Source organism: Ixodes scapularis, unplaced genomic scaffold (genome assembly GCF_016920785.2).
Source record: "Ixodes scapularis isolate PalLabHiFi unplaced genomic scaffold, ASM1692078v2 PGA_scaffold5__190_contigs__length_132052651, whole genome shotgun sequence".
Classification (NCBI taxonomy): Eukaryota; Metazoa; Arthropoda; class Arachnida; order Ixodida; family Ixodidae; genus Ixodes; species Ixodes scapularis.
This window is the reverse complement of record NW_024609880.1, coordinates 49,107,755-49,179,843: the sequence shown is the minus strand read 5'-3', so window position 1 is coordinate 49,179,843 and position 72,089 is coordinate 49,107,755. Positions and strand designations below refer to the sequence as shown.

Genomic DNA, 72,089 nt, shown 5'->3' with positions numbered 1-72,089 from the left:
AGAGCGAAGCGACTGGTAGCATAGCTCCCATTCTCGATTGGTAGCGCAGGAAGATCACTTCCTCGATTTTTAGTTCGTGCAGCCACCGCCTGGTGCCGTCGGTATTTGGAAAAGGTCCATTATATGCTTTTACTGTTCTGCCGTGAGGATATCTACACTCCGTTACACATTAAATCCGACCGCAATTTAAGCTACGTTACGAAGGAGTGAACCAAGCAGAGCAAAAAGTGCATCGTCATGACGCTCGTTGTTTTTGAGCGTTTCCTATGGTTGGCTGGCTGAACAAGCTGCGCACAGAGAATGCGGAGTTATCCTGCGTTTTATTTTTATGCGTGAGTGGTTTAAGCGGTAGTAGGCTCACAAAAACGAGGAACGACGTGACGATGCAATTTTGGCGCTCTTTGATTGACTCTATCGGCTCATAACATTGGCTAGGGCCCGACATGAAACGGAGGCTAGCTATACTTCGTCTCACCCTACGATGGACTAAAGGCAAAAGCTACGAACCACCAGATCCAATCACGAGCCACTTAGAAATTACCTGGTATTTCGCTTCAATGAACGTTACTGAGTGACTCATCAATTTTACATTGCAAAGCAAGCCACGACATACAGGCTCTTTGCAGTGTCGAAGCTATAGAAATGATGCAGCGCATTTTCATGAGGAGCATTATTCGTTCATCCTTAATCTATGTTAAGCATGTCATAGTTTATCGTGGAACGTGATTGGACATGGCTGCCTGGTGGCTTTGGCCTTTAGTCGATCGTAGGATGAGACGAAGTATAGGAGACCAAGGACACATACAGTTATTATAATTATCGTTATCTTAACTTCATAGTAACTCGACTAAAGACGAATTGACATCCGTGAAATTAAAAAATAAACAAAAAAGGAACCGAAACAGTATGGCGACGCGAGTGGGAGTAGGCTAGATATGGCTAGAGGGAGAGCGAGGAAGTTTGGAAGCGCAAGAGCAGAAGATATCAGGAAAAGCGGATGTGGAAGGAGGACAGACTGAGAGATATATGTCTTTACACGGAAGACGCGTTTTCCGGAGTCTCATTTAAGCGCTGACACGTGGACGACGAAACGGCAGTTTGCGTAACAGCGGTCTAGGGTTTCCAAAGGTTTACGCGACGTGACCGACCTTTTCTAGTGCATGTGTCGGGCACTTCACGCTGTCTTCTAATCGCGTGCGTTTCCACCTGTCGTTGTGGATTTTCTGCGGATCCACTGAGAGCCCTTTGAGTCAAGATCGCATCTGGCGTTAGTAGAAGGGACGGTCTGTTTGTACGCAAAGCGAAACCTGAACAACCGCATACCTGTTTTCACGTGAGAGATGCCTCGAAATCGTTTTCGCAGCTCTAACCTTTCGATCCGTCGAAAATGTGAGATGCCCAAGAGAAAGTTAACTCCATGCCATACAGCTACTTTATTTTATTTATTTATTTATTCATTCATTTATTTATTTTTAGTTACCCTAAAGCCCTGCCCGCGGCCTGCGTCCAGCAGACCCGCTGCTACCGGCCAGAAACACACGCGGCTATAAAAAACGGCACCGCGACCCGCTCCGATTACGCGAAAGAATATACCAGAAAGAACGAGAAACTGCATCGTAACGGGGATCCCTCGCCATGACTGAACATTGTCATCAAAAGAATCACCAGTCTTAGTCCCCGGCCTTCATGTTTGTGTAACTCTGTTAAAATTCCTTTGCCTTCTTATCTACATTTTGTTAGCATTAGTTTCAATAACGTCCGTAAAGTTCGTCCAATTTTCGCCTCGTCAGTTTCGTTTCTTAACTCCACCGTGCCATTAAAACTTAAAAACCCGTCGATTTTGTGCGGTTTTTCAGAAAGTCGTAAAATACTTCGCGTGCCTTCCATCGTTCTGCAATTTGTTGATTTTGTGTTTTTCGATGATACTGAGCAATTTTCTAATTGAAACCATGCCCTTAAACACAATATTAAAAAGTTAATTACGCAAAAATAATTAACAAATTAATTATCCCGGACTTTAATAATTTTACTAAATGGGCCCCTGGCCCCGGACCAAAACGCCACAAGCCTTTTTTCACTGCGACGACTAGTTTTCGCAAGAGCGATTTGGCCTGTGTTTTCTGAAAGTCCCTGTATATATATCTATATCTATCTCTATATATATATATATATACAAAGATAGATAGATAGAAAAATACTGTTCCGTAGGACGACGAAAAGATATAGGGCGTTTTTTAAAGCTTAATAGAATTGTTTAAAAAAAAGCCGCAACCGTTAAAACTTATTGCTCGTGTGTACGGCCAAGGGGGGCATTATGTGGGTTGCTAATCTTTGCGATAACTCGGCTGATTAATTAAAATTCGCTGATTAACTTTTTAGTCACTGAAAAAATACATATTGTTGCAATTAGAATCTTGTCATTCCTGACATTCGCCAGTCGTCACGAATGACAAAACCATTTGTCCTTTGTGATATTTGTCATAATATAATCAACCGCGTTCGGCAGCCGCAAGTCTTGTTTTTGCTCCACGAGTTGTACCTTTAGTGCACTACTACGCTTCTCACGTTTTCAAAGCCTTTTGTTTTTAAAGTACTGATTTAGTGATTTTTCATGACGCTCAGCAGTTTTCTAGTTGCAACAATATGTCTATTTTCACTGATTAAAAGTTAATAAACGAATTTTAATCACGGATGTCATTTTTTGTCCCGAATGACATTTGTCACTCATGACATTTTACCCCGCACGCGCTGGCTCGACGACGCGCATCGCAATATGGCGACACTGATAGAACGCTGGGGGGACAGTATGACGTATAGACTGTAATGTTTGCATTACGTAGTAGTGATTCCGGAAATGCCAAATCTCACAAATGACATTTTTTATCACGAATGAAATATTTCACGAATGACATTTTTTGTCACGAAGGACATTTGTCATTCGTGACTATTTGCCACGCACGCGATCGCTCGGCGACGCGCACGTGGCGATACGGCGACACTGATGAAACGCTGGGGGTACAGTATGACGTATAGCCTGTAATGTTTACATTACGGAATAGCGATTCCGGGAATGACGAATGTCACCAATGAACTTTTTTGTCACGAATCAAAAATCTCACGAATGACATTTTGTGTCACGAATGAAAAATGTCATGGGGGACATTTGTCATTCGTGACCATTTGCCAGGCACGCGATCGTTCGGTGAGGCGCGTGGCAATATGGCGATACTGATGGAACGCTGGGGGGAATGTATGTCGTATAGCCTGAAATGTTTACATTACGCACTAACAATTCCGCGGCTTTATGCAGTGTTGTGACAAATACTCAACAAAAGTATTTAAGATAAGATACTAAATATTCATTTCAAAATGTATTAGTATCATTTAACCTAGATCTAGCACGAACTACCTCGAGTAAAGTACAATTACTCTGAAAAAGTAATTGAATAACATTTAAAGATACTTGGCAAGTTTTGCAAGCTAAGAAGTCAGAAAGGGGTGATTTATTTGTGATTACTTCTTTGAGAACCACATTTTACAGTCCTCTTTATGAAGTTCAAGAGCGCCTTGGCTACTGCAATTGAAGTTTACTCTGAAATAATTCGGGATATGTAATATAATACGTGCCAAAATAATTTAGGAACAAACGGGACTCATGTACTGCAGAAATGGCACCGGTCGCGCTTTAGTTTGACGGTAGGCTCAGCTCGAGTCATCACACATTTCGGCTTAAGTACGTAAGATGACCCCCGCGATTCGGTGGACTTCACATGGAATCCGGCATTGCGCCTCCATATGAGCCGAATTCGATGCTGATCAGGCAGCCATACTTGTTGATGAGTACACGAGTGAAGGACACACGTGCACGCTCAGGAGAAATATTGACTGAATGAGAGGATACCCTGTCGCTGATTAACAACCAAGAGCAAGTACGTCGTCCCCCCAGACAAAATGAACAGAGAGCACATGTACCTTCAAACTCTAAACAAATTAATATTAGAAAGGTGAAGAGGGAAACAGAAGAGAATGTCCACAAAAGTGCTCATAAACCCCTTTGCCCTGCCCCATTTTCTAGCTGTTCAAACGATTCTTGATGCACTGAGGTCGAGATGGTCAGGATTCCAAAATCAGAATCCAAAACAATGCGCGCATTAGGAAGGAGGTGAAACAAACTCTTTTTGAACGAGCTTCAAAGCAAACGTCAAGCCAAAATAGGCACATGAGGAGCTTTGAGAAGACGAGTATAGGTCACGGCAGCTCAATAAAGCCAGGAATCTTTGGCCAAGTGAGTGACTGTGCTCGCATGGAAGTGTGCGCATTTTCATACTCGAACCCTCTGAACCGGCGATTTCCGCAAATGGTTCAACGTGATTGTACCAAGCGTTGGCGTCGCAATCCTCCGCTGACTGAACCACTTTAGCTCCCGACAGGAAGTGGGGTCTGAGTGTAAAATCCGGATCACGTCCCCAGCACTTTGCTACCTTTAAGGGTAACGTGCAATTCAAAAACAGCCCGAAAAAAAAAAAAAAACACGAAAGGAGAGTAGACAGGAAAATAAGAGGACACACAGAGGCGGGCGTACTTGGGGCTATCTATTTCGTCCTCAGTTGGCATTTGGCGACTGCGTTTTGCTCGCGCCTTGTTTCCTGTTTCGTGTTTGTTCACTTGGCTCCAATTTCGTAATCGGTTCAGCTTTGCCCTGGAGTTTGACGATCTCTAGTTACGTAGATTATTCCTGCAAAAATGTTTTTCCAAGACTGCGAAATGAATTTGAGATACTGAGAAATGTAATGAAGATGGAGTAGCGAATACTCTAGACTAAATGTATTTGCAAGCTACCAAAATACTACCAACATTATTTTCAATACAGTATCTAGAGTAGAGTATTTAAGATAGGCACAAGTCTGGTTTTAGGCCAAGATTCATCTCTGTGTTCGACACAGCAAGTATTCGCTACTCGTGCTCAGAGTTGGGGTACGCGAGCACAAGCGCCCACAGATTCGCGTCCCTGTCAGTTTGTATCTCGGGCCTCCTATTACGTACAACCGGAGCCTCCTTACCTAAAATTTGATTTGTGATCCTCTCGTGCTAAGTGAAACGTTGTTCCACATAATAGAGTGTTAGTTTAAGGTGCATGAACGCGCATGCGCAGTGCGATGCCCCAAACTGCACAAGTTACGAGAGAGTTCATGAAAGCAATTGAGGGCTCACCGCTAACCGCTTTCTCGACGTTGGCTTCCTATATTTCTTTTTTGCCTTTAAGAATCATTTCTAATCGCTATTTGAAGAAACTTTCAGCGTACTGTGCATTGTTCAATCTTTTCCGCTGTCTTTCAACCGCCATCCCAATAAAATGCATGCAGGACCAATTCAAAGCATTTCTGACCGAGGACTTCACAATCCCTGCTTTCATGATTTTGGATGGAAAACTAACCCTTGACACGTACAACTCTCAGCTAAATGAAACTATATTTCGCGCGACGACCAAAATGGAACCCAAGATACAATTGAGCCAGCGGCACGCGCCCGTATACACGAACTTATCTCTGTTACGTCACGGCGCGGTGGTGGCGCGTCAGTCGCGCTTCCGGTCTGGGGCTGTGGGCAGAAGTCCCCATGCCAGACGTGTATTCCTGCGTTGTTTTGAAAGGAACCTGACAAGAACCTGCCTTCTCGTCAAAACGCCGCGACTTGGGCTGTACTAAGAGTCGAGATAGTTTTGAAGGCCAAATTTCATGTGCTCGGTTCGTCCGAGATGGTGGATATGTGCCGTGAAAAGGGAAAACTAGACACCGTCGGACCACGATTTCCTGAGCGGGAAGCACTTAGGATTGAATTCACGGATACTTCTGGTTATCAGATTTATTTATTTTTTGTTCTAACATGAACGGCGAAAAACCGCGAAGTTGTACGGACCACCTGCGGACTACGTTCAGTGCGTCTTCAAGTTCAGAAGGGTCGCTTGACTATTCGAACTGCCGTCTGCTCTTTCAAACGTTTCTGCTTGTCGTCTGCTCTTTTAGACGACATCGGCCCGTAGAACAAACGTGGGCCCGGTACTTGCGATAAGAAGAAAGTGCAGGCCTTAAAATACTCAAGTTTGATGGTTGGTAAGCAGGCTCGATATAAACCGTAGATAAAAAAATGTATTGATACCAGTGGCCATCACCGACTTGTTATGCCTTATTCACTTGTTCCGATTCTGCTTGAGATTTTCAGCATCGGCGTCGACCATCTCAGCTACGGTTCACGCTTTTGCAGCCCAATCGATGTCCCGACTGAAAATTGCGAGCGAAATCTCATCATACGAATCAGGCTTTAGCGTACATTCTGCGGCGTCCACGCGGAATGAATCGCCGCATGTCACATTATTCACGCGAAGTTTTGCGGTGCAACAAGCCTCGGTAATTTTGCTGAGGCCGCTCAAGTCGTCAGACATCACCAGGAAGACGTAGAACCTACAATTCGAAGGCGAAAAAGGGCAGCGGGACTCACACCGACGCCGACAACATAGCATTTCAATGGTTTGTTTATGGGCGATCGGCGAGCTTCTCGCCCACACCCCCATCGTGCATGCGCGGCGCCGGTGGTGTCCGCTAGGGACGCTCGGGTTTATTTGTAAACATGAGTTGGTGTATAGACCATTTCATTTAGCGCTCTGAGGGCGGTGCCATTTTCTTCGGCCTTCTCCACACATCCGGGAAGTTCAGCAGGTTCGGAGGGGTAAAAACGAGAGAGAGGGCATGCGCCCGATTTCGCTAACTACGTTTCACCTTATGTTGTACCGCAGACAAGGCTATAAGCGCGAGCTGATAGCGTTGGGAGCTACTCTTAACGGACGAGAGCTTGTGCTGTCGAGGTGTGCCCTAGAGCAAGGAGGTCGCGCTTGCAGCCTTTCCTGCGGTACATCATAAGGTGAAACAGAGTATAGCAGACGACAAACTGGGAGGTGGCCGTTCTCCACCTTTGGACTGTACCGGCGGGCTGTACAAAACATCAAACTCTCTCTCGTGGCTGCCGTTAAGAAGTGGTTCGCGTTCTTAGAATCATCGACACTATGTTGTAAAATAACCAATATATGACTGTTACTTTTCAAACCGCACAGAAAGCCGAGGTTGGGGCGTAGCAAGCATGATAAAGGCAGAAATTTCCTGTGAAATGATTACAGATTACTGTTACATTGATAAAGACTACGAGATGTCGTCGTTATTGATAAGACAGAGTAATATAGCAGTGTGTTATCGTCCACCAAGTGGAAGTGTATGTCTTTTTCTGCTTATTTAGAATATGTTTTAGAGTTTGCGATAACAATAAAACATAATTCTGGGAGGTGACTTTAATATTAACATGCTACTTGAGACAACAAATCAATGCTATTCGACGCACTGATCCAAACAGGCGGATGTGTGAATATGATAACGGCTCCAACGAGAATTACCACTGAATGTGGTAATTCTCGTGTGTATGTGTGTGTGTGTGTTGTTTTTTCTTTACTTTGTTTCTATTTTTTTGTTCTGATTGATACTTACCCTGAATGTACCCCCCCCCCTTTCATGTAATTCTCTTAATTGGGCCTTTAAGGTACTATGAATAAATAAATAAATCATCGACACTACTGTATCTTTTTATTACAAGCTACGATAAGTGAGATTCTAAATCTGGTATAATAATCACTGATGTAAGTGATCATTTGGGTATATTTTTGTCTATAAATAAAAAGGAAGCTAAACAACAACAAAAAAAGAGGAAAGAAAAATCAGTGAGAGGCGCAGCTCCAGAATATAGCGCGCGGACACGTAGACGACAAAGCGCGGACACACGGACAACAAAACTGTTTGCGGTGTTGATTGGCAGGGGGGCTTGGAACCTCTGCCCTTCCTAAAAAGGTAGCCGATCTGGGACAGAGAACTTGATCTTGCTGGCGAGGATGGACGAACGGAGGAATATAATGATTACAAGCGCAAAGGGAAATTCTAAAGTTTGGTAAAGAAGCGTGATAATACGCGAGTAAGTGCTAGGGGTAGATAATTAAACAACGAGACAAAATATGTACGCAACTTTAATAAAGCGGAAGAGTGTGAATGGTTCTAGGCTAGGTGCTGCAAACTACCGCTCAATACAAAGGGCTTTCATTCATTCATTCATCCATCCTATGATAGAAGACATACGCTTTCTGAAAGTCTTCACGACGACTCTCAAGAAAAAAAAAGGAATGAACTGAAGAGAGACATCGCTGAACAGACGTTAGCCTATCAGACGTCGGAAAAAAGAGAGCAACATTTAGCTATAAGAAAAGAATCAAGGTTGTTTCGTGCCATAGCGACCAAGAGCTGAGTGGGCGAACGATCTTCGTTCCAATATAATCGGCGGAATATTGCCTTCATCAAAGAAACGTCGATATGCTGTCGCGTTTCGGAGTACTATAGTCTGCAGTGTAGCACCTAAAAACAGACCGATTTTTTTTTTTTTGCTTTAATGGGATACTGGACCGAAATTTCGAGCTCACTAAACAAGGCCGGGTGGATAGGCGGGAAGCTGCAAAACCAAAAATATCACTCATACGGCGATATATCTAACGGATCGCCGTATTTTTCGGGAAAGAAGTGCGCGACTGAGCCCGGCCGACAAGGCCGACGAGACAAGGCACGTCACGATTCCCATTCCCTTTCCTCCTCGCCACGTCCCGTGGAGCATGTCAACCGAAGCGAGGAGGAGAGAAGCGAGGCCGCTCCTCCTCATTCTCAAATTCTCCTGGAGCACAGTTACGTCAAAGAACTCGCTTGATCGCGCCCTTCTTTTCCAAAAAGTACGGCCATCCGTTTGAAATATTGATGCACGAGTGATGTTTTGGAGTTTGTAGCGTCCGGTTCAATACTTTTGCAGCCTCACTTTGCGAAATCCGAATTTTGGTTCAGTATCCCTTTTAATGTATCCCATCGTGTGTTATCACTTCACATCTACTAGTTTAGGTTACCCCTTAAAACTGGTTTTGAGCAACATACATAATGAGCAGTGTAGGGAGGAGCGTCAGTTGTCCCGCCTCCAACGCACGCTTTCAATAGTGCTTCGGCATCCGTAAGCCTTGAGCATTCACACGCTGACGAAGCACGGCGGAAGACAACGGACTGAAATGAGCGTGCTGTTTGGGGAGGCCTTGCCATTATAACCTTGTCGGTGATTATAGTACAGTCCAATCTCGTTAATTCAAACTCTTTTATTTCAAACTTGCGGATAATTCAAAGTAACTTGCAGGTCCCATCCTATGCATGTCTACGTAAGAAAACTCCCGGTAAGTCAAACTTTGCTTTATTCAAACAAATTTTCGGTTCCCCTTGAGTTTGAATTAACGAGATCCGACTGTATATTGCAGTCACATCAAGGTATCGGTCTTCATGTGCTCATGCCAAGGCGAAGAAGGCGTGTAACGAAAAATTAGTCATAGCACATGCGAGCTGGTGTAAGTTGAACATGATGGTAAACCTGAGACTGGGGCTGGAGTTGGAGACTTGGTTTTTAAGTTGGACACTTGGTATATAAGGCGTGCACGATATAAACGTTTTAGCTGAATTTGAGACGTTGCCTGTTTTTTTTTTTTTTTTTTTGTCTCCCTTTGATTTTTTTCTTTTCCTACTCCAGTCTCAGGTTTACCATCATGTTCAAGACGTGTACACGTTTGTTTACCGATTCGAGCCGCATATGTGGTAAAAAGAACTACACATATTATTTCTTTGCTTTATTTATAACTCTCACATAGCTCGCGAAATAACAGTTCTCTTTTCAGCGCTGTCAAACGTGAATTCAGCTATCTTCTCCACGTGCGTCGAATGGAAGCTTTCTTCGTCGAGTCCAGCGCATGAATTGTAGTAAAAATACTGCGGAAGTCAATTTTCTTCTGTTATATGAATTGACGTGATATTATTTGATTTGGAACCTATTTCTCGACACAGACGCAGGTCTTTCTCCGAAAACCGCCGCAGTAGCCTCTTTTGTACCCACTGCTCCTGCAGTAACGATGGCATTTACCTTGCCGGTGTGGGCAGTGGTGACCAGTGCGGCCTGTAGATGAAAGAAAATCAATTGTTTCAAGAATGGGTTATGATTCCCCCGTCTGTTGCAAAAATTCGGCGCAGAAAATCTCGGCATCACCTCTTAGAAACTTTTTTCTCTCCAAATGTTACAGTTCTCACGAAAAAATATTAATAACATATCACCAGCACTGTTGGCCATGAACACCTGTTGGTTCTGTTGTTTATATTTTTTGTAACTGTAAGATGCATCACCCTTACGTAATGCTCATAAATCAAGTCAATAAATAAATAAATAAATAGATTTAATTACTAGTTTCATTCATAATTTAAATAATTCCTACATTTATTGCACCGAAATACCGTGCCGGGAGTGAATACCTTGACAAGCTGAAAATTGCGTTTAAGTTACGAGGTAAGCACCTCGTTATTTCAACAGAATAATATTAAAAAACAGCATACACAGACATCATCTCATTTGCACGCAAAGTTAAGTTGTTTTATATGTATATATATATATATATATATATATATATATATATATATATATATATATATATATATATATATATATATATATATATTTATAACTATACTTACGAACTCGAACATGCTCTTTTTCTCCTCCTTCGTCATTTTCAGCGTGCGATGCACTGATCAGACCTTCGAGAAGACAAAAGGATGACAAAGTAATCTCCTTCATCCCCCCACGTTTTGTTGCACTTCTCTTTTTATTATTATGCGTCTTTTTTAAAGCCAAGGCTTACCAGTGATCAGCAAAAAGGCAAGCGAGATGGCAAGGACCTTCATGGTTCCAAGTAGCTACCGGAGGTTCAGTTGAAGCGAGATGCACTGCAACAAGCAGAACAGTCGAACTCATGATGACATAAAAACAGATAATAGAAAATAATGTCGAAGTGTTCAGGCACTGGACTAATGTTGTATCAAACAGAAAAATGGAAAACGTTTGCTTTGATGAAGAAATGGAACACGAAGTAATAAACACCTGGAAGGAACGGATAGACGAAAACTTTCATTGGATGGTTTTGCTCCTACGTAAAATAAAACCATAGAATAAACATAATTTTATTCTTTCAGGTTTTCCACCTTCTTCTTAAATGTGCTCTTTGACCGGATCCCTTTTTTGATTAGGCTTCCTTTTTTTTTAGCAAATTATTTACCAACCGCTGACAACTTTTATAATGAAGACGCGAGAGGCGGATTCATTAAAGAAGCGATCGAACTATTATATTTAACGTTTACGTCCTTTCATTCGATACTGGCATTTAAAAGAAACAAATTACATCTCAGAATTCCCAAGATTCCCTGAAGATCATTATCCAGGAGGTATTACGGCAAGTAATATGTTAAAAAAGTATATATAAAGTTTTGGTGCGAGCTTTTTGAAGCACTCTTATGGTGCTTAACAGAGGGGCACGTCTCGAATGATTTAACCTGAAGTATTTGACCCCATCTTGGCAAAACAACGTTTGTATAAAACAGGGGTGGTGCAAGCTGCGGCTCGCGAGCCACATGCGGCTCTTCGCGTGTTAAAGTGGGGCTCGCGGCTCCCTCTCCTACCCCCCCCCCCCTCCCCCTTCCACTTCCACGCCTCCCTCCCGGTCACACAAGCACTTCCCCAAATGAAGAAATGGAACGCGTTTTACATCAAAAGACAGGTTGCGGTTTGGTAGTCTTATGCTACTGCTATCTTACGTACACTTTGAGTTCTTTTGACTCGGATTGATTGAAAGTAGGTCGAGGTTTGTTTTTAGCCCATTTGACAAAAGTTTGTCCCCCCACCCCCCGCGGCTCTTGGAAGTTTCGTGGTTCTGCTTGCGGCTCTTAGGCCGGGTCAGCCTGGCCACCCCTGGTCTAAAACATAAACCAGCTGCGGTACGTTGCTTATTGCTTTTATAAAAAGAGCGTACCGAGATAATTTTTGATAAATGGGGCATTGATACCCCAAAAACCTAATAAAAGGCATTTGCAATTTTTTTTTCTTCTATAAACGAGACCAAGGAGAAGGCATTCCTAACCCTAAATTATATGAAATACAACGCATTTTTCTGTCGCATAGAAGAGGCAAATTGCTCGTCCAGCGGTGAAGCTCACAAAGGTTGTCTTACCTTTGCTGTGCGCAGAGGCGAAAAAGCTTTCTAGGCGCTCCAAGCGTTAGTGCGCTTTTATATCCGTGGCTGTGTCCGAAGTTAAGCGGAACGCTGCCAGTAGCTGAGCCTGGGTTTCCCATGTAACGGACACGATGTCAACGTCACGCGTCCGGGGGAGGTCTCAACTCCCACGCAACTTGCCCCTTCCTCGGCATTGCGTAGTGGTTGACAGAAGGACGGCCAGATGGAAACGTTTTGTCGCCCGGTGCGATTACGTCATAGCCAGGTCGGCAGCACGAAGGCTCTAAGTTTACTCCTTGAGGGACGTTGGCAAGCCCAACGAGCTTGCAGGGGACGATGAAAAGGGATATTGCTCTTATCTTCCCAGATCTGCGCTGGTAACCCTATGCCTCCGATAACAGTCTCACAGCTCCAGAATTTAAAACGGGCCAAATAAGTATGCGATCAATGTGGAAACACCCCTCCCTCCCTTTAAAAGAATCAAAACTTTATAAAAACTAACGCGGCGGCATGTTTTAGTAGAGGGAACACGACCAGTATTCGGGTGTAACCATGTATTGTATAAAAATTCTTATCAGCTTAATGAAATAAAACGTTTCGGAAAAGTATGTCTTTAAGTATTTTATATGTCACACTAAAATTTCGTACATAAAAAAAATCCGCAATTTTTTTTTTTTGGAGGGGGGGGGGTGGGGGGGGGAGGCGGGGGTGGGGGGGGGGAGGTACGGGAGGAAAACAAAAGCAAACAGTCGGTTCGGTGCTGCGATTCACATATGGCACCACATGACACATAAACTTAAAACCTTCGGAGAGATGATTGATTACCCTAAAGGACATCTTGAAGATCCCAGCGTGTGTCGTAGAGGACATCTGAATATCAGCGTCAACCCGGCTGTTTGGTTCTCTTTTACTCCCACGCATTGAACACATAAATTTTTTTCTTTTCTTGCATTTTTCCGGAGAAACCGAGACTTACGCAATTTGAGTATGGTAAATGCACCACCTAAACGCAACTTTGTGAAACTTTTCGTTGCACTCAGCTTATTGTCTTACTTAAACGATTGTGTTTACCCTCGAATAATGGTCGAAAACACCCGTGGAGGCGAAAAAAGGGATTCCTAAGGAGTGTCAGGCACCAAAGCCCCCTGATAATATTTACGCTTTGCGTTTTCTACAAGTACCGTTAACGATCCTTGTATGAACGCGGAAGAACCGTCTCACGAGAGAGTGCTCCGTCGCCGTTCGCTTCCGAAGGCTACGCATTTCAGCGCATTTCAGTGCATCGCAGCGATTTGCTTCCAAGGGCTCAATGACGCGCTTAAGGTATACTTGTAAAGACAAACATTTCAAGGAGCTTTAATTGGCACCGCTGAAGCAGCCGCCAATGATTTCGTCACATTTATTAAAGGGATTGTCCGGTCGAAACCGGAAGTACTTAAGTTCTTGCGCTCGTTACGTCGAGGGAGCCTTCATATAGACAAACGTCATTTTTATTTTGATATATGATCTCCCGTTATTAATTAAACCTTTCATGATTCTATGTCCGAAACTGCACCCCGAATTTCGCCAGTGTCAACGGCTGACATCCGTTGGTGCTGCGTGACGGCACAAAACGCAAAGGTTTGTCGGATGGTCGGTATAACAAGCGTTGATCGATGGATGTCTTGTATTTTGTTTCGAATTATATAGTCTCCTAGGCAGTACCCTACTGAAATACGGTTCTTTTAATGCAGTTCCCAAGCACGTGCAAAAAAAGTCACGCCTTTTAGCAGGATATTACTCGCAGACAGCCATAAGCTTCGAGCAAACGTATGCCGTTTCGCGCAAACACATCTGCGACGGACGCCGATCGAACTAGGGGCGCTTGCAAAGCAAAGGATGCAGATTTCGCCTCTGAAGCGGCAGTTAGCTACACGAAGCGGCATCTGGGTACAGATTTCGGCGGATCCACTGGATCGGTGATGAGGCTGCGGGCCATGCCCTCAGAGGCGACGTCCGCGGGTCGAAGGCAAACGGCGAACCGTTCAAATGCATGTCGTCACTTGACTTGGACGAGTTTGGTGAATCGTAGCTACGCTCCATTGTCACACGCGGGTCAAACAGATATCGGGCTGCACGCGCGCTGAATGCAACTTCTGGTATCATTTCGAGATGGCCAAGCTGTTGGTTTCGGTGTCGCTGCATAATCAAGGTCTGTTCGATTCGGCCAGGAAGTTCTGAACTTTAGTCGGTTAGAAGTAAAGAAGGTAGCGGCAAATGCCCCTCAAAGGGAATCTTTGCATTTCGACGATAGGTTCGCGGCATCAGGATCATTTTGCGTCAAGGGAGTCACTGGCGGCAGCGCGCGGTCGGTATACCGGTCACCTCGAAGTCGAAGGCCTGACGATAGCGTCTTGGCCAAGACAATTATCGACCGTAACTTTGGCGTCAAGTTGAAGCGAGAATCGGCAAAAAAAAATGCCGATTCTCGGTGTTTTTCCCAGGCCCGTTAGTGGGCGTCCACAGATACCAGCGGACAAACCATGCAGTATTATGCTCAGCTACGGCGACATGCGAGTGCCAACGCACTAAATCCCAGACCTATGCAATGTATCGGGAGTCGTCAATATGCATCCAAGAGCAACTGAAGGCGGAGACCATCAAGAAGGCAATACCTTTCCCGTGTCTGTAAGTAAGAATATCAACACTGTGGATCCCCGCATTGCATCAAAATGAAACAATTTACGTGAGCCAATATTTCAACACTCACCACAGGGAGCCAAATCTACGCGAGCAGGTGCATGAAACGCTTTTAGAATATCATAATCAAGCAAATTCCTACCCTCGGTTATCATCTCAATTCCGCGTCCACCGCGGGTACGTTATTATCATAAATGAAAGGAAATGCAACCTCCGTATCGGCGTTATTGTTAAACATCGCAGACATTTGAGCAATCACTGCGAAAAATGACACCGCGAGCAGAGACGGACGAGGAGTTCTGCTATCGCCGTCTGCTCTTGTCGTCTGCTTCTGCACGGACGCTAAACCGAGTCCGAAGCCGGTGCAAGATTTTGAGGAACTGGGTCTGAACTCGTTCAGAACTGGGATGAATCGAACGCGCCAGTGCAGCGGTCGTGCAACTTCCGGTTGAATCGAATCCACCAGTTCCTGCACTGCCGAACTAGTTCAGCCAGTTCAGGCGAATCGAACAGACCTAAATTGACTGATCCGATTTGGGCGAGGAGTGGGTGGACGTAGTTTAATATCGTTGGCACAGCATCACACCTCAGCTTACAAGCCTTCTGTCCGCTGAGAGCTCAGCTCGTAGCTTTCTTCTGTGAGATGATTGCTCCATAAGCAGGATCTCGATCTGGACGGGAACCCAGTCCCTACGCACGACGGCAATCCACTTTGCTCGTCACTGCACGTCTCGCGGAAAAGTGTGGAACGTCATGTCTTGGCTCGCATGCGCTGCCCGGTGGTTGCGGCACCCAACCGCGCAACAAAAATCTCACCCAACCACGAAACAAGTCGCGCACAACAACAAAAACGAACCACGCTGAGGCGTTCACTCGCAGGCAAACAACGAGACAAAATTGCTCGCTTTGCGTTTTGTGACGTCAGAGCTTCAATGTTGCCAACGAAAGCAGCGTTTACGCTAGAATGCGATTGGCGCAGTATAAATTCAATTACTCACGCAGAGGGGCATATAAAATTCGGATATTGCACGTACGATGCTTCTCGAGGCAATAGCAATGATATTCAATTGTTTTCTCGAATACAAAATTTGACCGGACAATCCCTTTAAGTAAAAAGTAAGAAAGGATCGCAGCCCTATTGAAATAAACCCATCAGCCTTGATGTGTTATGGGACCCTCTTAGCCCTTCAAACCCTTTGGATTCGTCGACCCTTTAGACCCGTCAACCCTTTAGGACCTTTAGACCCTTTAGACCCGTCAACCCTTTAGCCCCATAAACCCTTTAGACCCAAAAACCCTTTAGACCCATCAACCCTTTAGATCCATCAACCCTTTAGACCCATTAGCCCCTCAGAAATTGAATTCTCTATACTCAGTTTCATAATTATTGTAAAATACTGTCAAGGCTACTAACACGCGCATGTGTCTTCATCAAGTGCAAAGGCGTGCACAAAGCTCATCATATAGTCACATGCTCGTGCCCGTAGCCTTGACAGCATTACGTACCAAATATGAAATGGAGTATAGGTGTTCACAAACCTCCCGAGCCAGGAATACAGCTTTAAAAAAGCTGCAAGGCAGGCCCGGATGGATGCAGACAATTGACCAAGACAAGATTTCAACGTATGATGAAAGCAAAATTTAATTTCAATGTTGTACACAGAACAAACATAGAAACCTAGTTTGTCATTCTGGAATCTCACTAAAAAACAAGTTCAGATGCAAAGTACAAAACGCAAAATTATCTTCAATCAATATTCACGACCTGCACATTGGTTACCAAGCTTTGTTAAAATATTGATGACTGCTTTATCACATAAAGTAATTACCGTTAAAGGGACACTGAAGTGATTATCACAGAAGTTTGGGCTATTCGGTATACAGGCATAGTTAAAAACAGAACAGAGCAAAGACAAGGACAAAGTGAAAAGTCACCGACAGGACACCAACACTGACTCTCACCTAAAAATTCATGTTAGCATCCAATATAAATAGCATACATGCCATACCAAATAAATGAAGGAAAAAAAATAAATACATATCAAGTGTTCAATACAAGATTGTCACTAATTTGCCCTCCTCGCTTTAAGTATTGCCGCTCTTCATCAGAAAACACGACTAGTTACAAATCTACAGTTGCAATAAAGAGGTTGATCTCACAATCAGTCACGTTCACGTTGACGGTAGGTTTGAAGTTCACCTCAGCCTTCGGGTTCTTGGTCGATAGTCAAAGATCGTCACTTCCGCACCTGGTCAGTTCACCGTCGAAGTCCGTCGCTTCGGGAATTGGTTAGCTCACCGTCGAAGTTCGTCGACTCGGGAATTGGTCAGCTCAACTTCGAAGTCCGTCGCTTCCAGAATTGGTCAGCTCACCGTCGAAGTTCGTTGCCTCGGAAATTGGTCAGCTCACCCCCGAAGTCCGTCGCTTCGGGAATTGGTCAGCTCACCGTCGAAGTTCGCTGCGTCGGAAATTGGTCAGCTCACCCTCGAAGTCCGTCGCTTCGGGAATTGGTCAGCTCACCGTCGAAGTCCGTCGCCTCGGGAATTGGTCGGCTCATCCTCGAAGTCCGTCGCTTCGGGAATTGGTCAGCTCACCGTCGAAGTCCGTCGCTTCGGGAATTGGTCAGTTCACCGTCGAAACTGTGGTTCAGCCCGCCGGTGCCTGCACGGAGCATCGCCGAGCACAGCCGGTCGCTTCTTCGGATCAGGGTTGGGCAGAAAAACTCAAAAATGTATTTGAAAATACAAATACTGGGATACATTAAAATTGTAGCTAAAATACTGATACTAAGATACATCTGCAAAAATGTATCGCGATACGTATCGGAAATACATTTTAAAAAGAGGCAAAAAGTATTTGGAAATACAAATACAGGAATACATTTTAGAGAGGGCAGAAATACAAATACAGAAATACTGATAGTGCAATACATTTTCCAAATTTTTTGAGACGCCAACTGAGATAAAGCTTGAAGTTTGAAGTGGATGTTTTCGATGCGGAAATCACTTTCCTGTAGGCTTGGCACTTTACCTGGAAGGTAGTGGTTTCGGACGACAAGGAGTCTTCAATGGGTCCCAAAAAACGTTCCATCAAGGGTTGACCGCGGTCCCTTCCATGACATCCTGTCTGTCTGACGAAGGAATCCTGTTAACCTTGATCACATGATGTCACTGTGGAATGAACTAGTATTCTTTATCTGTACGTGTGGCCTTGAACATTAAACTACCACGTTGCTATATGAAAGGACAATACGTCCTTTTGTTTTAGGTTACCTAGATGAAGATCGTGCATGCAGTGTCATTTGGATGACACTGCACGCACGATCCTGTGCATGCAGTGCATCTTGCACACCTGAAGCATCTTGGAATATACATGTCTTATCTCCTATTATGGTTGAAAAAACGATATGGCACGCATCCCTGTTCCGAAGCTCCTTACTACCGACCCTCTGAAACCGACGCACGGATTGCAGTCCACAAGTTTTTCCTATAATTATCCAAACAGAGACTTCGTGGATAGCGAGCTGATATTGCCGGCACAGGTGCGAGCTGTCCGAGAAACCGTGTTCTGGAGTCGAGTCGCGGGAACGTAGTCTGGGATGGCACAGCGAGGTCACTTTTGGCCTCCTTCTGGGTTTCGGATCACCAGAGCAGCGGGACACGTTCACGTCGGCTGATGGCGTACCCTTGAGCCGTGCAATGTTACGGTCGCAGCCCCAGATGCATTCGAATATGTGTTGAACTTCACAGCGTGAGTCTTCCTGCTATTTCAAGTCAAGCACCGCCAGGCTCGTGCTGCAACGGAATGTGACTTAGCTTTGCCGGCTGGATGTACTCTGTGTGCTAAGGCAAGAGAGACGGTTAGCAGCGGGCATTGGATGCCAGCAAACAATGACTCAAGAACTTCCTACCTAACGACCTGCGGCAGAAGATGCTCTGACTCCACTCCTGGCACGCCACCTGGTTCGAGTTTCCGACTACGCAACACTTCTCAAAAGAGAGAAGAGGACACATAGAAAAATAGTTTGCAGAATCAAAAGGAATCTTGATCAGCATAGTAAAAATGCCCCAGCATTTCGTTTTGAAAAGTTCGCACTTGTTTTTTGTTTTTTTTCGGGGGGGGGGGGGGGAGTATTTCTGAAGAAGTGTAACGAAATACATTTCATCCTGATTGTTTCGCGATACAAAGAAACATTCCAAATGTATTTCGATACAGGAATACAGATACTGGTGCAAAAAATGTATCGCGATACAGAAATACAGATACAAAATGTATTTCTGAAATACTATCGTGATACATTTGTATCGCGATACTGCCCAACCCTGCTTCGGATCGCAGCCGAATAGTCCTTGCCGCGAGCTCTTCCCAGCCCAAGCCTATCCGCTCTTCTTCCACCTCTACTTCTTCAACAGCTTACAGCATGACAACCAGCGTGCGCTTATATTGCTACGGTTATTGAGTTTCCTTGAAGTTTTTCAGTGAATGTATCGGTGCATTTTATGTACCTTGATTTTGTTAAACTCGTTAAATAAAACTGACTGACATATGCACACACATTGAATCAGACTTATGCCTATTACTCAACTATGTAGTAAATTACAAATTTACATTAAAAGAAAATTGTTAGAATTCTTGGTTGTAAACAATAATTGATTACTTACATTGTTACCTGACTGGATTAGTTTTTGTTACTTTAAGATAGACACGCAAAGTCATAATTTTTACTTAGTATTTTAGGCACTAAAGATGTGTGATTCGAAATTGCATACAAATACAACTGGCAGGCTACAGTTTGTCTTACTTTAACAAACCTCTGTGAGTTGCTTGTAATTGTTTGACGGGTGTGTTTGAAGGCCCCACAGGCATTTAAAGAAACCTCTTACAACTTTCTAAAGGGCATTTCAACCCCTTTAAGAAAAATTGTCACGTGACCCAGAACGCATTAGGGAATGTTAAAGCGTCCCTCAAACTTTTTAAGAAATCTTTGTAGTCCCCTTTACACCTTTCAAAAGGTTTTGACGGGCCCTTTAGACTTTCTGAAAGCCTTTATTAGTGGTTTGATCACGTGTTGATTCGCGATGCCTGCCGCCGGAGAACACCGTACAAAAATAATACGACTGTGTCATCACTTACAAGTGAATGTCAATAAAGTGCAGTTTAAATTTCTATATTTTTTTCAAAACCGCAAAGGTTTTTTTAGTTATATCTTAAATTTCTGTGCTGAGCCAACTTAATTTTCAACAATTGTCTGATCAGATGGTATTAGAGCAAGGTGAACTTCAACTTGGCACGAGCGAGGGCAACACCTGACTTAGAAGAATTGCCTCATCGAACGAGCGCTTGCGCAACGTAACTGCCGGTTAGAAAGCAAGAGCTTTCAAACCGGCAGTTATAAAAACGATGGAGGATTGCCAACCAAAAGGAAGCGTTTTTCTGGTGGCGTTCTTAACGACAAAATTTCTCGCCCTGCCGCCGACGGACAAGTAGTCGCTTATTTCTCGGCATTGGGATCGATCAGGAACATTCATGAACTTAAGCGATTTGGAGACACCATGCAAGCGATCAAATGTGCATTTCTCGCATTATACATGACAAACATTCCTCAGTTCTTTCGTTATACCGACGAAAGCCAATCTACGCGGTACACCAACCAGCTTTTGTGTAGTCAGGCCTTGATTTTTCTACGTGTCAGTCAGCAGCGTGTTCCTTTCTAGGAGATGGCACGCCGAGGATTCATGTAATGCAGACTGTCAGGACTTCATGTGATCTCAAGTCCGCGGCAGCCCTTCCCAGATTCGTTCACAACAAATAGTAATCATTGTTCGCGATGTTAGAAACTACCCATCGGTATTGTAAGCGCTCTCGTCTCGACGATCCCCATATACCAAAGGAGCGTATTTTTTCAACATCCTCTTTACCTCAGAGATCTCTTCGCGCACAGCGAATCTTGAATACCATGCACTCCTCTCCCCTCATACGAGGCAACGAGCTTCAGCCACCACGCACCATAAATCTGCGGTCACACAGCTTATCTACCACACAAAACACAGTTTGCATTCAGGTTCGAACGCGAGTCACCGCGAGATCCGTGCTTCGAATGCCACATGACAATGAGTTCTACAAGAAACTGGCACGCGGCATTCGAACCGCGTATACTGCGGTGACTGGAGTTTGCAGACTGTCTTTTGTATGATGTTTAAGCAGTGTGACCCCGGTTTAAAATTAGAGAGTTTTAGAATAGAGGGACCCACCACTTAGGGTCCCCCATGCAGCTTGGGGCATCGCACTGCGCATGCGCGTACAGGCACATCATTTTCAAACTTTCTTGTGTCGAACAGCGTTTCACTTAATTAGCACGAGATAATTACGAATCAAATTTTAGGAAAAGGGGATCCGCTTATAATAGGAGACTCGAGATACGGACTGACTTGAACGGGAATCTGTGGCCGCTTGTGTTGGCGTGAGCCCACTCTGAGCGCGTGGAGCGGACACTTGCTGTGTCGAACACAGAGATGACTCCTGTCCCCTTCCGCTAAGTTTAGCGTCAAAACTTTTCCGCTAAATTTGGCGGGAAAATTTTTCCATAATGCCACGCGCGGTTACGCCCGGTTGCATTATTCCCGTAATGCAACGTGCGCGGTTACGCCGACGCCGACGGCAATGCCGGTCAGGCCGGTAACGGGCGCCTAAAGGCTTGAACTTCATGGAACGAATTACGGGACGAATAACTGGCGAACGCCGCCCGACGGCACGCTCGGTTTGTGCGCGACGTGGCAGCCACTGTGTTGATTCCACGCGCAGAGCAAAAATTGCCGGGCAAAATTCGTCGGTTATTCTGCAGCATATTCGCCCCATTGAGTTCAGCCTTAAGAGCTGCGCTCTAAAAAAGAAAGCTTCAATATGCTTTTTTTTAAATATTTGTATAGTTTTATTATTCAGCTGTGAGAATGTTTATATTCCTTATAAGTGCATGCTACGATCCTAAGGAGCCAATCAAGTAACAAAAAAAGTGCATCCTGATGACGCTCGTTGTACTTGTGCGCTTGCCACGACCGGCTAAACCCGTCGCGCGCTGTAAATGTGGCATGATCCTGCTCTTTTTTACCTAGTGCTACGTATTTCTCCGTGCTTGGAAGGGGGTGCAAAACTGGGAGATCGATGTCACGAAAACTTTGTCAGGGAAGTGACGTCACGCAGATAACACCGGTGCGCCGACCGATTTGCATCGCCGCGCTCCCTGACGGCGCGCCGCGCCTGCCGCCGAGAACCTCGCAGTGCGCAGGCCCGTCCTTTTAATGCGTGAGCACTGTTTAGCTACCCTTCCCCTGGATTCCTTGGACATTCTGGCCTCCTAATACGCAGTAGGTATCCGCAGTAGAACATTTGAGCTCACATTCTCACACTCCGTCATATTCTCACCCTCTTCGAATGACCTGACGACCTTGACGTCAATCCTCGACGTCACCCTTGAGGTCGACGTAAAGGTCGTCCTAAACGTTGTCTTTGAGGACGTCGTCTGACGTCGTCCTAGGACGCCATCCTCGATATCGTCCTTAAGGTCGTTCTAGAGGTCGTCCTTAAGATCGCACTAGAAATCGTTCTAGACGTCCTCCTCAACGTCGTTTTAGACGTCGTCCTTGGGGTTGTCCTAGGCGAATGTTATCGCAATTTATAAACAACGAACAATTCGCCTCGAGATCGAACCGAGTCGCCCCCGTGCGGCCGAAATCGGAAGCATGCGAAAGCGCGGGGATACCGCCGTGCGTCGCCTGCTACAGGCTCACGTTCTGAAGCATGGACCTTGACGACGCAAGTCCGTTTCCGGCTGAGCTGATCCCTCCTCATTAAACGCTTTTTGTTTTTGCTGCCGTTTCTTCCTACTAACGGTCATGGTTGGGTTCCGCGTTTTCGGCGTTTATTTATTTTTCCTCTAAATTGAGGGTATTTTTATTTTCAGAGCTAAATGTTTTCCTGCAGATTCTGTGTTTTTTGTGTAGATTGGTTATGACTTCACACATTTTCACAAAAAGCACTGAATCTGCAGGAGGAAACTAAACCCCGAAAAGAAAAAATAGCCTCCATTTCGAGGAAAAAAAAACACTGAAAACGCAGAATTCTACTTATAGCGTATCGTTTCACATACGCGAAAATTCAGCAAAGCGATTATTATTAAGTCGGATGCTTCCATAATTATATATATATATATATATATATATATATATATATATATATATATATATATATATATATATATATATATATATATATATATATATATATATATATATATGTATATATATATATATATATATATATATATATATAAATATATATATATATATATATATATATATATATATATATATATATATATATATATGTATATATATATATCTATGGGTGGTTTCATCTCAAATCGTGCAGGCAAAAAAGGTAAAATTTTTGATTTCGCTGAAAAAAATATGTTATACGTTAAAACGCAGTCGCCACAAACCGCAAGTTCGTCGGATTTTTCGTTCTCGACTTACGAATTTTATAAGAGGCCGTGACGGAAAGCAGTGTTTTTCACATCCGTCGGGGGTCGTTTGTTTCGCTCGATCTCCTGCCGTAGATTTTCAGTTCACAGTATAGCAACATTTTTTAAGCACTCTGTGAGCACAGGTAAAAGGCTCTGATGCCATGAAATAATTTTAGGCGTTTTTCTTTTTTTTTGTAAAAATGTGAAAAACGCCCCCTCGGTAAATTGTTGACAAACTTAGACAATTAAATACTGGCGATCTACTCAGGTTTTATCAATATTTTTTTATGTCTATGGAAAACCCAAAACACGCTCTTTATAGATATTATAATATGATTTAGCTGTATTAAATATCCTTTGCGGGACGTTTACGTTAATGTTATGCAAAAATCAAAAAGTACCGATTTTGAGATCAATTTTCTCAAAAAACACATTTTTAATTTTTTTTTTATTTTTTGTTACAACGTAGATATGGTAGTTGTTTATTCGAAAAGCAAGTCGAGAAAGTGTATGTTTTGTTTGTATGTTCTATATTTAAGCCTCAATATCGCAGAAAAACGTGTATTTACGGCTCGAAACGGACTTGCGAATTGCGGGTCTTCACAAACTTGGAAATGTTTTTGCCTTCTTTCAAAGTTCCCACATAATAATGAAATACAGTAGTTCCACCCTGTTATATGTATTTTCTCATTTAAATTTTATTATAAGCGGCCAGCTACCTTGGAACAGTTCAAAATAGAAAGAGGTCGGAGTCCGTCACTTTTTCTGGCCAGCCCTGACTGATGTACCGTTGTACTTGGGAGAGGACAGAATCTGACTCAGTTTCCGTGGCAATGTCCTTTGCCTTCACTGGTAACTTGGACAAACTCTGGGTGTGAAGCGCAAAGACATGTTCTGTATCACAGGAGATGGTGAAAACTCCGCTTGCCATTTCCTTGTCGAAGTCCTCGTCGGGACCTTGTGCGAAACGCGAAAGTCCATCAGCGTATCCGAAGTTTGCTGTTGGCACGTACTCAATTGTGTAGCTGTAGTTCATTAGTATAAGGGCCCAACGCTGGAGTCTGTTTGCCGATGTCACGGGGATTCCCTTCATGGGGCCAAATATGGTTGTCAGAGGTTTGTGGTCAGTATACGCTCCGTGCGGGAACTATAGGGGGCGCTTTGAAAAACGCGCGTAGCGCCGCTAGCGGAGGAGCTGGCGTTCGACAGTGAGGCGCGCTCAGCAGCCTGCGGCGCCTCTTCGCGTGCGATGCTGTGGCGGCGGAAGCGCGCACGGACAAAACTTTTGCTTTTTGAGCCGCTACGTTGAGGGTGACGTTGCATGAGTGCTGGGGAAGAAGGGCATTTAGCTGTTCTCCACTTCTTATATATTGAGTTTGAGTCGTTATTATGGGTAATTTCTCTAGTTGCGGCCGAAAAAGGGGTCGGAGCAATTTTCCGAAAAGCAAGACGGCCTCCACCATGCTCTGAGCGGGAAATTTGTTTCGCTCGTCGCTGTAAACGGGGCTGCTGGAACGATGATATTTGGAGGCAAGTGAGATGTTCACTAAGTTTGTGTACGAAGTGTGCCAATTTTCATTAAGACACCAGGTGTGAAAGTTATGTTTCTAACGAAAAAAGAAAAAAAGCTGTACGGGATATTGGATCCAATATTGGACCCAAAATGTTGTGTTATAACCGGGTTGTGCGAAGTGCAGATTTGGGCACACAGGCGCTTGGACTTGGCAGTAACATGATACGACACTCATTATACCAAGAAGGGGTGGCATAGGAAAACCAGGTGGAAATTTGGTTTGGGCGGCGTAACTCAATGGTAACCGGTTTCGACCGTGAAAGGGCTGTCAAGATAATACCACTCATCGTGGGAGGTGCACACTTTACAGGTAGGAAGGGACCAGTGGGACGGTACTTCCAGTTCGAACAACTTTGTGATAGGTGGCTCTAAAGCCGAGAAAAGAAAGTTGTCGGCCAACACACAGTTTGGCCGTCAAAGGCTTTTGCGGTCAGTTGTTGTATAACAACCTGTTGCCGTTGCGCGAGGTGCTGATTTTCGGCACACAAGTACTTTGACATGACCGTAACTTGACACAACAGTTATTATACCAAAAAGAGGTGGCATAGCGAAACCAAGTGAAAATATAGTTTGAGCAGTGTAACTAAATGGGAACCAACTTTGACCGTCACAGGCTGTCAAGATAATACCACTCATCGTGGCAGGTGCACACTTTACAGGTAGGAAGGGACCAGTGGGACGGTACTTCCAGTTCGAACAACTTTGTGATAGGTGGCTCTAAAGCCGAGAAAAAAATTGTTGGCTACAGAATTCGGGTGTCAGTGTTTCCACATCCAAAAGGAGGCTGATGAAAAAGAAAGCACACCACATAAACTTCCATACTCAATCGTCGATTCTCCAGTGATTCCAAGTGTTATTGTAGTTTTCCTTCGATTCATATTTGTCACATTTTTTTTTTTTTTTTTACCGTTCGAATTTTTCTACATGAAGTACAGATTGTTTTCCATACTTGTCCGGAAATATCATCGACACGTACGATGGGGTCAAAACTTCTTTAGAGGGCATTCCTCCAACGAAATCGGCAGTGCATACCCGCGAGCGTGGGATGGCATTTCAGTTCGCCCCATCGGCGCTAACACATGTAGGCATCACTGGTACGAAAACAAACGCCGAGCGCCAAGCGGGAGTGTAGAATATGTCAGCCGTGCCGACACAGTGGCAGATATGATCGGGAGAGTAAATTTCTCAGGTAGTATGGCACGGGTCCATTGTTGTCGCTGTCCCACAAAACATCGACGAGGTGAAAAACTTTGAAACTTTGTCCCCACGAGATACAACGCATAACTACTGAAGTACTTAACGACGCAGCACCGGCAGCACTTCATGCTGTGAACCCAGCGCAACCGCACCAATCCGACTTCAATGCGTACCAATGGTTTCGGTTTCGTTTTCTCTGGGGTTCTCACTGTCTACCTTCGGTAACGGCCGCGTGGCGGCGCGCCAGTCGCGTCGCACGGAGTGTATAGAGCACAAACTTGCGTCCCCAAAGGTACTGGTGAAATTTGCGGACTCCAAAGATGATGGCAAGTGCTTCCTTCTCTATTTGTGCATAAGCACACTCTGACGAATTCAGTGTCTTAGAAGCATGTGCTATGGGGCGTTCCTTGCCATTGATCTTGTGATATATCACCGCGCCCACGCCTTCTGACGATGCATCCGCCGCGAGGTAAATTGGCAGATCAGGGTTGAAATGGACTAGGGCCTCCGTAGCCGTCAGCTGTTGTTTTATGTTTTCAAACTCATCTACGCACTCGGAGCTCCATTGCCAGGCGGTGTCTTTTCTCAGTAGCTTGTTAAGTGGCGCACATTTGTCAGCAAGGTTCGGAAGGAACTTGCCGTAATGCTGCACCATGCCGAGGAGAGATCTTAGGTGGCTGATGTTCTTGGGCTCTGGCATATTCAGGATAGCCGAGACCTTTTTCATGGAAGGCGTGAAGCCATCGGCGGAAACGACTTGCCCGAGGTACTCGACCTTCTCTTGAAGAAAGGCGCATTTTTCCCTCTTGAGCGTGAAGCCGTATTCCTCAAGCCGCTGGAGCACTTGTTGAAGATTTTTGAGGTGTTCAGGAGTATCTCTCCCAGTGACAATGATATCATCGAGGTAACAGGCAACGCCTTCGAGCCCTGCAGTTACCTGGTCCATCGTGCGCTGGAACACTGCTGGGGCGGAGGCGACTCCAAACGGCATCCGGTTGAATCGAAACAGACCTTTGTGCGCGTTGATCACGAGAGCCGTTCTTGCCTCTTCATCGAGTTCCAGCTGGAGATACGCTTCTGACAAGTCCAGCTTCGTGAATTTGTTGCCTCCATTTAGTTTAGCGAAAAGTTCTTCTGGACGTGGCAGTGGGTACTGGGTTATGTCTAGCTGAGGATTTACAGTGACACTGAAGTTACCACAGACTCGAACCGATCCATCCGACTTTGGGACGACCACAATTGGAGTGGCCCACTGCGAGAAGTCCACGGGTGTGAGAACGCTGTTCTTGACTTGCTTAGCCAAGTCTTTCTCTACTGCCTCTCGCGTAGCAGACGGTATTGGGCGGGGCTTGAAGAACTTTGGTTTCGCGTCAGGCTTGAACTAAAGTTGGACCTTGAGTTTAGTGCAACAGCCCAAGTCGCCGGAGAACAAGGTCGGAAATGTTGCCAACATTGTCTGAAGTGAGGCTTCTACTTCCAGTTCCACAGACCGAATAAACAATTTGTTGAGGTCGATCTGCAGCCTGTGTATCCACGTTCTTCCTAGCAGGTTGGTGTGTCGTTTGTCAGTCACCAATGCTTCTAGCTCTTCGGAGCGTTTTCCAAGCGTGACCTGAAGCAAGCACCGTCCCTGGACCGTGATTTTCTTCTGGTTGAAGCAGAAGAGGTTGTAGTCGCATTTTTGCAAGGTGGGCTTCCCGATCTTCCGCCACGTGTCAGTGTCTAGGAGTGTCAGCTTAGATCCTGTGTCGACCTGCAACCTTACGGGTGTTCCTTGAATAATGCAAGAGACAAATTCGCCATCTGATTCTGGAGTGACGAATACGTTGGTGATTGTTTTCACCTTTTTCTTTTTCTTGCCAGCTGTCTTGTGACGCTCCGCTGATCGACATACTTTTGCAATGTGGCCTCGTTTGCCGCATGCATTGCACGACTCAGTTCGGAAGCGGCAGGAACTCTCCGAATGGTTGGTGTTGCCGCATCAAAAACACTTGACTGGCGCAGAAGTGGACGGCTTCACTTTTTCAAGGAGCAGCGCAGCGTGGTCTCCCCGGTCTAGGCGCCGGGACTCTGCTTCGGCGGTGAGGGTTGACTCGGCCAAGCGAAGTGCGACGTCCAGAGTGAGGTCCTTCTCGAGCACCAGACGTGCCCGGACGCGCGTTTCACGGAGACCCACGATGAATGCCGTCAAAAGGGACGAACTTCTGGCGTCGGCTTCAGATTCAAAGTCGCAGTTAATGAGGATTGATCTAAGCCCCGTTATGAAGTCGTTGATTGTCTCATTTTCTTCCTGGCGAGCCGAAAACAACTTCGCCCGTTCGAATTCCTTGAATTTCTTAGGTGCGAAATGTTCTTCGAGCTTTTTGAGCAACTCTTGATACGGTGTCTCCAGAAAGCTCTGTGGCTGAATTAGGGAGTAGAGCAGCTTGAATGTCTCGGGACCAATTGAAGCGATCAATAAGTTTCTCTTGTCCGCCTCGGCAGTGATCTTAGCGACGTCGAGACAAGCTTGAAACCGTATCTGATAAAGCTTCCAGTTCTCCTTTTCGGCGTCGAATGTCCCGGGACCGTGGAAGCGGTGGGTCTGGTTCTCCACCATGCTCGCTGCTGCTCTGCCGTGCTCCCGTTGAGGGGTGTACTGAGGGTTTATTCCAATACAGCAGGTCAGAGGGACATGACCAGCTGCCAAGATTCCAACTCGCCGAAGAACGGAATCAGACAAACAAAAAACAGCCTTCTTGTATTTGAGAAACAAAGTTCAGCAGGACGAGGAAACACACACGAAATGAAGAGACTTAACTGACCGCGCCGCCGGTTTTAGCGTGCACGTGGCGTTGTTTTGGCAGGCAGAACTGTTGTTGACCGCGGATATTGTAAGACCGGGGTGACCTCATCCTCCCAGGCAACACTTCTTTGCTTTCACTTCTGCAATTCTCTGACTGATTGACTCCTCCTGGGTGGTCGCCACTGTCGCCGCGTCAACGCCACATTCGTATCATTTAACTCCTCGTGACACAGGGTTCGCTGCTCGCTTTACTGTCATGGGCCGTCCTATCTAACACAACGAGCGCAAAAGGTCGTGGTCATCTGCTGGTTCCGAAAGGGCGGGACGTTCATATAGGCCAATCAGGGCTCCGAATCAATACGACGTCTGCCGATTTCTACACATTAAAAATTTACGACGCCTGCTGGTCTTTTAAGAAGTATTGCTTTCTGTAGTAGACCCGAGTCAAGGGGTGTACTGAGGGTTTATTCCAATACAGCAGGTCAGAGGGACATGACCAGCTGCCAAGATTCCAACTCGCCGAAGAACGGAATGCTCGAGCTCCCGTGTCCGAGCTCGTGCTCTGCTGACAAAGAAGACGATGATCTTTTGCAATCACCACATTTCCTTCCCTCTTAAGAAGGCTTGTAACGGTCCGGCTTGAGGCGGCTGCGGGTCGGGTATCTCCTACTCGAGTCTGGCTGCAATGGAGACCCCGAAGTAACATGTGTGTCGGTGGCCTCCTGCTGGGTGTAAACCTGAGAAGGCCCTGGCACATCCATTGGGAATATTGAAGTGTCGGTATCGTCATATGTCAACCTTGGTTTCAGGTGATCTGCATGGACCCGACGGGTTTTGTGATCTTCATCTGAAACTTCGTAGATGACGTTGCCAATTATTTTTGTGACAACGCCCTTTATCCAGTGTTGTTTGTGGAGTGGATGTTTTACCCACACTTTCTGCTTGATTGTGAAGGTAGCGGTTCCCTTGTCTTTCTTTGCCGTTTCGGCATGGGTCCGTACCTTGGAAGGCTTCAGTAAGTCGAGAACCGTCCGGTAGGGCCTGCTCGTGAGCAGTTGACGCGGGGGTTCTCCCGTTGAGGTGTGGGGGGTGATCCGGTACTTGAGCAAGAAGTCTCGGATGGCTGCCTTCCTCTCTTTTCCAGAGGAACGTCGAAGAGCAGTCTTCAATGTCTTTACAAAACTCTCTGCTTGTCCGTTGGACTTGGGGTGATACGGTGGGGTAAAGAGATGAGTAATTCCGCCGCTGTCCATGAATTCTCTAAATTCCGAGCTGATGAACTGTCGCCCATTATCGGTGACAAGTTGTTGTGGCAGGCCTTGACGAGAGAAAATCTCCTGCAAAGCGTCGATGGTATCTGCCGCTGTTATGGATTTCATCGGCATAACCTCAGGCCATTTGCTGAACGCATCTATGACGATGAGATAGCTTTGCTGATCTAGCTGTGCAAAGTCAGCATGAAGTCTCTGCCACGGCAGTTCCGGAGCTTCCCAGCGGTGAAGAGGAACATCTTCATTTTTGTTTGACCCACGTGTCCTTCATGAAGAAGTTCCATTACTTGGTGCTGGAATTTGCGTGGAACTACGGTTCGCGAATTCCATAGGATGCAACCGTTGAGGATGGCTAATTCCGATCTCTGTCTATGGAATGGCGTGAGGAAAGGAAATGTGGTGATTGCAAAAGATCATCGTCTTCTTTGTCAGCAGAGCACGAGCTCGGACACGGGAGCTCGTGCATTCCGTTCTTCGGCGAGTTGGAATCTTGGCAGCTGGTCATGTCCCTCTGACCTGCTGTATTGGAATAAACCCTCAGTACACCCCTTGACTCGGGTCTACTACACTGGCGACGAGGTGAAGACCACACCGGACTCAACGGGAGCACGGCAGAGCAGCAGCGAGCATGGTGGAGAACCAGACCCACCGCTTCCACGGTCCCGGGACATTCGACGCCGAAAAGGAGAACTGGAAGCTTTATCAGATACGGTTTCAAGCTTGTCTCGACGTCGCTAAGATCACTGCCGAGGCGGACAAGAGAAACTTATTGATCGCTTCAATTGGTCCCGAGACATTCAAGCTGCTCTACTCCCTAATTCAGCCACAGAGCTTTCTGGAGACACCGTATCAAGAGTTGCTCATAAAGCTCGAAGAACATTTCGCACCTAAGAAATTCAAGGAATTCGAACGGGCGAAGTTGTTTTCGGCTCGCCAGGAAGAAAATGAGACAATCAACGACTTCATAACGGGGCTTAGATCAATCCTCATTAACTGCGACTTTGAATCTGAAGCCGACGCCAGAAGTTCGTCCCTTTTGACGGCATTCATCGTGGGTCTCCGTGAAACGCGCGTCCGGGCACGTCTGGTGCTCGAGAAGGACCTCACTCTGGACGTCGCACTTCGCTTGGCCGAGTCAACCCTCACCGCCGAAGCAGAGTCCCGGCGCCTAGACCGGGGAGACCACGCTGCGCTGCTCCTTGAAAAAGTGAAGCCGTCCACTTCTGCGCATGTCAAGTGTTTTTGATGCGGCAACACCAACCATTCGGAGAGTTCCTGCCGCTTCCGAACTGAGTCGTGCAATGCATGCGGCAAACGAGGCCACATTGCAAAAGTATGTCGATCAGCGGAGCGTCACAAGACAGCTGGCAAGAAAAAGAAAAAGGTGAAAACAATCACCAACGTATTCGTCACTCCAGAATCAGATGGCGAATTTGTCTCTTGCATTATTCAAGGAACACCCATAAGGTTGCAGGTCGACACAGGATCTAAGCTGACACTCCTAGACACTGACACGTGGCGGAAGATCGGGAAGCCCACCTTGCAAAAATGCGACTACAACCTCTTCTGCTTCAACCAGAAGAAAATCACGGTCCAGGGACGGTGCTTGCTTCAGGTCACGCTTGGAAAACGCTCCGAAGAGCTAGAAGCATTGGTGACTGACAAACGACACACCAACCTGCTAGGAAGAACGTGGATACACAGGCTGCAGATCGACCTCAACAAATTGTTTATTCGGTCTGTGGAACTGGAAGTAGAAGCCTCACTTCAGACAATGTTGGCAACATTTCCGACCTTGTTCTCCGGCGACTTGGGCTGTTGCACTAAACTCAAGGTCCAACTTTAGTTCAAGCCTGACGCGAAACCAAAGTTCTTCAAGCCCCGCCCAATACCGTCTGCTACGCGAGAGGCAGTAGAGAAAGACTTGGCTAAGCAAGTCAAGAACAGCGTTCTCACACCCGTGGACTTCTCGCAGTGGGCCACTCCAATTGTGGTCGTCCCAAAGTCGGATGGATCGGTTCGAGTCTGTGGTAACTTCAGTGTCACTGTAAATCCTCAGCTAGACATAACCCAGTACCCACTGCCACGTCCAGAAGAACTTTTCGCTAAACTAAATGGAGGCAACAAATTCACGAAGCTGGACTTGTCAGAAGCGTATCTCCAGCTGGAACTCGATGAAGAGGCAAGAACGGCTCTCGTGATCAACGCGCACAAAGGTCTGTTTCGATTCAACCGGATGCCGTTTGGAGTCGCCTCCGCCCCAGCAGTGTTCCAGCGCACGATGGACCAGGTAACTGCAGGGCTCGAAAGCGTTGCCTGTTACCTCGATGATATCATTGCCACTGGGAGAGATACTCCTGAACACCTCAAAAATCTTCAACAAGTGCTCCAGCGGCTAGAGGAATACGGCTTCACGCTCAAGAGGGAAAAATGCGCCTTTCTTCAAGAGAAGGTCGAGCACCTCGGGCAAGTCGTTTCCGCCGATGGCTTCACGCCTTCCATGAAAAAGGTCTCGGCTATCCTGAATATGCCAGAGCCCAAGAACATCAGCCAGCTAAGATCTCTCCTCGGCATGGTGCAGCATTACGGCAAGTTCCTTCCGAACCTTGCTGACAAATGTGCGCCACTTAACAAGCTACTGAGAAAAGACACCGCCTGGCAATGGAGCTCCGAGTGCGTAGATGAGTTTGAAAACATAAAACAACAGCTGACGGCTACGGAGGCCCTAGTCCACTTCAACCCTGATCTGCCAATTTACCTCGCGGCGGATGCATCGTCAGAAGGCGTGGGCGCGGTGATATATCACAAGATCAATGGCAAGGAACGCCCCATAGCACATGCTTCTAAGACACTGAATTCGTCAGAGTGTGCTTATGCACAAATAGAGAAGGAAGCACTTGCCATCATCTTTGGAGTCCGCAAATTTCACCAGTACCTTTGGGGACGCAAGTTTGTGCTCTATACTGACCACAAACCTCTGACAACCATATTTGGCCCCATGAAGGGAATCCCCGTGACATCGGCAAACAGACTCCAGCGTTGGGCCCTTATACTAATGAACTACAGCTACACAATTGAGTACGTGCCAACAGCAAACTTCGGATACGCTGATGGACTTTCGCGTTTCGCACAAGGTCCCGACGAGGACTTCGACAAGGAAATGGCAAGCGGAGTTTTCACCATCTCCTGTGATACAGAACATGTCTTTGCTCTTCACACCCAGAGTTTGTCCAAGTTACCAGTGAAGGCAAAGGACATTGCCACGGAAACTGAGTCAGATTCTGTCCTCTCCCAAGTACAACGGTACATCAGTCAGGGCTGGCCAGAAAAAGTGACGGACTCCGACCTCTTTCTATTTTGAACTGTTCCAAGGTAGCTGGCCGCTTATAATAAAATTTAAATGAGAAAATACATATAACAGGGTGGAACTACTGTATTTCATTATTATGTGGGAACTTTGAAAGAAGGCAAAAACATTTCCAAGTTTGTGAAGACCCGCAATTCGCAAGTCCGTTTCGAGCCGTAAATACACGTTTTTCTGCGATATTGAGGCTTAAATATAGAACATACAAACAAAACATACACTTTCTCGACTTGCTTTTCGAATAAACAACTACCATATCTACGTTGTAACAAAAAATAAAAAAAAAAAATTAAAAATGTGTTTTTTGAGAAAATTGATCTCAAAATCGGTACTTTTTGATTTTTGCATAACATTAACGTAAACGTCCCGCAAAGGATATTTAATACAGCTAAATCATATTATAACATTTATAAAGAGCGTGTTTTGGGTTTTCCATAGACATAAAAAAATATTGATGTAACCTGAGTAGATCGCCAGTATTTAATTGTCAAAGTTTGTCAACAATTTACCGAGGGGGCGTTTTTCACATTTTTACAAAAAAAAAAGAAAAACGCCTAAAATTATTTCATGTCATCAGAGCCTTTTACCTGTGCTCACAGAGTGCTTAAAAAAAGTTGCTATACTGTGAACTGAAAATCTACGGCAGGAGATCGAGCGAAACAAACGACCCCCGACGGATGTGAAAAACACTGCTTTCCGTCACGGCCTCTTATAAAATTCGTAAGTCGAGAACGAAAAATCCGACGAACTTGCGGTTTGTGGCGACTGCGTTTTAACGTATAACATATATTTTTTTCAGCGAAATCAAAAATTTTACCTTTTTTGCCTGCACGATTTGAGATGAAACCACCCATATATATATATATATATATATATATATATATATATACATATATATATATATATATATATATATATATATATTTATATTTATATATAAATTATGGAAGCATCCGACTTAATAATAATCGCTTTGCTGAATTTTCGCGTATGTGAAACGATACGCTATAAGTAGAATTCTGCGTTTTCAGTGTTTTTTTTTCCTCGAAATGGAGGCTATTTTTTCTTTTCGGGGTTTAGTTTCCTCCTGCAGATTCAGTGCTTTTTGTGAAAATGTGTGAAGTCATAACCAATCTACACAAAAAACACAGAATCTGCAGGAAAACATTTAGCTCTGAAAATAAAAATACCCTCAATTTAGAGGAAAAATAAATAAACGCCGAAAACGCGGAACCCAACCATGACCGTTAGTAGGAAGAAACGGCAGCAAAAACAAAAAGCGTTTAATGAGGAGGGATCAGCTCAGCCGGAAACGGACTTGCGTCGTCAAGGTCCATGCTTCAGAACGTGAGCCTGTAGCAGGCGACGCACGGCGGTATCCCCGCGCTTTCGCATGCTTCCAATTTCGGCCGCACGGGGGCGACTCGGTTCGATCTCGAGGCGAATTGTTCGTTGTTTATAAATTGCGATAACATTCGCCTAGGACAACCCCAAGGACGACGTCTAAAACGACGTTGAGGAGGACGTCTAGAACGATTTCTAGTGCGATCTTAAGGACGACCTCTAGAACGACCTTAAGGACGATATCGAGGATGGCGTCCTAGGACGACGTCAGACGACGTCCTCAAAGACAACGTTTAGGACGACCTTTACGTCGACCTCAAGGGTGACGTCGAGGATTGACGTCAAGGTCGTCAGGTCATTCGAAGAGGGTGAGAATATGACGGAGTGTGAGAATGTGAGCTCAAATGTTCTACTGCGGATACCTACTGCGTATTAGGAGGCCAGAATGTCCAAGGAATCCAGGGGAAGGGTAGCTAAACAGTGCTCACGCATTAAAAGGACGGGCCTGCGCACTGCGAGGTTCTCGGCGGCAGGCGCGGCGCGCCGTCAGGGAGCGCGGCGATGCAAATCGGTCGGCGCACCGGTGTTATCTGCGTGACGTCACTTCCCTGACAAAGTTTTCGTGACATCGATCTCCCAGTTTTGCACCCCCTTCCAAGCACGAAGAAATACGTAGTACTAGGTAAAAAAGAGCAGGATCATGCCACATTTACAGCGCGCGACGGGTTTAGCCGGTCGTGGCAAGCGCACAAGTACAACGAGCGTCATCAGGATGCACTTTTTTTGTTACTTGATTGGCTCCTTAGGATCGTAGCATGCACTTATAAGGAATATAAACATTCTCACAGCTGAATAATAAAACTATACAAATATTTAAAAAAAAGCATATTGAAGCTTTCTTTTTTAGAGCGCAGCTCTTAAGGCTGAACTCAATGGGGCGAACATGCTGCAGAATAACCGACGAATTTTGCCCGGCAATTTTTGCTCTGCGCGTGGAATCAACACAGTGGCTGCCACGTCGCGCACAAACCGAGCGTGCCGTCGGGCGGCGTTCGCCAGTTATTCGTCCCGTAATTCGTTCCATGAAGTTCAAGCCTTTAGGCGCCCGTTACCGGCCTGACCGGCATTGCCGTCGGCGTCGGCGTAACCGCGCACGTTGCATTACGGGAATAATGCAACCGGGCGTAACCGCGCGTGGCATTATGGAAAAATTTTCCCGCCAAATTTAGCGGAAAAGTTTTCACGCTAAACTTAGCGGAAGGGGACAGGAGTCATCTCTGTGTTCGACACAGCAAGTGTCCGCTCCACGCGCTCAGAGTGGGCTCACGCCAACACAAGCGGCCACAGATTCCCGTTCAAGTCAGTCCGTATCTCGAGTCTCCTATTATAAGCGGATCCCCTTTACCTAAAATTTGATTCGTAATTATCTCGTGCTAATTAAGTGAAACGCTGTTCGACACAAGAAAGTTTGAAAATGATGTGCCTGTACGCGCATGCGCAGTGCGATGCCCCAAGCTGCATGGGGGACCCTAAGTGGTGGGTCCCTCTATTCTAAAACTCTCTAATTTTAAACCGGGGTCACACTGCTTATACATCATACAAAAGACAGTCTGCAAACTCCAGTCACCGCAGTATACGCGGTTCGAATGCCGCGTGCCAGTTTCTTGTAGAACTCATTGTCATGTGGCATTCGAAGCACGGATCTCGCGGTGACTCGCGTTCGAACCTGAATGCAAACTGTGTTTTGTGTGGTAGATAAGCTGTGTGACCGCAGATTTATGGTGCGTGGTGGCTGAAGCTCGTTGCCTCGTATGAGGGGAGAGAAGTGCATGGTATTCAAGATTCGCTGTGCGCGAAGAGATCTCTGAGGTCAAGAGGATGTTGAAAAAATACGCTCCTTTGGTATATGGGGATCGTCGAGACGAGAGCGCTTACAATACCGATGGGTAGTTTCTAACATCGCGAACAATGATTACTATTTGTTGTGAACGAATCTGGGAAGGGCTGCCGCGGACTTGAGATCACATGAAGTCCTGACAGTCTGCATTACATGAATCCTCGGCGTGCCATCTCCTAGAAAGGAACACGCTGCTGACTGACACGTAGAAAAATCAAGGCCTGACTACACAAAAGCTGGTTGGTGTACCGCGTAGATTGGCTTTCGTCGGTATAACGAAAGAACTGAGGAATGTTTGTCATGTATAATGCGAGAAATGCACATTTGATCGCTTGCATGGTGTCTCCAAGTCGCTTAAGTTCATGAATGTTCCTGATCGATCCCAATGCCGAGAAATAAGCGACTACTTGTCCGTCGGCGGCAGGGCGAGAAATTTTGTCGTTAAGAACGCCACCAGAAAAACGCTTCCTTTTGGTTGGCAATCCTCCATCGTTTTTATAACTGCCGGTTTGAAAGCTCTTGCTTTCTAACCGGCAGTTACGTTGCGCAAGCGCTCGTTCGATGAGGCAATTCTTCTAAGTCAGGTGTTGCCCTCGCTCGTGCCAAGTTGAAGTTCACCTTGCTCTAATACCATCTGATCCGACAATTGTTGAAAATTAAGTTGGCTCAGCACAGAAATTTAAGATATAACTAAAAAAACCTTTGCGGTTTTGAAAAAAAATATAGAAATTTAAACTGCACTTTATTGACATTCACTTGTAAGTGATGACACAGTCGTATTATTTTTGTACGGTGTTCTCCGGCGGCAGGCATCGCGAATCAACACGTCATCAAACCACTAATAAAGGCTTTCAGAAAGTCTAAAGGGCCCGTCAAAACCTTTTGAAAGGTGTAAAGGGGACTACAAAGATTTCTTAAAAAGTTTGAGGGACGCTTTAACATTCCCTAATGCGTTCTGGGTCACGTCACAATTTTTCTTAAAGGGGTTGAAATGCCCTTTAGAAAGTTGTAAGAGGTTTCTTTAAATGCCTGTGGGGCCTTCAAACACACCCGTCAAACAATTACAAGCAACTCACAGAGGTTTGTTAAAGTAAGACAAACTGTAGCCTGCCAGTTGTATTTGTATGCAATTTCGAATCACACATCTTTAGTGCCTAAAATACTAAGTAAAAATTATGACTTTGCGTGTCTATCTTAAAGTAACAAAAACTAATCCAGTCAGGTAACAATGTAAGTAATCAATTATTGTTTACAACCAAGAATTCTAACAATTTTCTTTTAATGTAAATTTGTAATTTACTACATAGTTGAGTAATAGGCATAAGTCTGATTCAATGTGTGTGCATATGTCAGTCAGTTTTATTTAACGAGTTTAACAAAATCAAGGTAGATAAAATGCACCGATACATTCACTGAAAAACTTCAAGGAAACTCAACCGTAGCAATATAAGCGCACGCTGGTTGTCATGCTGTAAGCTGTTGAAGAAGTAGAGGTGGAAGAAGAGCGGATAGGCTTGGGCTGGGAAGAGCTCGCGGCAAGGACTATTCGGCTGCGATCCGAAGCAGGGTTGGGCAGTATCGCGATACAAATGTATCACGATAGTATTTCAGAAATACATTTTGTATCTGTATTTCTGTATCGCGATACATTTTTTGCACCAGTATCTGTATTCCTGTATCGAAATACATTTGGAATGTTTCTTTGTATCGCGAAACAATCAGGATGAAATGTATTTCGTTACACTTCTTCAGAAATACTCCCCCCCCCCCCCCCCCGAAAAAAAAAAAAAAGCAAGTGCGAACTTTCCAAAACGAAATGCTGGGGCATTTTTACTATGCTGATCAAGATTCCTTTTGATTCTGCAAACTATTTTTCTATGTGTCCTCTTCTCTCTTTTGAGAAGTGTTGCGTAGTCGGAAACTCGAACCAGGTGGCGTGCCAGGAGTGGAGTCAGAGCATCTTCTGCCGCAGGTCGTTAGGTAGGAAGTTCTTGAGTCATTGTTTGCTGGCATCCAATGCCCGCTGCTAACCGTCTCTCTTGCCTTAGCACACAGAGTACATCCAGCCGGCAAAGCTAAGTCACATTCCGTTGCAGCACGAGCCTGGCGGTGCTTGACTTGAAATAGCAGGAAGACTCACGCTGTGAAGTTCAACACATATTCGAATGCATCTGGGGCTGCGACCGTAACATTGCACGGCTCAAGGGTACGCCATCAGCCGACGTGAACGTGTCCCGCTGCTCTGGTGATCCGAAACCCAGAAGGAGGCCAAAAGTGACCTCGCTGTGCCATCCCAGACTACGTTCCCGCGACTCGACTCCAGAACACGGTTTCTCGGACAGCTCGCACCTGTGCCGGCAATATCAGCTCGCTATCCACGAAGTCTCTGTTTGGATAATTATAGGAAAAACTTGTGGACTGCAATCCGTGCGTCGGTTTCAGAGGGTCGGTAGTAAGGAGCTTCAGAACAGGGATGCGTGCCATATCGTTTTTTCAACCATAATAGGAGATAAGACATGTATATTCCAAGATGCTTCAGGTGTGCAAGATGCACTGCATGCACAGGATCGTGCGTGCAGTGTCATCCAAATGACACTGCATGCACGATCTTCAACTAGGTAACCTAAAACAAAAGGACGTATTGTCCTCTCATATAGCAACGTGGTAGTTTAATGTTCAAGGCCACACGTACAGATAAAGAATACTAGTTCATTCCACAGTGACATCATGTGATCAAGGTTAACAGGATTCCCTCGTCAGACAGACAGGATGTCATGGAAGGGACCGCGGTCAACCCTTGATGGAACGTTTTTTGGGACCCATTGAAGACTCCTTGTCGTCCGAAACCACTACCTTCCAGGTAAAGTGCCAAGCCTACAGGAAAGTGATTTCCGCATCGAAAACATCCACTTCAAACTTCAAGCTTTATCTCAGTTGGCGTCTCAAAAAATTTGGAAAATGTATTGCACTATCAGTATTTCTGTATTTGTATTTCTGCCATCCCCAGAAATCTGTGCCATCGCATGCTAGCGCCATCTCTTGGCGGATTATGGCAACGCTCCCTTAGAAGCAATGTATTAAATATAGAAATACGGCAATATTTGCTCAACATCACATTTTTTCAGATTTGCCATGCTACCCGTCCAATCTATGACACGATCCAATCCTTCCGCGAAAAAGTCAAGATTACAGCGCATAAACTGCAGGTTCCTCATTCGAGTAAATTATTTGATGCATAGCCACTATGGGTGGTATCAGGTTTGATCGGTTTTTAAAATATATTATTAGGTGAGTGAAATAAATTTTAATTTTATATTAAAAATACAACCCTCCCCCAATCATATGACAAAGTTTCGTGATTTGTATGATACTTTGTAATGCGTAGAAAAAACATCCTTCTGGGGCAGCTCTCCCAAACGTGCCACACAAAGTGATTTTCAAACCTCCCTAACTTAAAAATACAGAAAGATACGAGATTTTCCATATAACTGCGACAAGGCAAAAACATCCAGGAAGCGTAGTGTACGCTCTGTCTTCTCTCAAACTAATTTGCTCGGGTTCCTGAGACCAGTTTGTCGAACCAGGCGCATAATCGATCAGCCAGCTGTTCAGAATCGTTTCCTGTATTCTGCTGCTGGGATCACTAAACTACCAAACAAAGAAAGCAACTATTTGTTTTTTCATTTAGAAATGTTATCATGGCTAAGAAAAGGTATAGAAATATTGTTATTAATCATTAAGAAATTATTGACCTTGGCGAAGCTACATTTCGGGCGAATAAAGTGGGAATATTGAGTGATTATTTGGCAAGGGAGCTGACTGTACTTGATGGTCTCTTCATGACACGTCAAGCACATAAATTCAAAATATCAAGTAAAAAACATGTCGGTTGATCCAGCGAGGAGAACATTGGAAAATGAGAACTACGTAACGTCCTCGCTCGAACGCCTTTCCCATCGAGGAGGTTTATTTTCAAGAATATGCAGTTGTACCGTGATTGATTTGATGGACTTAAATTTTATCATTTTTCCCAGTTAAAGACTCGAATGTTCTAAACAAGTTCCTTGTGGATCAGCGCAGGCCCAAATTTGAAAAGTTAGACGAAGCCGTCAAAACGGAAAAACCAGGTCTAGTTTGAAGCGGTTTTTCTCAAGACAGATTTATTTCCAAGTATTTGCCATGGCACCAGCATGTAGTAGAGGGATCCAAATGATATATTTCGCCCAAAATGGGTGCATGAGCCGTGCTGCAAAAGTTCCCTGTGAAGGCGCGGGTGCTCAAACTTTAAAAATGGGACGAAACCGTCGAAACGGAAAAACCAGGTCCACTTCAGAGCGGTTTTTCTCAAGACAGATTTATTTCCAAGTATTTGCCATGGCACTAGCATGTAGTAGAGGGATGAAAATTATATATTTCGCCCAGAATGGGTGCATGAGCCGTGCTACAAAAGTTCCCTGTGAAGGCGCGGGTGCTCAAACTTTAAAAATGGGACGAAACCGTCAAAACGGAAAAACCAGGTCCACTTCGGAGCGGTTTTTCTCAAGACAGATTTATTTCCAAGTATTTGCCATGGCACCAGCATGTAGTAGAGGGATGCAAATGATATATTTCGCCCAAAATGGGTGCATGAGCCGTGCTCCAAAAGTTCCCTGTGAAGGCGCGGGTGCTCAAACTTTAAAAATGGGACGAAACCGTCGAAACGGAAAAACCAGGTCCACTTCGGAGCGGTTTTTCTCAAGACAGATTTATTTCCAAGTATTTGCCATAGCACTAGCATGTTGTAGAGGGATGAAAATTATATATTTCGCCCAGAATGGGTGCATGAGCCGTGCTCCAAAAGTTCCCTGTGAAGGCGCGGGTGCTCAAACTTTAAAAATGGATCGAAACCGTCGAAACGGAAAAACCAGGTCCACTTCGGAGCGGTTTTGCTCAAGACAGATTTATTTCCAAGTATTTGCCATTGCACTAGCATGTAGTAGAGGGATGAAAATTATATATTTCGCCCAGAATGGGTGCATGAGCCGTGCTCCAAAAGTTCCCTGTGAAGGCGCGGGTGCTCAAACTTTAAAAATGGGTCGAAACCATCGAAACGGAAAAACCAGGTCCACTTCGGAGCGGTTTTTCTCAAGACAGATTTATTTCCAAGTATTTGCCATGGCACTAGCATGTAGTAGAGGGATGCAAATGATATATTTCGCCCAAAATGGGTGCATGAGCCGTGCTCCAAAAGTTCCCTGTGAAGGCGCGGGTGCTCAAACTTTAAAAATGGGACGAAACCGTCGAAACGGAAAAACCAGGTCCACTTCGGAGCGGTTTTTCTCAAGACAGATTTATTTCCAAGTATTTGCCATAGCACTAGCATGTAGTAGAGGGATGAAAATTATATATTTCGCCCAGAATGGGTGCATGAGCCGTGCTCCAAAAGTTCCCTGTGAAGGCGCGGGTGCTCAAACTTTAAAAATGGATCGAAACCGTCGAAACGGAAAAACCAGGTCCACTTCGGAGCGGTTTTGCTCAAGACAGATTTATTTCCAAGTATTTGCCATTGCACTAGCATGTAGTAGAGGGATGAAAATTATATATTTCGCCCAGAATGGGTGCATGAGCCGTGCTCCAAAAGTTCCCTGTGAAGGCGCGGGTGCTCAAACTTTAAAAATGGGTCGAAACCGTCGAAACGGAAAAACCAGGTCCACTTCGGAGCGGTTTTTCTCAAGACAGATTTATTTCCAAGTATTTGCCATGGCACTAGCATGTAGTAGAGGGATGAAAGTTATATACTTCGCCCAGAATGGGTGCATGAGCCGTGCTCCAAACGTTCCCTGTGAAGGCGCGGGTGCTCAAACTTTAAAAATGGGTTGAAACCGTCGAAACGGAAAAAGCAGGTCCACTTCGGAGCGGTTTTGCTCAAGACAGATTTATTTCCAAGCATTTGCCATTGCACTAGCATGTAGTAGAGGGATGAAAATTATATATTTCGCCCAGAATGGGTGCATGAGCCGTGCTCCAAAAGTTCCCTGTGAAGGCGCGGGTGCTCAAACTTTAAAAATGGATCGAAACCGTCGAAACGGAAAAACCAGGTCCACTTCGGAGCGGTTTTGCTCAAGACAGATTTATTTCCAAGTATTTGCCATGGCACTAGCATGTAGTAGAGGGATGAAAATTATATATTTCGCCCAGAATGGGTGCATGAGCCGTGCTCCAAAAGTTCCCTGTGAAGGCGCGGGTGCTCAAACTTTAAAAATGGGTCGAAACCGTCGAAACGGAAAAACCAGGTCCACTTCGGAGCGGTTTTTCTCAAGACAGATTTATTTCCAAGTATTTGCCATGGCACTAGCATGTAGTAGAGTGATGAAAGTTATATATTTCGCCCAGAATGGGTGCATGAGCTGTGCTCCAAAAGTTCCCTGTGAAGGCGCGGGTGCACAAACTTTAAAAATGGGTCGAAACCGTCGAAACGCATAAACCAGGTCCACTTCGGAGCGGTTTTTCTCAAGACAGATTTATTTCCAAGTATTTGCCATGGCACTAGCATGTAGTAGACAAATGAAAATTATATATTTCGCCCAGAATGGGTGCATGAGCTGTGCTCCAAAAGTTCCCTGTGAAGGCGCGGGTGCTCAAACTTTAAAAATGGGTCGAAACCGTCGAAACGGAAAAACCAGGTCCACTTCGGAGCGGTTTTGCTCAAGACAGATTTATTTCCAAGTATTTGCCATGGCACTAGCATGTAGTAGAGGGATGAAAATTATATATTTCGCCCAGAATGGGTGCATGAGCCGTGCTCCAAAAGTTCCCTGTGAAGGCGCGGGTGCTCAAACTTTAAAAATGGGACGAAACCGTCGAAACGGAAAAACCAGGTCCACTTCGGAGCGGTTTTTCTCAAGACAGATTTATTTCCAAGTATTTTCCATGGCACTAGCATGTAGTAGAGGGATGAAAATTATATATTTCGCCCAGAATGGGTGCATGAGCCGTGCTCCAAAAGTTCCCTGTGAAGGCGCGGGTGCTCAAACTTTAAAAATGGGACGAAACCGTCGAAACGGAAAAACCAGGTCCACTTCGGAGCGGTTTTTCTCAAGACAGATTTATTTCCAAATATTTTCCATGGCACTAGCATGTAGTAGAGGGATAAAAATTATATATTTCGCCCAGAATGGGTGCATGAGCCGTGCTCCAAAAGTTCCCTGTGAAGGCGCGGGTGCTCAAACTTTAAAAATGGGACGAAACCGTCGAAACGAAAAAACCAGGTCCACTTCGGAGCGGTTTTGCTCAAGACAGATTTATTTCCAAGTATTTGCCATGGCACTAGCATGTAGTAGAGGGATGAAAATTATATATTTCGCCCAGAATGGGTGCATGAGCCGTGCTCCAAAAGTTCCCTGTGAAGGCGCGGGTGCTCAAACTTTAAAAATGGGACGAAACCGTCGAAACGGAAAAACCAGGTCCACTTCGGAGCGGTTTTTCTCAAGACAGATTTATTTCCAAATATTTTCCATGGCACTAGCATGTAGTAGAGGGATAAAAATTATATATTTCGCCCAGAATGGGTGCATGAGCCGTGCTCCAAAAGTTCCCTGTGAAGGCGCGGGTGCTCAAACTTTAAAAATGGGACGAAACCGTCGAAACGAAAAAACCAGGTCCACTTCGGAGCGGTTTTGCTCAAGACAGATTTATTTCCAAGTATTTGCCATGGCACTAGCATGTAGTAGAGGGATGAAAATTATATATTTCGCCCAGAATGGGTGCATGAGCCGTGCTCCAAAAGTTCCCTCTGAAGGCGCGGGTGCTCAAACTTTAAAAATGGGACGAAACCGTCGAAACGGAAAAACCAGGTCCACTTCGGAGCAGTTTTTCTCAAGACAGATTTATTTCCAAGTATTTGCCATGGCACTAGCATGTAGTAGAGGGATGAAAATTATATATTTCGCCCAGAATGGGTGCATGAGCCGTGCTCCAAAAGTTCCCTGTGAAGGCGCGGGTGCTCAAACTTTAAAAATGGGACGAAACCGTCGAAACGAAAAAACCAGGTCCACTTCGGAGCGGTTTTGCTCAAGACAGATTTATTTCCAAGTATTTGCCATGGCACTAGCATGTAGTAGAGGGATGAAAATTATATATTTCGCCCAGAATGGGTGCATGAGCCGTGCTCCAAAAGTTCCCTGTGAAGGCGCGGGTGCTCAAACTTTAAAAATGGGACGAAACCGTCGAAACGGAAAAACCAGGTCCACTTCGGAGCGGTTTTGCTCAAGACAGATTTATTTCCAAGTATTTTCCATGGCACTAGCATGTAGTAGAGGGATGAAAATTATATATTTCGCCCAGAATGGGTGCATGAGCCGTGCTCCAAAAGTTCCCTGTGAAGGCGCGGGTGCTCAAACTTTAAAAATGGATCGAAACCGTCGAAACGGAAAAACCAGGTCCACTTCGGAGCGGTTTTGCTCAAGACAGATTTATTTCCAAGTATTTGCCATGGCACTAGCATGTAGTAGAGGGATGAAAATTATATATTTCGCCCAGAATGGGTGCATGAGCCGTGCTCCAAAAGTTCCCTGTGAAGGCGCGGGTGCTCAAACTTTAAAAATGGGACGAAACCGTCGAAACGGAAAAACCAGGTCCACTTCGGAGCGGTTTTGCTCAAGACAGATTTATTTCCAAATATTTTCCATGGCACTAGCATGTAGTAGAGGGATAAAAATTATATATTTCGCCCAGAATGGGTGCATGAGCCGTGCTCCAAAAGTTCCCTGTGAAGGCGCGGGTGCTCAAACTTTAAAAATGGGACGAAACCGTCGAAACGAAAAAACCAGGTCCACTTCGGAGCGGTTTTGCTCAAGACAGATTTATTTCCAAGTATTTGCCATGGCACTAGCATGTAGTAGAGGGATGAAAATTATATATTTCGCCCAGAATGGGTGCATGAGCCGTGCTCCAAAAGTTCCCTGTGAAGGCGCGGGTGCTCAAACTTTAAAAATGGGACGAAACCGTCGAAACGGAAAAACCAGGTCCACTTCGGAGCGGTTTTTCTCAAGACAGATTTATTTCCAAATATTTTCCATGGCACTAGCATGTAGTAGAGGGATAAAAATTATATATTTCGCCCAGAATGGGTGCATGAGCCGTGCTCCAAAAGTTCCCTGTGAAGGCGCGGGTGCTCAAACTTTAAAAATGGGACGAAACCGTCGAAACGAAAAAACCAGGTCCACTTCGGAGCGGTTTTGCTCAAGACAGATTTATTTCCAAGTATTTGCCATGGCACTAGCATTTAGTAGAGGGATGAAAATTATATATTTCGCCCAGAATGGGTGCATGAGCCGTGCTCCAAAAGTTCCCTGTGAAGGCGCGGGTGCTCAAACTTTAAAAATGGGACGAAACCGTCGAAACGGAAAAACCAGGTCCACTTCGGAGCGGTTTTTCTCAAGACAGATTTATTTCCAAATATTTTCCCTGGCACTAGCATGTAGTAGAGGGATAAAAATTATATATTTCGCCCAGAATGGGTGCATGAGCCGTGCTCCAAAAGTTCCCTGTGAAGGCGCGGGTGCTCAAACTTTAAAAATGGGACGAAACCGTCGAAACGAAAAAACCAGGTCCACTTCGGAGCGGTTTTGCTCAAGACAGATTTATTTCCAAGTATTTGCCATGGCACTAGCATGTAGTAGAGGGATAAAAATTATATATTTCGCCCAGAATGGGTGCATGAGCCGTGCTCCAAAAGTTCCCTGTGAAGGCGCGGGTGCTCAAACTTTAAAAATGGGACGAAACCGTCGAAACGGAAAAACCAGGTCCACTTCGGAGCAGTTTTTCTCAAGACAGATTTATTTCCAAGTATTTGCCATGGCACTAGCATGTAGTAGAGGGATGAAAATTATATATTGCGCCCAGAATGGGTGCATGAGCCGTGCTCCAAAAGTTCCCTGTGAAGGCGCGTGTGCTCAAATTTGAAAAGTAGGGCGAAACCGTCAGTACTGAAAAACCAGGTCCACTTTGAAGCGTTTTTTTTTTTTTCAAAATAGAGTTATTTTCAAGTATTTGCCATGATACCAGCATATAGTAGAGTGATGAAAATTATATATTTCGACGTCGTCAACCACTTGAGTAGAGAGAGACCAAGGTTCGAGGAGATATCATAGAAACAACATCTGAGCGGATGAACACTGAAACCTTTCAGACTCGCCAAACTGCTTGGCCCATGGACAACACGACAACGCCCAACGAGCCTTCAAAGCAATTCTAAAAGCGCAACGTGCGCGCGTGCGTGCATCGTGTATGCGGACGCGAAGTGATAAGCTAAGCTATGTTTTTTCTTTAACACTAACTTTGATCTCCCCTTTCCTAACAAAGTAGCCAGACCCTCAGTCTTTGTTCAATAAAGCGGTGGCCGGAAGCGTACTGCTGTAGAAAATTATGTTAGCCCTGGAATAAAGAGCATTGAGAAAGAAACGGGTATTACTCTGTCTCAGTCACAAATGAACAGAAAGGTACTTCACGAACCTCGGAACCAAACCAACACAGAGAGTGCGCCACGTGATCAGACGGTATTGCGCAGCAGTGCGAAAAATGTAAAGTCATGTGGCACGCTCACCGGGCTGGGTTGGCTGGGATGAATCGTAACGTTTGCTGCGGTTCATTGAAGAGAAAAATTAGATATAGCTATAAATAAGAAATTATAAACCAAATCGTGTAGGAGATTCTCATGGAACTCGCAGCATTTTGCACCGTCTTTTATGGCGTAAACGCTTCTTCGTTAAAGGGGTCTGGAACTGTTATGGAACCTCCATGAATCTTTGTCGACTTCCGTCAGGTCCTTTATATGGCTTCTTCCGTGAGTGCTTTTTTGGAATTCTGAAGATGCTCCGGAAGGGTACTGCGGGGGGATCACGTAGTGGTCGACGGTCACGCGTGACCCCACGGATCATGGGCATTTGACCGTGCGACCAGCGGGTTCGTTATTTCCAGTGTGGCTACGTGGTGGACGAACACCGATGGGCCATGGTCACGTGACCCCCCCCCCCCCCAAAAACAAACGACGCTTACGCATGAACATGTGGCCAGCAAAAGTGCGCTATTATCAGTATTGTCAGGTTGCTTCCGACTCAGTCAGGCGACCATGTGTAGCCATCAAAGGTGCGCTATTTCTTATGTGGTCACGTGGTGGACGGGACCCCACGGACTATGGTCACGTGACCTCAGTGACGATGGACAGGTGATCCCTTATGATCATGATCACGTGTCCGTGCGACCACCGAAGGTGCGATATCTTATGTGGTTGCAACCACCACCCCCTCGACAGACCGACCGACGTGAAAACTGAGAAGGTTTTTTAACTTTATGATGTGTGAGGGCAGACATTAACATAAGCTCACGACGTTTTTGTTAGAGTATTTGAAGGCCTTGAGGAACACAGGCTCTAATCATTGTAGTGAGGTCATGCGATATGATCAAATTTTAACGACTGTGTCTGTTTAAAGCAATTAACGGAATAGGACCAAAGAATTGCATACTTCAGGAATATATCGCATATTTACTCGAATAAGTTTTTATACTAGACCTCGGCGTTTGGACAAAATCAAAGATTCGGGAGTTCCGCTCGTTTCAGCTGAATTTACTGTGGAGTTATAAAATCGTTCCAAAATCCTCCGATTTCCTCTTCTTACTAGCAGGAACCAATCTTGCTCGGTGGCCGCTGTGTCAGCGGAGTAGTACTCACGCATTAGAATAAGAACGGCGTTGCATTGCACTTTTGGAACTACCTTTCTGATAGGAGTATCAGAAAGTTACGCTGGAATTATGCGGAAGTGAAAAAGGCAATATCATTCATGTTGTTGACAGAACAACATTTGTATTTTTCCACACAAACGTGTTTTTGATTATATACAACGCACATGCGCAGCAGCCTGTTTCTTGAAATGTGAATAATCTTCACAATCTGGGTGCAGCAGTCCTCACTACTGCTCTTATGTCATGCTCCAAAAACGTGGTGGCGTGTGCAAATTTCTGATAAGTACTAAGAACTCCTGATATGGTCATAACGCCGTTTTGAGCTGAATTGTGGGAGTTTGTCACGTGGGCCTGAAAGCTGAGGTGAGGTATTACATAGCGAGCGAACGTCTAAACAAACGAAGTGTCTGGTTACTCGAAAAGGCAATCTCGAGTCCTCGACCACATATTTGTGCGAACTTCTCCCCGCTATTTAAATATTAATACCCCAAGGCGAACTGTAGGTAATAAATAAACAAAAATAATAATGCCCCAAGGGCGAACTGTAGGTAATAAATAAACAAAAATGAACAATAAACAAATGTATTTCATGCATTTCCTGACTTTCTCACGGAAAGCGTAGCCACAACTTTATTTATTCTTGAGCGCTGAAAACGTCTGCCGCGGAAGAGGTGTGTAGCACTAATGTAAAAAGTGATGACATGTGAATAAGCCCAATAGTGACACACAAAAAACAAAGATACAGTTTAGAATATTCCTTCGACGGCAGACGAACGTTTTGTGATAATCGGAATAAACGTGCTTTGATAAGTAAGCCCTTGGGAGCAAGAACACTATGTAAGGGTTACAATAGCTCAACAACAGAGGAAAAAACGCAGTTTGTTGAGTGCCAGCCTGGTGGAAAGAAACTGTTAACCAGTGCACCGCGCAACTTTTTGCGATCTGATATGGTGTCAATTGTTGTCGGAAAGATCGTTTGAATTCTGGATGGCACGAGGAAGTGCTGAGGTTTTAAAAGGATGGACGCTGAACGAAATATTCGCTGGAAGCTTTCGCTGCTTTTTACGAAAAGAATCCGGTGGTTCTTAATAAAATAGAAAGAAAGAGAGGCAGAGAGAGAGAGAGACAGACAAAGAGAGGAGGGGGGGGGAGCAACGCTATAAAAATATCAGGACGGACTTAGCCTTGCCGTTGGAGCTGGCATTGCCCCGCTTGGCAGTGGTTCCAAAAGAGGTGAACTGGACTGACCGAAGTTTTGAAGGAACCGATGAAGTAAGCAAAAGAGCGAGATTAGTCGACGAGTCTGGAGAGGATGAATGAACTTACATTGCCTAAGATCTGACACGCTAATAAATCGATAATGAGACTATATGAATAGCGCGGTACAGTTTTAGACGGGTTCTGAATGCGTAATTCTGTACGTTTGGTGATATCATTAAGTATTGTAGACTAAGAAAAAGAAGGTGCAAGCTTCCGAAGACTAAATAGACACGGAAGAAACTAAGAAAGAGGAAGGAGAGAGCGCTCGCACTGAAAGGATCGAGATGACGGTCGGGTACAGTTCAACAATACCTCCAAAATAAATAATTCATTATTTCCTTCTATTTTAACACAGTTCGCATAATTAAACCGGCTTTTTATTTTTATCGTCACCGTGGAGATCCTTCCTCCATTTACTTAATAAAGACTTCTAAATATATTAGGCGTATTCCGGTTTCTGGGGCGGACGTGAGTACTATAAGTATGCTTCTGTGTTTTCGGACAAATTCGATAAAATCGGAAAAATACTTCCGGTAAAATATTTTAATATTTATATTTACCCAAAAAACTCAGATTTTTCAGGACCGCCAACTGCTATGAATACTACTGGTCTTAATATTTTCCAGGGATCTTCGAACAAGTTTTGCTCTACTTCTCTATATCTAATATTTATTTATTTATTTGAAAAACTGCAGGCCTTTTTCAGGCCCTCGCAGTATCAACTTTCGTTTGTATGATCACAAAGAACTTCCGTTTAGCTTCTATTTTAAAAAAGGGGAATCGTCGAACACGTTACTCATTCAAAAGGATACTTTTACTAAATTCACAAACTGCTGTTTTCAACCTTTCGTTCACTTCACCGAAAAAGCCGAAAAACTCTGCACGATGAAAGAAAGCTCCAAAGAACTCCGAATTTATGGTAAAAAATAAGCACTAAACAACACTCCGCGATTTTAAGCAGAAATAAACTCCGAAAACGCAGAATCCTAATTATAAGCTGGATTTGGTATATGTTGGTGCAGCTTTTAGATTTCGTTATAACTTATAGGTAGGGTTCCGTATTTTTGTGTATTCTTTTTTTAAATTTAAGGGTGTCTTTGGGTGTTCATTTTTTCAAAGTTCTCTGTTTTCGGTATCTATTTCTGGTGTCGACCAGAAATCAGGGTTTATCAGGGCTTACGTCGTAAAAGCTATTGCACATCTATCGCGTTTTTACAACACACAATGCTATTCGCGCCAGTTATCACTAAGTGGCCCATGCAGAAACAATAATTGCAGCAGAAGGAAGCAGCCTCGCGGAAAAGGGCGGTTTGTTTTCGGGGTCAACAGAAATAAAGCAATTTTTCCAGTTAACCTGGGGTTTCATTTAATTCAAAAATTTCAGTTCGGAGTTTTTCAGTTTTACCAATTTCAAGAAAAATCCCAAGAAAAAGGAAGCCAGACATCAGCACAGCGAGTGGTCATACCAAAGAGAATATTTCACTCCTGATGACTTCAGCGGAGGCAGTGTAGCGATACGATGGTTGTGGAGTTCATGAAAGCCCAATTTAGGCAACACAAAATATGGATCCTTTTTGTTGTAGTTTACTCGACACACTCGCCAATCTGCAAACAACTTTCCAAAAATATCGCATATGTATTGTCGGGTAGTTTTTCGAATACTTGTTCGGAATTCTTCCGCAGATCTGACTTTCTTGCTTCATATCGCTAGATATGAAAACGCGGAATAATAGTGTTATCGACTTCTTGCAACCGGGAGGCGCTGATACGGCGTGCTCGTCCGCTCTTTGCGCGCGTCTTGCGTTTGTTTGCCTCAAAATGCGCTCACAGGCTGCTTTTACACTCTCCCCCACCACACGCACACGCACACGCGCGCGCGTTCACACGCACACGCGCACGCACGGGCGCACGCACACACTGACACACACAAACAACCCGTCTCGTCGAATTAACCACCAACACTGGCGCGGGTTTTACTGCCGCGTCAGCACGCTCTCTGCGTGTTCTTTGTGCTGTCCATCAATTGATCTTCCCCCTTTCTGTAGTACTGTTTGAGAAGCTCTGATAACGTAGCTCTATTTTCTATTTTTCACAATTTTATTCATTGCACGCGGAACGCATTTCGGTTTGGCGGGAATTTGCACACGACGTAAAAGTTAAAGGTGAATACGCCACGTGTCGGTAAATAAGTGAACTAGAACAGCTTGTCACAAATTTCTGGCCATGCCCAATCTAGGCAGGAAATAAGATCTTTGAAATATTGAATATTTCGTTCCGAATATTCTCTAACCAGTTTTTTTTCGTTATTCTTGCGCAGCTGGTTAACAGGCATTAGACAGTATATTGGCAAATGATCACTGATATCGCACGTTAATACACCTGATCTCAAATTCTCAATAGGAAGATTTGTAATGCAGAGGTCAAGGGTTGCCTCGGAAGTCGAGGTGATTCTAGTTGGTTCAGCTATTGTGTTTGTGCAACCATAAGATTCAAATATATCTTGAAAGCGCAAATATGAAACATTGTCAGCGGAAGCATTTATGTTAAGATCACCAACGAGAACCACCTGTAACTTCAGTTCTATGCTGTGTTCAAGCAGCGTTTCTGAGAAATGCAGAAAGTCATTTACGGATCCAGACGGAGGACGGTACAAGAGAGCAAACAAAATATCACATTGAAAATAACCACCCTGGATATTTCAGTACCACTGTCGCTTTCGATTAAACAAAATGCCACATTTTTTTATACTATAATAAAATCCAAATAAATATAATGTAATAAATATAACATGAAAACTCTAAATTATAAATGCAAAAAAAAAACGTAACGCTCAGTCTGCTGATTGCAATGGGCCCCAGCTGTTTTCGCCAACACACGTGTGTTCCCCTAGATTAAAAAGGCACGTCATGTAAAAAGGCGCGTCATTCTCTCATTTTACATATTTTTTCGGTGGCTCGTAGGAGACGAGCGCATTTTTTTTTTGGTTATACGCAGTTACTTGGGCAGTGTGAAGTCACGCTAACTGAACTCTTTTTCAACGCTATTTGAAAACAGCGCCCTTCAACCGTCGCCGACGGAGCCCCAAGTATGTCCGTGAAAGACAGGGCCATTTCCAGCACCATGAGGCCTGACGAGTACGTGGTGAGGAACAAAGTGCAGCGGGAAAAGAGCATTTATGCTTTAAAACTACTCGAAGGATCATTTGGGAGTGATGACACCTCCGACCACCAGTTCCTCGACGTGGGATGCGGTCCTGGAGACGTCACGCGCGACTGCCTTCTTCCCCTCTGCCCTCCGTGCCGAAGGATCGTGGCCGTTGACGTGTCCGAGGACATGGTGAAGTACGCCAAAGAGCATTTCGCCCATCCCAAGATCTGCTACGATGTCCTGGACATTGGATCTAAGGATGTGTCAGACTTCGTCGAGCGCCACGGAGAGTTTGATCGCGTCTACTCTTTCTTTTCATTGCACTGGATCACGGACCAAGAAACGGTCTTGAAAAATGTCGCCAAGTTGATGAAACCCGGAGGAGGCTGTCTTCTTCTTTTTACGGCTTCCAGTCCTATGATGCGCTTTCGGAAAAAAATGGCCAAAATGGAGCGTTGGCAGAAGTACAGAAAGGTATGGAAACATTCGCATCTTTTCGTGTATATTTTTATCATCTAGAGACCTTGTTTCAGGTGTTACACAGAAGGCAAGCTCATCGCTTTTGCTTTTGGGTTCCCAAGAGTTACGGTGTGATTTTGTTGGAGCAAAAATCAGGTCACCAAAACATCTGCTTCCTCTGATATCTCGCTGGCCCAATGACCGTACTGGCAAATTAAAATCCACAAATATTTATTTTATTTTTCTTCCATCAAGAAAGATGGTAGCTGGAACAAAAAGCTGCAACAAGTCAAACTTGACGAGATCCCAGCTCCAAGATGAAAACTTTGAACGTAATATATCATAAGTCAATTAAAATTTTAACAAAAAAACAATCATGACACTGAAACTTTTAAGAATAAACATATATTTTCGCTGTAAGAATAAATAGACATTTTACGAGGTTGAAAATGACCATGTGCTGGTGTCCCATTGGCCACTGGAGTGACTGGCGCAAGGACTCTTGATCAAAACAATATGCAGTGCTTAGAGACATACTCGCTCTCCCAGCATAACCCTCCCCCCCCCCCCCCCCCCTTGCTCTAGAGCATCGTACTCTAGAGCCCAAGACAAAAAAGGAAGGTAACAATATCGCAACGAAAATTCGCAATCGTATCGTTAACATCCCACATGTCAGTAATGTTGGCAACCAAGGTAAGGCCCACCGATCCTTCGTAAGAATGACAACTTGCTGCACCCGACTGCGTTTACTAAAGTTAGACAATGCTTGACGAGGCAGGTGTAGCCATGCCGTGCTGTTCACAGAGGGTGTTCAGAACGTGTTCGCAGCTGCCAAGACTGGCAGTATTGATGGTGTAGAATGCACGCTTCACAGGCACTATTCAAACTATACTCTGTTTCACATTAAGACGTACCGCAGGAAAGGCTACAAGCGCGAGCTTCTTGCTCTAGGGCACATCTTGGCGGCACCAGCTCTCGTGCGTAACGAGCAGCTCCCAACCCTATGAGCTCGCGCTTCTAGCCTTCTCTGCGGTACAACACAAGGTGAAGCGGAGTATAGCAATCAGCACGTACTCAGTGAGAATTCTCCTATGGCCGCCAGGGATTGCCCCTTTTACGAACTGTTCCCCTTGTTTCTTTGTACTCAGATCTGTGCGGGCTGTGTTCCTCCGAGCATAGACCTAGCGGACCAAGCGGACCAAGGAGCCCTCATCGCTTACCTGATGTACCTCCTGAAGACCGCCGGGTTGATGCCCACAACATACGAGCTGCTTCGACTGCAGCCTCTGTACACCAGCCTGGAGAAAGTGATTGGTGAGCATCCCTGGCGTCAAATAAGGTGCCACGGGAAGTTAGATGATGGGCACATACAGAAACCTATTTTATTTTCTACGACAATCTTTCTCCCCCAAAATCGGTCCTCGAAGACATAGTATGCTGAAGTCTGACGCAAATCTCTTACTTATATATGCATAAGTTTGACCTTGACTCAAATTAATTTTGTTTTTTCACTTGCGAGATGATCATTACTTTATTGATATTCACAAATGCGTTACGTATGTGAGCAGTGGTAAAGCAACATGAGTAAAACGCGACAAATTGGTTATGCCTTGCTGATTTAAAGTAGACACTTCTATAAACGTTTGCAAGTTCGGCCTCTGGAAGCCGCCATCTTGCTGCTGGTGTGCGTAGATCATCTGATAGCCGAGCGTTGCTGATTCGTACCCACGGTTAACAGACTGGCGCCCAAGCGCTGAATGAGGTGGCGTCATTAGAGAAGGTCAACGCAGGGCACAAATTCGACACGACAATTGCGTCAACGTTCGTCTGAAACTTGACTCGAAGCCGAGAGCTGACGCTGCACTTGTTTCCAATCTGCATTGGCCTTTTCTGAAGACACTATCTCATTTAGCACTAGGGCTTTGTTATCTAGGAGGTCTTGCCTGAACTCTTAACCTGTCGCCGACTATACAGGCTATACCTTCATTAAATGCTTCGACGATTGTTTTAAGCAATGCAAATATCTCTGATCTTATCGACAATATTTGTAATACTTGAGGGTGCTGTTACTGTCAACATGCCTAACTGCTCTGGCCTTACGAATGGCAGTACACGTTCAAAATAAATATAAATTAGTAAATAAATGTATGCGCAAAGACCGTAATCTATACCACGTAGACCATCTCGTCTGGGCAGTTCGAGCTGAATGAAGTAAATGAGCTATAGTCCATAGCAACTCAAGCAGGTAGGGCTAGGGTAAGACGGACCCGGGAGGAGAAAGCAGACGGAAAGGCTAAAGAGAGGATGAGGTTTCTCTCTCCCTTCTACATCGTTCCGTCTTTTTCCTCCTCCTCGGCCCGTCTTACTTTCGCCCCACCTTCTTGAGTTGCAACGGACTACGCGATCATATCAACCGTTTAAACAACATTTCCGGGGGCAATTATGCTCACACAAGAAGAAGACGTCGATCGACACGGTCATTAAAAACTACGTCTACATGTCCCTAAATGCGGATCATAGACGAAACTCGTTCTAGCCTAAAAGTCCTCAATCGCCCAATGCTTTTAACTCTCAATCGTCTGATTTCCTCAAACCCTAAAACGTAAACTTTGGCACAGCAACCTTCATCCTTCAAAAGGTGAACGACAGTGGTCTTTACCTGTCGTTTGGGCCACAAGATTGCTGTAAGGCGAGGTGAAACGGTGGTGCGGTGATTATTTCTTAATCATTGTTTGTTTCGTGTCGTCCCCAACACCGCAACGGTGAAAAGTCGTGGACTGAGACATTTGTTGTTATTGAAATCCTTTATTTCACGAAAGATGACGAGGAGAAGGTGCATACCCCTTATCCGGGGTTCCAAGCGCGGCAACGGCTTGCAGAGCACAGCCTACGAGCAGTCTCTGCCCGCAGGCCTCCTCACTCCTCAGCCCCGCTTCCCACATCTCAAGAGTAAAATCACACACTGGCACGAGTCCTAGGATCTTCTTACACACCCAAGCCAGATGATGAATGTCCGCCCATTGCGCCCCGCAGAAGGGACAGCTTGGTGCCGCGAAGCGTTCCGGGTACCACACATACAGCTGGGCCGGTTTTCTCGAAGCGATGGTAAACCCATTTTAGTAAACCGCGGTGCCTAGGAAGGAAAAAGTACCTAGGTTCTGTAATAAGTGGCTGAATATAGAACAACAATAATTATTTTTGATTGGGCAGTAAGATGCGCCATCTATCGGTGAAACAAGCCAGCCATTTGTTTATCCTCTTTTTCCGCTGGTTGTTATCGATCTAGTATGGTATTTTAAGTCAAAATATAGTAATGTTGTACTTGAAGACCAATTTATTTGCTTCAGATGGTACGAAAAAATTTTAGCTACTATGCTAGAGTTTGTCGACGAATATTCGAAAGTGTAAGAAACATTTCCTTCAATATGTTTCGCCATAAACAACGCATAACTTTCCAGTGTGCCTTCCAGTCTGGCAACGCCGGTGCTGTAGTCTCGTTTGGTTCCTTGCGACGCACGTTTCTGCAATTCCTGCTAATCTCAACTGTTTGCCCCCTTTTCCTTTTGCCCAACCGATCCACCGGTGACGAGAAGCTAAGCTTCTCGTCACCGTTGAATTGCTGGCCACCGGGGATATGTAGAAACCTCGATGCTGTCGGCATACTGTCGGCGCACTAAGCACAAAAAGCAGTACAATGTCCCAGCTGTTCACCCGGAACGAAGACTTATAACCCCTTTCTAAACAAAGTAATCGATGCTCACAAGTTGGCGTGCATAGTGTAACAAATTAAACGTGTTCGTATAAATATATTCCAACACTCGTTCGCAAAACATTTTTTTGCTCACCATAAAAACACTTGCTAGGCTTATGTACCGTCATATGTCTTGGATCCCGGACTGCTGAAGGGTGATGCGTTCGCGGAATGCTGCCGTCGGTTAGTTTAGTAGTCCCTCTGAACTACCGCTTTGCTTGACGTGCTAATAGGCTGATGGTGCATCATTAATATAACAGCCGGATCGAAATGAATGTTCAGCAGAACCAAGCAAAACTATTAGCCCTCATTAAGCGACGTCGCGGCCATTTTGCTTGTAGGTACTGCTCATCCCTAGGCGCCCCTGCTCTCCCAGTCACGTGACCTAGAATTCCCTCTTCTAGGGACAATAGTTAACTTTAGCCCACGGTTCGCGTTCGAGAAAACGGGCCCTGGACTGGTGTCACAACCGTGTCCGCTTGCAGTTTTTGTCACACAGACTCTTCTTCCCTCGTCAGTGGCCTGCTAGGCTCAGGAACCGACATCCTACCCTGCTTTCTGACCTTCAAGAATTTATTATATGGTAGCCCATAATCCAATGCCTCTGGGGTTGGAGTGAGCCCCGGTTTGACACATCTCAGGCCGCGGCGCCTCATTGCCCGCTCTCCCCATATGGCCTGCAGCCCGAATCAAATGAACCCCCGTAACATTAGCCTTCGCTAAGATTTTCATCGCAGGTCGCCCCAGTATGCTGCAAGCGTAATTCCTTGCACGCTTTTTGAGAGTCAAATATTATCGTAGCCCTAGGGCCCTAAACTCGTCAAACACAAAGTTGCAGCCAAAAGGTCGCGGAGCGTGCTGATTGGACGTCGGCGACAGAAGCGCGAAGTCATTGTCGTGATCGTCCAATCGGTGCGCTCCGTCAACTTCGGCCCCAACTTTGTGTTTGACGAGTTAAGGGCCACTAGAGTAGCACACGATCACCAAAACAAGCGCCGCCTCCTCCGCTTGCTCCGCCGAGCGCGCCCGAATCGAAGCGATCCTTACCACGCGCCCCTGAGCATCCGCCACAGCAGTTGTCGCTACGCCCGACACGGGACCGGCCTCGTCTACGTTGCCTTCCTTGCTGCCCCTGGACCAAAACAAGGCTGCGGTGAGCGCCTGTCTCCGTTCTACCTCCCGGTCTGGGTACATGTTGCGAGGAATTCTACTAAACACAAACCTTTACCTTACTTCGTATTCCATAACGCCCCCGGTCTCCTCCCCTCTCGAGAGCCTTCGCAACCGGCATCTCAAGTTTGTCTAAAAGCCACCTACGGTTAGTCGTCACCTCAAGCCTCCTGAGCTGAGAGATCAATTGCTCTATGTGGAGCTTCTCAATGCTGTTATGTACCCCCTGCTTAAGTAGCCCCTCCGTAGCTTTCCGTTCCGGTAGCCCCGATGCATTCTTCAAAGCCTTTCGTATGAAGACATTTAGCCTCTGCATCTCCGTCTTGTTAAGTTGTAAATACGGAGTCCCGTATGTCAACCTGGAGATAATGAAGGCCTGGACGAGCTGGACCGCCTTGTTCTTTTTTATGCCACGCTTTTTATTCCTAATCCTTCTCAAGCCACCACACACCTGCGTAGTCATGGTGTCCAGTCTGTCCAGGGTTGGCTTGTTCCCTCTGCCTTGCTGAATGTGCTGCCCCAATATCCACACACCCTCCGGCTTCGGCACAGCCATGCCCCCTATGTTTATGTGTATATGCTTTCAAAATCTCTCCCTCGAATTTCGAAGAATCAATAGCTCGGACTATTACAGAGCACAATTCAAACCACACTCTCTGGCATAGCAATTCACAATGTCCGCCGCCCTTTGCAAGTGCTCCTCAATTTCCGCGTCACTGCTCGCCCTGCACCATAGAATGACATCATCCACGTAAATCGCGTGTTCCACCCGCGGTACGGCCCCCAAGGCTCCCAGTAGGCCCCGCATGGCGAGGTTGAAGAGCAGCGTTGAGAGAACTTTTTACTGCGGTTTGCCCCTAGGGCCCAGATTGTAAGTCTTAGACTTAATATTCCCAAGCGTGAGTGTGGCCGCCCTTACTGTGAGAAAACTTCGCACACAATCGCGCATCCTCCTTCCACAGTTGATTTGGCTGAGTCCCCGGAGGATACTGTCCTGAGAGACATTATCAAAGCCCCCTTCAGGTCCAGCGCGAGTATTCATCTCGTCTGTCCCTTCCGAGGGTCCTCCGATTATCTTTATGCATCCACAGCAGCACATCCTGGGTAGACGTGTGGGGTCTAAACCCAAACTGTGTGTTTGAAAGCAGCTGTCTCTCGTCTATGTACCTCAACAGTCTCGAATTTAACACCCTCTCAAACGTCTTCCCAAGCAGGACGTAAGCGAGATCGGGGAGAGATTTTTTAACTTTCGCTCCTTCTTAGGTTTCAAAATAAAACGAGCATCGGCCACCTTCCACGCCTGCGGCGTCGCGCCATTTTCTCGAAAATGCTCATTAAAGTGCCTCACCAGCTCCTCCACATCCCCTTCTCCCAGGTTGTAGAGAAGCTTGGCCGTGACAGAGTCCGGACCCGGGGCAGCGTTCTTCCTCATCACTCCCAGCTCGTATTCCAACTCCCACACACTGACAGGTCTGTCCAACTCAGGGTTTTCCTCTCCCGAGTAGTCTATTTGCTCCCCCGGCGGCTCGAGGCAGAGATACCTCCCTCGGTTCAGGATCTGCTTTTGATCCCCTTGGCTTTCGTAGATCAACCCAGCGGCACGTATGCTCGTCGCAGACTTAGTTCGCCCCGGGTCGATAAGCGCCCTGTGCAGCATCCACGCATGAGCTGTACTTAGACTTCCTCTGATCCTGTCATATAGACCATACCAATTTTGCCTGGCTAGCCTATCCGCGTAATCCTCGGTTTTATCCGTAATTTTCTGTATCCACTTCCTCAGCTTCCTATTATGGCGCTGCCTCTTCCACCTCTTGGTCAACGCCCGTCGGGCCTCCCACAGATGCAGAAGATGCGTGTCCACCTCAGGATTTTTGTCCGTAAGATCCACCTCCGTAACGAGAGGTTTCAAACTGGCTACCGCCAACTTGGTCCACTTCTCGATACTGTCAGTTGAGGCCATCGTTTCGCCTCTCTGCCTTCGCCACCGGTTCTAGTCCGTGATTCTCACCCTGCCTATACTTCGCTTGTAGCCGGTTCTGTGGATGGTCGTCTCCAGAATACAGTGATCACTACCAAGCTGTTCCGTCAGATTCCTCCACTCCGCGCTTTCCACGTTCCTGACAAGGTCAAGTCCGGGTAGGTTTCCCTGCATGAAACGGTGCCAGTCCGGGTCGGCTGGTGCGCTTCGGTCAGGAGAGTGAGTCGTTCCCTCTTGATCCACTCCGCCAGTCGTCTTATTGGGCGTCACAAATTTGCATCCCCACGCCGGACGAGCCCCACGATTATCACCGGGTCCTTCCCAGCCTCTTTCAGCGCCGAAGATATCAAATGTCGAAAGTACGTCCTATGGCTCTTCGGGTGGTCGTAGGCATTCAAACCGTGCACCCCACTGTCCCCCTTTTTCGCTGGTATGACCGTAAGAAAGCAGCACGAGACACCGCATCCGTCAGAATCATACTTCGTTGCGGAGTACGAGCGTAGTGACGTAGCGATCCCCCTCAAACGTCACATAATCCTTGATCTTAACCGGATTCCTCCCAAGGTTCTTGCAGCAGTATGACCGCCGGGGGTTCGGTTTCTTGCGGGACCCGCAAGCCAAGAGCTGCTTCCGCCCCATTCCCCAGCAGTTCCACTGCCAGATTTTTACCTCTGGATCCTTAGACTTGCGCATGATTCGGCATCAGACAAGTCCACGTCCTGTGGCCCATCGATCTTCCTCCTTTTCTTCGTGTCATGATAAAAAAACTCGCCTGCTTCTGCTCCAGCGTCCTTCCCAGGTTTTCCAGCCTCGTAACTCTGTGCGTGTGTAACATCAGTTGGCCAGTGACGAATTCCTGCATCCCGAGAACCGCGCGTTGAACCGCCGCCTCCACCATGCCATGAATCTGCTTGACCGTGACAGCCTCGTTCCTCCGTTTCTCATTTTCCTTCTTAAGCTCCCCGATGGCCTTCTTGCAATCCACTAAGTCCTTCTTTCTTTTTGCATTTTGGCGCTGAGAACCACGTGCGACTTGGGGGTCGGCTTGAGCTAACCCACTCGTCCTCCCGCCTTCGGAAGTTCGGGCCGCTTTCCCCGATCACTTGGGTCAGTGTGAATCTCACGCTTGTCGCCTCCGCCGTTCGTCCTCCTTCTCGCCGCGGTGTAGATGTAACTTGAGCCTTTCTCTTCTGATAGCCGGCAGACCAGCTCCTCGACCGCTCACCTGGCCTTGACGTGCTCCGGGCCGAATCCCTGGAGAGCCAGCGCACCTGCGTCTCGCTGGCGCGTTGTTTCCCACTGCTTTGTCTCTTCTCCTTGTCCGTCCTGGCCTCCTCGTAAATTTTCTCCGAACAGGACCTATCATAGGCCTTATGTGCACCCCCCGCCCCCCCACCCCCGCAGAAGGCACATTTCGGCTCACACACATGCCCCTCCCACATTGGCTGTGCCGCATATCAAATAGCGAAACCGGCCGATTTGCTGCAAACCATAGATATTCAATGACCCACCTCGCCGCAGTTGAGGCATGGTGCCTTAGTCTTTTTATAGATGAAGCACGGGGTTTCAAGCCGAATGAATCTCACCATGAAAGGGACCTTGTTTCCCACGAAGATGATAACAAACGAATGCGATCTTCCGAGCCTCCGCGCTTCAAGAATTTCGTACCCGAAAGGCTTGGTCTTCTGTCTCATCTGCTCATCGGTCAAATCCAGGCTAACTCCGTGAATTACGCCCCCACATGCGTCTTCTCTCGGCGAAACGTGGTACGCCTGGACACCTAGTTGTCCGACCAAAAAGTTCAGCTTCCTGATTCCCGCCACGGCCTCCGCCTCCGTCAACTCGTTCGTGCACACCATGATCGTGTTTTGCGCTTCGAGCAAGCGTACAACGGTTCCGTCCTCCAGTTCTTTCGTCAGAGAGTTGCGTACCGCCTCCCCTACTTGGCTATTGTATTGCTTCAAGTCGATCGCAACGCGTCTAGGCCTGATAATGACTTTATGCTTGAACTCCGTTATACTCGGCAACCGCAGGGGTTTCCTCGGCTTGGGCTTCTTATTTGCATGGGCCTCCCTGGCCCCCTTGCCTTCCTGGTCTTCGTCGACGGGGATTTCCGTCCCACCCTTGTTTTCCTTCTTCTTTCTTTGCAGCACTTGCACCCAGTTTTCCCGGGTGCTTCGGATTACTTGTATCCCAGGGTGGCCCCTAGGTCTTCTGCCGGGAATGGCTGCTGTTCCGGGTCAAAAACAACACGCGCCATTTCTTCTGGGTTATGGCCGGCCACTGGACCGCCCATTAGCTTCCTCAGAGGCTTGTTTTCATTTCCATTTTCAGGCAACCCTCGAACGAGGAAGCGTCTTGAGATTGGGTTCAGCGAGGCGGCTGTACCGACAGCACCCCGCCCCACGCGCCTGGCCGAGTCAGGCCTTCCGACGGAGTGCTGTAGATCACGTTCCTCAACTCCTCCGCGGTTCGCGGAGCCCGGAGAAAGTTGACCGTTCTCGATGGTGTCTGGAACGCGTCTCGGACTGAGACAAAAATAATTAATTATGACCACACTCAATTAAATTTCATGTCACGAAACACTCGAAATGTGTGTTTATTTGAGTTATCTCTAAGCAGAGGTGTAATATTTTGTGTTTGACTATGGTATTTTTGCATAAACTTAACATATCAGCAATATTTATAGATGCCACCTTTACCTTTTTTACACACATTGGCCCAATAAAACAATTCTGGGCCTGTAGAGGCGGGTCCTCTAAAAATTATAACCGCCTAAATATTTTTTTCCAGAGTATCAAATGGCTGGTAATATCCTGACAACCATCGTAACAGAGGAAGAACGGTCTCTCCTGCTCGAAGATGTCACCGAGCAAGCGAAAGAGTGGTGGGCTCAGAAAGAAGCCGGCGGCTCACCTTTCGATTGTCAGGTGTTCCTGGTGCACGCCCTCAAGCCTAGGTCGTAGGCGGCCTGCCCATTCATGTAACCACCTGCAGTCAGAGTTTTGTCAAATAAAGTCGGGGTATAGACGCAAAGGTACCGATGAGTCCATGCGTACTGCCCGCGGTGCATTCGAAACACCAGACGTCTATCTCACTTTGTATCCATCCTTGGACCTGGAGGTGATGCCGCAAGCCATATCGAGCTTTAGTGAACGGTGGCAGAAGCTGTGGGCACTGTCAAGTTGTGGTTAGTGACTTATAGGTTTTAATCAGTTAGTCGAGACACAGCTGTATCGTTGGAAGCACGAATACAAATTGGTCCTAAAAAATAATTAAATGAAAGTAAACCATAAATGCACAAATATATACAATCAAGAAAGAGAAACGAACGCAAAAGTTACAAGTGGGGGAGGCTAAATCCAACTCACGAGTTTGGTGTAGATCACTGGCTGCAGGCTGGTGTAGATGCCATCGGGGTGGGTTCATTCGGGTTCCGAACAGCGCTTCGGTATTGAGTTATCTTTTGGAGTTGGCGGGGTCTTGATTTGCACCGGGATGTTTCGTTCTTGCTGGTTGCGAGAATTGCAGACCGTCCTTGCTCCCAACAAGATCCGGCCAGTTGCAAGGTGGATTGGCGCCGAGACCCGTCGGGAAGCAGCAGACTTGGTTCTTAGACATCTTGAGGGCCAACCGACAATTGAGGTCCAAGTTGAACTAGAGCACTGCACGGGCCGGAATTTTTAGGCCCGGCCCGACCCGGCCCGGTAGAGACACGGCCCGAGCCCGGCCCGAGCCCGACAGAATTTTTAATTTCTAGGCCCGGCCCGACCCGGCCCGGAAGAGACACGGCCCGGGCCCGGCCCGAGCCCGACAGAATTTTCATTTCTAGGCTCCGCCCGAACCGGCCCGATGGCTGTAGCCCGAAACAACCCATTCCCGTTTGAACCCGTCCCGTTTCGACCGGTCCCCGAAACGAGCTCCCCATTTGAACCCGCCCTGTTTCGACCCATTTTTTAAACGCCCTTCCCATATGAACCCGTCCCGTTTCGACCAGTTCCCTAAATGCCCTTCTCGTTTGAATTTGTCCTGTTTCGACCCATTCCCTAAACGCCCTTCTTATTTTAACCAGTTTCCGAAACACCCTTTGCGTTTGAACGCGTCCCGTTTCAACCTACTTTTATAAGGCCCTGCACATCGCAACCTCTTCGCAAAAAGTCTCCATCGTTCTAAGCCTGGTCTGCGCACCTTTTCTGTTTAAGAATATGTTCTGAAGTAGCTTTACATGTCAACGCGTTCTTAAAATACACAATCCTTTCAGGCAAGCTTAAGTTTAATATATTCCTACTTAACCCCTTAAAACGTTTTTTTTTTCAAGATGGTTCCTAAAACGTGCCAGCGCGGAACGGACTATGTACACTGCGCGACACTGATACCGCGAACACGACGTTGGCTCTTTTTTCGAATTTTACTTCGAAATGGTGTTAGTAGGCACCAAAGTATACCGCTTAGGTCTGTGGCCTAGATGAGCACTTCTAAAGACACTAATAGTTTTGAAAACAGCGTTTTGATTCTATGAGATAAACATAAAAACACGAGGATCGCTTGTTCGCGCTAATATAGTGTCGCGCTCTGTGCAATAAGGGAGTCTTAGAATAACGTACTCAAGCACTTTGGGCAAGCTAAAATTAGCATCGCCATAGGTTTTACATCGCAACGCTATTTTTACGGTACCCAAAGCGCTTGCGTACGTTTTTCTAAATCTTCCTAATAGTGAACTAGATATTTTTGAGAGCGATGAATCAGACAGGTTGACAAGCATATGACCGGGACTTTATTTTGTTTACAATTTATAACACTGAACCCTCGCTCACACAGAAAACGCTTGAAGGCTTTCTAGCTTCAAGACGTCTTTTAGTTATTATTTTTAACGACGCTGTAGGGAATTTGCACTTCGCTTTTTTTTTGTGTGTTTTGTATTCAATGAATCTAAAAGATTAATGAGCAAACTTCTTGCTATCAACAACAATTTCTGATTTACGGCACAAGATTGCCCAGGCACGGCCCGGGCCGGCCCGGGCCGGCGCGGCCCGATAACTTTTTTGTTGAAGCCCGAGCCCGGCCCGGGCCCGAGAAAATACGTGCTACCCGGCCCGAGCCCGGCCCGAGGGCCGGGCCGGGCTCGGGCTTTCGGGCTGGCCCGGGCCCGTGCAGTGCTCTAGGTCCAACGCTTTCGCACTCCCAGCCTGGTTCGATTCTCCGGCGCCGCTCGCTCTCACGCCGCTTGCGTCCTTTTCTTTTCGTCTTCCCGCCCACACTTCTTTTTCATTCGTTCGGGGTCGGCCCTGACACTGCCCTGTTCACCCTTGCGAACTTCATGGTCATTTCAGGCTGATGGCACGAGCCCATACTCACTCCTAGTCAGTGGCGTCACTAGGGTCAGCGGCACCCCGTGCGGTAACCCGTAGCGACGCCACTACTCCTAGGTATGAAACATTATCCGTGATGCGTGATCCAATTTTATGTTTGGGTATTTTAAGTGTCCGCCAAATTTGGCGGTAAAAAAATTCGCAAAATTTGGCGGAAAATTTTCAGCAACCTTTGGTGGTAAAATTTTCCGCTAAATTTGGCGGGAAAAGTTTTCACTAAATTTTGCGGGACATTTTCCCAATTTGTCCGGAAAGTGTTTCGCTATATTTACCGGAAAACTTTACCGCTAAATTTAGCGGGTCGATGGGCTTATGACGTCACAGCCACGTGTGACGTCACACGGGGCTGCGCGCGTTGTATTATGAGATTTTTTAGGGAGTTTTAGCGAGTCGTTTTTCAAGCACACGGTTCTGAAATCACGAACGGTACAGCTGGTGCGTTCCGTGAAACCGTATGTCAAATTTGACATACTTTTGCGGATCGTGAAAGTGGCGCGACCGTGTAAACGATGATGATGATCGTGCTTAACGGTGGCGCTATCTTCTGGTAAAGATGTGAAACATTCTGCAACGTGTAAATCAGTAACGACGGTGGCGGACACCGTGGTGGCGGTTGTGTTTCCGGCGTACGACTGATGTAAACAAGACGGCCGACGTAACATTTGCCGGTCGGAATTTCAAGAACTGTGAAGCTAGATAGAATAAAAAGTGTCTGAACGACCGTAAAGGTATGTGGTGTGTCTCCGTCATCTTGAACTTGAACGATCGTTCACGTTCTGTGCCGTCGAACCAAATCATTTCGTCTGCTCGCGGTCGCCACGGCAGCTAGTCTGTCCGCAGATCGCTAAAATTTACTAGCATTTGCAGTTCACAGCATTCGCGATCGCTTAACATTGTGAGCAGTTCTCAAAAAGATTTGGTTCAACCCCTCAAATGAAGCAGACTAACAGGACGGCAAATCGCCTCCCGCTCTCCTAAGCCTAACGCTCGGCTGGGTCGGCGAACACGGTCGCCGAACCGACCGCCACCTTTTTTTTTTTTACCCGAGTCGTGAATCGTGAACGGTGCTGACTGCGTTGCGGTAACGACTCCAGCGGCCGGAATGGGAGAAACGAACGAGAAGAGCTTCCCGTGGGGAAACGGCCCATAGAAGCCTACCGCAGCGCCGCCGTGACCGGCTTGTGTACTCGTCTGCTTGCGGGTACCCTCGATTTGCGACAGATGGCGCTGCGGCGAGAGGAAAAAAATCGGAATCGGACTTGCATGGAAATTTATGGGAAAGTGCGCAAAATGAACCGAGAGCACGACAGTTCTCTATTGAAAATCCACGAGAAACCATCTCCGTCAGTTTAGCCGGTCGCCACCGGTAGCCCACCTGGTGTGAGAGTTCGCGGTGCTCCACATAGATGGCGCCACAGAAAAAGAGAAAACCGAGGGGTACACAATCCGGTCGCTCGTTTGGCTCTTGTTTCCTCACCTGTCTATCTTACACCCTGTTCCCAACATCCCGAACGACTCGCGCGCGCATGCGCCGTGGCGTCGCGGATGCGTTCGAGGGAGAACCGTTCGTGTGGAAACGACCTGCTAAAACTCCCTTTTGGTCCCGCCGACGCCGGATCTTTTGTGACATGGGCTTCTAAATCGCGTTAAAAAAAGCGTTCACCCCACGCTGAAAGTGCGGTGGGAGCAAAGCTATCGTCAGACCAATGAACCGCCCCCCTTTCATAAGCTGACCCAGTTCTCCGCGCGGGGATGTGGACGAGCGTGATCACGTGTTTGTGTTTAATTGGGTATGTACGTTTCGGATTTGACGTTTCCAACGCGCGCCAAATGTGCTGACTTTTTCGGCCGCTCCCCGTACACCAGATGCTTGCAGTAACAAGAGATCTGCCATGATATGTTTAATTGGATATGTGCGTTTCGGATTTGCATTTTGCGACGCGCACCAAATGTGCTGGCTTTTGCAGCCACTCCCCGTACACCAGATTCTCGCAGTAACAAAACATCTGCCATGACACGGTAAACTTTTGCAGCTGTTACAGCGGATGTTCTTATCAAAAGTTCGTAAAAAACGTTTTGCTATTTTTTTTTTTTTTTTTCATAGCCGAAGTGCAGGCGTAAGAACTACTGGTGTGGGCAGACAGCAACTCTGAAATAAATGTATCTTAACCCTTCGAATAAAGTTGGAAGTCACCGAATCTGCACCAAGTTGTGTTGTTTTCCTTGTCGTTTGTTGTCGTTGTCGTTTATTGCCGTTGTCGGTTGCTGTCCTTGTCATTTCCTGTCGTTGTCGTTCGTTGTTTTCGTTGTCGTTCACGGTTGTCGTTGTTGTTCTTTGTTTGTTGTTGAAGTCGCCTGGGTGTGTTATTATTAGCTTTTCTGAGCTCTGAAAGAAAGCTGCACATAACGTGTCTGCCGTAGTCGAGAGACACGTCGAACGTATCCGAGATACGCGCAGAATATGCGGGGCATATCCGGCAGATACCGTACCGGTATCCGTAGGATATCTTCCCCGTGAGTGTAGGTGTAATAATCCCGTCAATCTCCCGCTAAATTTAGCGGGGAAAGCGGCGTCAAGTGACGTCACGTGACCTATACACCATGGGCCTATACGTCAACTCAGTTTCCCCGCCAAATAGAGCGGGAAAATTCACGTCTTTTTGGCCAAAACATAAATTCAGTTTCCCTACTAAATTTAGCGGGAAAGTTATTGTCTTGTGACCCAGACACCAATCCACTTTCCCCGCTAAATTTAGCGGGGAAATTCACGTCTCGTGACCTCACGTCCCCTGACCTATACAGCCATTCGGTTTCCACGATAAATTTAGCGGGAAAACATACGTCATATGTCACACCAATATACATTTTACGCATTATAGGACTTCAAAAGTAACAATCGCGTCCAGATTTTTTAAGTGTCTAGATGGTTTACAATTGTTTGAAACACGTGGTTACGGAGGAAGGAAGCCCTCTCCTACTGAAAGATGTGACAGAGGAATCGACCAAATGGTGGGCCGAAAAAGATGCCGGCGACTCGCCCCTCGATGGTCAAAGTGTTCCTTGCGCACGCCTACAAGCCTCGGTTGCCAAGGGTTTTCGCAGCCATGTAAGAATCTGCCGACTGGAGCCATAGGAACCGTGCGCATCTAATTCAAGCCCCGACCAGGGCGCCCCTAGCGGCAAACGGGTCCATTGCATCGGGGAGCTTCTGCCAGCCGCTGCGTTGGTTGTGCGTTGTAGTGGGTTAGCGCTGTAATTTCTGAGATGGCTATTCCGCACCAAGAAAGCCGTAACAATTGCTGCGTGGTCGGCTGCAACAGTACGTCAAAGATCGCGCACGGCACGAAGTACTACATCGTCCCTTCGGAGCCGTACGAGGCGGAGTACTGCGCGGCCTGGGTGCGACTTATGCGTCCATACAGGTTAGTGACGTTTCTTACCTTCCAGTTCGCGCTTTGTTTAAGCTGCTGACGAATAATACAATTAACTTTTTTTCTATTCTAGCGACGATGCGACAGCATCGACACCGACGGCAAACTCTAAAGTATGCGGCAGATACTTCACCGGAATCGAGAAGCGGAATGCGGTCGCCATTCTAAGCCTACCCTGGATGTTTCCATCAGCCTACAAAAAGATGGTAGTGGGAATCGCGGAACGGCGCTAAAAAAAATTGCCCAGTTATTGTCAAGCTGATTCAGAAATAAACGTGCATAATTACCACAGTCCACTCAACACCAACTGCATTTTTTTGCGGGCGCGCTTAATTTTGTTAGTGGAGTACGGCGCGCCGTGACATCCACTTGTCCGTCGAAACGGACATTCTTCACGTCGTACACGCGGCCAGATTCACGAAAGAGTTTTCCCTTCTTCATATTGGTACCACGGAAGAAGCTTTCTGGATTCGTAACCGCCTTAAACCCCGTCGTAATCACCCCGGGAACACTGTCCGCTGTGCTGCTCATCACCATTGCTTCCCCCCGATGATTCTGCACCGGCTACCGAAGAAGCTTTCCGGATTCGTAATCGCCCACTGTCCTCTGTGGCGTTCGGTGCTATTACTTCCCGATGATTCTGCGCCGACGGCACCGGCTACCGAAGGAACTTTCCGAAATCGTAAATGCCTTAAATTCCTTCGTAATCATGACGGGGACACTGCCTGCCGTGCTGTTCGTCGCCATTGCTCCCCGATGCTCCTGCGGCGGCTACCGGTAGGTCGCGGCGGACAATAGGCGACCGCCGCGACACGGCCGGCTTGCTCGTTTCCTATGGTATTTAAAAATAATATCTGTAGATACTGTTAGAAATACCCTGGCCCTTACTTTTCAGTTTTATTTTATACTCAATTTCATTTATCTCCTCTCAAGGCATAACAGATAGGAGTGAGGTTCTGCAACTTACATGAAAAAGCAAAAAAGCAATGAAATACAAGAATACAAAATTACTACGAAACATCGTTTAACAAATCAGTAATTGTTATTCTAAAATCAGCAGTGTTGGTAACTGTAACAATAACCACAAAATGGCAATTCTAAGGACTGGAAGTTATTCTTTTTTTATATACAGGGTGTTTCACGAAAGGTGGACAAATTCGATATTGCAAAAACTACGCGTCAAAAAGGAAAAAACGGCTTGTGTCGTTTTGGTCCTGGGCCAGGGGTCTATTTACAAAAATTATTAAAGTCCGGGATAATTAAGTTGTTAATTATTTTTGCGTAATTAACTTTTAATATTGTGCTTTAAGGACATGGTTTCCATTAGAAAATTGCTCATCATAATAAAAAAAAAACTAAATCAACAAATTACAGAACGATAGAAGGCACACAAAGCATTTTACGACTTTCTGAAAAACCGCACAAATTCGACGTGTTTTTAAGTTTCGGTTTGCTATCGGAGCGCATCTCGGCCCCGACGGCACCGCGCCCCGTGGAGAAATAGTGCAGCCAGCCTCTGCTGCGTCGCGCGAGGACAGCGCAGCAGAGGTTGGTTGCACTCTTTCTATAAACCGAGGGCAGTTAAACAACAAACAAGGAACAACAACGACAACCATCAACGACAACGGCAACAAACGACAACGACCATAAACAACGACGTCAACAAACGACAAGGACAACAACACAACACGGTGCAGATTCGGTGTCTTCCAACTTTATTTGAAGGATTAAGAGACATTTATTTCAGAATTTTTGTATGCCCTCATGTGTAGTTTTTACATCCGCACTTCGGTTATACAAAAACAAAAGAGGGCAAAGCGTTTCTTTTTTTTTTTTTTTTTTGCGAATTCTCGTTAAGGGCATTTGCTGTAACAGCTGTAAAAGCTGCCGCATCATATCACATCTCTTGTTGCTGCAAGTATCCGGTGTACGGACAGCGGCCGCAAAAACCAGCGCATTTGCCGCGCCTCGAAAAATGTATATCCGAAGCGTACGTACCTAACTGGGCACGCAAACGTAACTAAAAAAATAAAAAGCTTTATATCCATTCTTTTAGAGCTCAATTACATGTGAAGTTTCAAGAATACAGTAAAACCAGCGGCCGTTGTCTTGGTGTTGCCACCTCGGGGGCGCCCTCCTGTGACGAAGCGGGAAGGATACGAGCTGAAGACGCGCTGTGTAATAGCACGGAGCGGCTATGTTAGTTCGCATCTATGCCAATTAAATTCGGGTTATTTATAAAGAATTGTGTAAGATGTTATTGTGAGTAATCTTTCTAATGAGTGATTGCGGCTTCGAAATTGCTTTTTTGTATTTAAACAAAACCGCAGGATGTTCAACTGGAGCTTCACATTACAGCTTGCGCGGCGAGCGTCAAGGCTATTCACGGCCTCTCTGATTCTTCCTCTTTTTTTTTTTTTGTATCTGCGGAGGCTCCTGTAGAAAAGGGTTTTGCATTCACTAGAGTGAATGACGTGTTGCCATCTTAGCTGTGCACGCGCACAGCTGTGTCGCAAAGCGCCGCACACTTCTTTTAGCGACATTGAGTCAGCAACTAAGGCTTAGCTCATCCCGCATCGAATACGCGGCAAAGAATATTGTCATATCGTGACTTCTGCTCGAAAGAAAAGCAGATAATTTCATAACTTCATAAATTCTCGGCCAGGGCCCGACAAATTCTGCTGATTGATTAATTTGTTCTGTACAAGTTTTGCTGAGAACTCTTTACAAATTTAAAATCGCCCACTGAGACGCGCATCACGCATTTTGCGCAATACATTGGGTACGCGAAATTAACCTTACAACCGGTCGAAATTCATAGCAGGTGTACTGTACCTCGTTTTTTTTGGACGATGAAGTGTCACCGACTTACTAGATCTAACAGACCTCGATCGCGAGATGGCCTCGCACGTTTCACATCGACCGGGTAAATAATCGGGGATTTAGATGAAACGACTTCGGAAGCCAGCCACCATTTATTTCTGCCCGTTATATTAGGGGAATGTTGTTTACTGGTTTAC

General features: G+C 46.0%; 2 protein-coding genes across 2 annotated transcripts; one reads left to right on the top strand and one right to left on the bottom strand.

Annotated features, from left to right (window-relative positions):
- Positions 1–9,931: 9,931 nt before the first annotated feature.
- Positions 9,932–12,178, bottom strand: LOC120838830 (defensin-like). Its single transcript, XM_040208904.3, has 4 exons — positions 12,155–12,178; positions 10,793–10,877; positions 10,626–10,688; positions 9,932–10,056 (listed from the first exon to the last, which is right to left on the bottom strand). The coding sequence occupies exons 2-4, from the start codon at positions 10,833–10,835 to the stop codon at positions 9,932–9,934; spliced, it is 231 nt and encodes a 76-aa protein (XP_040064838.1). The 5' UTR covers positions 10,836–10,877; positions 12,155–12,178.
- Positions 12,179–52,851: 40,673 nt separating this feature from the next.
- Positions 52,852–63,235, top strand: LOC120838832 (juvenile hormone acid O-methyltransferase-like). The gene is made up of 3 exons (XM_040208906.1): positions 52,852–53,385; positions 54,519–54,684; positions 63,063–63,235. The coding sequence occupies exons 1-3, from the start codon at positions 52,852–52,854 to the stop codon at positions 63,233–63,235; spliced, it is 873 nt and encodes a 290-aa protein (XP_040064840.1).
- The last annotated feature ends 8,854 nt before the right edge of the window (positions 63,236–72,089 follow it).

Coding starts and splice junctions, on each gene's coding strand:
- LOC120838830 (XM_040208904.3), bottom strand. CDS start 10,835: ATGAAGGTCCTTGCCATCTCGCTTGCCTTTTTGCTGATCACTG. Junction 10,689..10,792: donor TGCCTTTTTGCTGATCACTG/GTAAGCCTTGGC, acceptor GTCTTCTCGAAG/GTCTGATCAGTGCATCGCAC. Junction 10,057..10,625: donor AAAAGAGCATGTTCGAGTTC/GTAAGTATAGTT, acceptor TTTCATCTACAG/GCCGCACTGGTCACCACTGC.
- LOC120838832 (XM_040208906.1), top strand. CDS start 52,852: ATGTCCGTGAAAGACAGGGCCATTTCCAGCACCATGAGGCCTGACGAG. Junction 53,386..54,518: donor GTTGGCAGAAGTACAGAAAG/GTATGGAAACAT, acceptor CTTTGTACTCAG/ATCTGTGCGGGCTGTGTTCC. Junction 54,685..63,062: donor CAGCCTGGAGAAAGTGATTG/GTGAGCATCCCT, acceptor ATTTTTTTCCAG/AGTATCAAATGGCTGGTAAT.